The sequence below is a fragment of the Zingiber officinale genome, chromosome 1A (genome assembly GCF_018446385.1).
Source record: "Zingiber officinale cultivar Zhangliang chromosome 1A, Zo_v1.1, whole genome shotgun sequence".
NCBI classification, from domain to species: Eukaryota; Viridiplantae; Streptophyta; class Magnoliopsida; order Zingiberales; family Zingiberaceae; genus Zingiber; species Zingiber officinale.
In genome coordinates this window covers 183,480,405-183,552,493 of record NC_055987.1, presented here as the reverse complement: position 1 = coordinate 183,552,493, position 72,089 = coordinate 183,480,405, and the positions used below count along the sequence as shown (strand labels likewise).

Sequence of the window (72,089 nt, the reverse complement as noted above, 5' to 3'; positions counted from 1 at the left end):
CTTGTACTGCTTACAGTAGAGGGTGTCTGATTTCTGAAACCCAGGAGCCCCAGTGGCGCTGCCTCACACCTCGGAACTTCTTGGACTGTACCATGATTTGTCAAGTGTGGCAGGGGCTGACAGACAGGGAGAGTAAAGGATTCTCTGACGGCAAAGTACAAAATGGTGCAGTGGCAATAATCAAGTAAGGGCAAGAGAAATAGAAAGAGAAAGGGAGGATGAGGGAGAAGCTAAGAGACGAGGATGAAGGGTGAGGAAGGGAAGAGGAGGATATTAAAAGGGTTTGGCGGATGAAATTTGGCAGAGGACAGAGGGGTGTCGGTGAAGCGTGGAGGTAAGTAAGTAGCTAGCCATGGTGGTCAGTCACAGTACTCAGGCAATAAACTCCACCTACGCCCATGAATCACTCATTTATGTCTGCTTTCTCGTGGACTTTACATGTGTGTGCGCTTGAAAGACGCTGAGCTAGATATAACATGGTAGTTTAACTTATATATATGTGAGGAATAGGAAAGATTTCTGTCCAGGCCTCCTTCAAACTTGATTTTGTAGTAGTAGAATTCATAATTGAATCTCTAAGAGATCATTTCTTAAAAAAAGACTCTTAAATGATACTAAATATATAGTTATTGAAGTGCCACCTAATAAATATCGTCTTGTGATTATCAAGATGATACCAATTTAAGACATTAGTTATTAAACTCTCACCAACTTAGAATACAATAATTTCTAGTTTATGTATTTAAATAACTATTTAGGAAAAGTTCTAACTAGAAATTCAGGTATGATGAGGATTTAGAAGAATCTAAAATGCCACTTCGGGCTCCCCAGTCATCCGATGTTAATTACTACATGAATAATATATCGAAGAGTATATCTGAAAAATGTAACATAATTTTATCATACATTAACAAGGGTGGTGGGGGACCTAGCCAAGTCAGAATTCAATGAATGAGTTTAATCTCAAAAATATATATTAACCTCTCGATCATATAGCAACACCAATTGAATTCAGACACTGAAAAGCTCCATAGTAAATGAATGATCTAAACACTTTTTGATCAAAATCTTTTGCTTGATTTGTAAATGCTAATTAAACTAATACATATAGATATATATATATGTACTGACCACAGACTAAGTTGTGACAATTAATTATATATGAGGGTGGTAGTTGGTGGTGCTAATGACAAACAATCAATACATGAGACAAATCAATCAATCATGGATGCATCGATAATGAAAGGAGAGAATAAAAAAAATATCTAAGATTATAAACATTGGCATACAGTTCCTGCTTCTATAAAATTTAACATAGTTTCAACTTACTGTGAATCGATTGTCAAGGAGCCCTTTGTATGAAAGAATTTGCATGCATTTTACTGTCTAGTTATATATGCATGGATGCAGCTCGCTGCAGTAAACGCCCAGTAGTGGGAGTTAACAATAACCTCTTGAGGAGTTAAATCATAGGGGTGAGCTAAGGATGTAATTATCAAACCAGTTGTGGGTGTGCCCTTGCATGGATGCCGGAGGGCCCACCTCGGAGACTAATGAGGAGACCTGTGAGCCCGTAAGGACTTCTTTCTTAAAGCAGCAGAGTCACCATTATTGCAGCTCACCGTATTCTGTCAAACACAATTAGCAGGAGCTCATCGTCATGCACAAATATCCAAGGAAAACTGCATTATTAGAGGTTGAAAAGTTTCTCTGGAAAATATAATTAACTGGTAATAGCTACGCGAGAGGAAAACTGCATTATTGCATCTCATCTCTAGCAAAAGATTATGCTGTTTTTCTCCTCAGCATCTCGATGAAGAATAATAAGATAAATAAATAAACGAAGAAGCTCTTGAGAAGTTCTTCAAATGAAAGTATCAATACAGAATAACGAAGGATCAAAAACTCAAGGGGTCAAAGTCATAAAGAACAAACGAACAAGTAACATCGAAGGTTGAGGATGTAAATAAAGAGGTCTAATCTTTTGAGTAAAATAATCCAAGTACGAGGGTTACGGATGAAAAAAATTGTCACATATGGTATGAAAATCATGAAATTTAATTGTATCAAAAAAGTAATTGATTCTGTCTGAAAATATAGAGATATATAGCGCACTGGGAAAGGTAGGTCTAACATGAACTTGGAGAAGACTTTGCTAGGGAGAAATGACGACATCTGGAGCTCCTTTCTGCACACACTCGAAAGAGCCAACAAAACGTTAGGGCAAAAACTAGGAAAGAAGTTCCTAGCGTTGGTCCTTCGCCGCTCAAGTCAGTATAATGAAATGAAAAATGGAGAAGAAGAGCAGTAAAATTGAGTGAGTGTAGTAAAGAATGATGTTGCGTAATAATTTGCAAAGCATACCTCCTGGCAAAAAGAACCCCCTTTTATATCACCTCTCATAACTCCGCAATAGTAAGGTGACAACGAATATTCAATGTCATAAGATGTTGGATAATAGAATGTGTACAGTTTGAAATTTGTACGCTTATCCTTTAAGGAATCTTCTATTATACGTATATGAACAGTCTCGTGTAACCTCTGCAATAATAATATAAGTTGTATAGTCACCTTCATAAAAAGATTTCATTGAATGTACATGTTATAATCGAATAATATTCTCTGACATATGGTTGTTACTACAGGTGGTTGTGACATATAGTCACCTTCATCGAAAGAGGGAATCGAATACAAGATACTAAAGAAAAGAAAGTGTAACAGCTTATACTCCCTTTTTGCAAGTCATAAAAAATGAAGTAATTAAATTTGTTACCAACTCTCAAAAAAAGGATCTAGAAGCTCTCAGGAGTTGGCGTCGGTCGGTTGGCAGCAATTGGAAGCCACGGGGCAGTAGCACGGTGGTAGAGAATAATTGTAGCAATCGAAGAATCGTTGAAGCTAGTAGAAGAAATGTTCTTTAGAGGTTGTTCGGCGACTTCTTTTATTGAGGATCTGAGGCATCTCTTTCCCTTTAAGGTATCTCTGGTTGATTTAATCTTCTCCGAAGACATCGGCTCTTATCCACATAGAGGCGCCTCCTTCCCATTAGAGGCGCAAAGGTTTGCTGAGACTCTATCCTATGCAGCCACAAGCCTCATCCACACAGGGAAGCGCCTTCTTCCTCCTGAGGCACCTCCATGCCTCCAACATTGAGGCGCCTCTAAGCCTTTAGCACAAAGATTTCGACCAGCTGCTCTAAGGCGCCTTCAATCCATCCGAGATGCCTCTGGCTAACAATGTTCGAGGTTCTTTTACTTCTAACTCCTGCAGAACCATATTAATACATAGAAAAATAATAGAACTTGCAAAATAGAGTTAGCATAATTTAATAAGATTAATAATTAGATCCTATCTTCTTGAAACCAAGATCTAGTCACGATCTCACTCTAGATTTCCAAAAAAAACCAAAGTGGACCTGCGCCTAAAGTCCCTAAATAGGACTTGTTCTCACTAGAACACTCTCCTCCAATGACTTATCTTACTTACCATGCATAATCATTTGACTCCCTTTTCGATCCACTAGATCTCCCACAAGTTGTCAGATCCACAGATCCAACTAAACTTTGACCCACTATCAGGTCCTACGGATCCAGCTAGACTTCCCACTAGATATCAGCTCACTCCTTGACCTATCTGAATTTCTACACCAACTATCAGGTCCTCTAGACCTAGTTGGATGCCAACTGCAACCTACATGCACAATACTCCCTGATGGGAGTGAGCATAACCAATCACTGGCTTTGTGTATTAAAGAGAAACTAAATCTCATTAATTTGGGTACATCTTCAAAAACACCACCCTGCTTCATTATATCACAACTGTAGGATCGAAAGCGCTAGAAGGGAGGGTGAATAGCGCTCGTGGCTTTCACTTTCGTTTCGAAAAACTATCGAGTAAATACGCAACAGAAAAGTAAAACACACGGAAGCAATGCTAACACTTTTGGTTACTTGGTTCGGAGCCTGTGGCGACTCCTACTCCAAGGCCCGCGATCGTTGATCGCTTTCAGTGGACAATCACTATAAGTTCGGAAATATTACAAAAGAATACAACAATTAAAGCACTATTAAATATTCTACTGACAACAAGGAAATCTGGAATTGAAAGCTTCTGGTTGTCGGAGTAGAGTTAGGACTTCGCCGGATCGCTTTGTTAGCAGTTCACAGAAGAAGGATTGCAAGTATTTATTATCTATTTGCTGCTGGTCGAACTAGGCTTAAGTAGCCCGTTGAGGACGCCTCCAACACCATGGAGGGCGCCCTTAATCCCGTCGAAATCGTAGCGTGGATGAGCTCTGAACTGGTCGTTGCTTATCTGCCTGAGGGTGCCTCCAAGCTATGGAGGGCGCCCTCCACCCAATGTCCAGCTCCATAGAGGGCGCCCTCCACACAGCGTCCAGGGTGCCTCCAGCTCCATGGAGGGTGCCCTCTGCCATACTGCGCGGAGGTCTTCAGTAGTCCACCCGAGGCGCCTCAAAGCTCCATGGAGGGCGCTTCGGGTACTATTCACTCGAGGCAAATGTGTCCAATTCGCTTTCTACAAAATGCGTTAATCCCAGAACCTAACCATACCTTGCAAAATAAAGTTAGCACAAATAAACATGATAAATAAAGTATCTGACAGTCTTCGGACTATCAGGTTCTGACTTCGGATTTCTCATCCGGAAACCCTAGGTTGAACCGACGCCTACTGTTCCTTCACCGAGGAACGCATCCTCACCTACTCAACTTAGGAGAGTTTACCCGTTGCCAGACCAGTCCTCTAGACCGACTGAACTTTTGCTCAGCACCCGAAGCTCCAAGACTTTCTGCTGGACATCCGCTTCACGACCCGTCCAGTCTTCCCACTGGTTCACAACACTAAGACTTTCCACCTAGAGTCCCCGACTCTAGGACTTTTGCCCGAAGCCCTCGACCCACCATGATTTTCCGCCTAAGGTTACCACCCCCTAGGGTTTTCAACCTACCTAACCACAGCTAGGACTTTTGTCTAAATACACTTAGGACTTACCTGCAAACTCATTCAAACATGTTAGACAACAAATTACCTTAACTTTGAACCCTTTGCCATTATCAAAACTTAGGTTCGATCGTTAGATGCTTCCCGCACCAACAACATGTCAAAAAGCGATTCAAATGTCGGTATGGATTTTTTGAAAATGCGCCTCCGAATTGTTGTTGTTGGATAATAAGGATCAAATCAGGGTTCAATTCAAAATTTCTAGCCTCAATCAATGCAAGACCTCAAAGACTGAGAGAGAGGTGCAGAAAAATCTTTGAGAAGCCTAGCACCGTCTGCCACCCTCATTACCTCCACTTGTGCCAACTTAATTCAAATTTAATATCCCCTGAAAAGATAGAAGGAACAATACTAAGAATGTAAACAAATGTAAATGAAACTATAAAAAAAAACAATCTAGTCCAATCAATTTGTTATTAAACGAATATTAACCAACGATGTCAAAAACTTAATATGTTGTATTCCGTAAGTACATGGAAATGTCATCAAGTAATAAAAGATATCGAACCCATAAGAACTGGTGGTTAAGTATTATTTTACTAAACGAATACGACTGTCTAGACTAATCGTGAAAGAGTGGTTGTTTAGGAACTAGAGATCTTAGAAATTAAAGTAGAGAATAATGAAGGAAGAGATTTGAACGAGAAGAGAGAAAAAAAGGGAGGAGAGTGATCCGAGAACGTTTGATTTGGAAAAGCAATTCTAGGATTTCAGTTTCACCACTATGATTGTAAACACCCAATCTAAGTTTAATTTCCTATCCTTAATGGTTGTTTATGTAGGTAGACTATTTCAAGGTATCCGATGTGAACTTTTAAAACTACATCGGCGTATCAACTCCAATTTGTTGTCTACTTTCAGAGTGATAGAACCGAGGGATTGCTTTCTTAAGAAGATCCCTGTCACGTGATCCCACAACCCCCAAGTTATGTTCTCTTATTGTGTGATGACAAATTGGAACCAATCATTTAAGATTTATGATAGCCTATTGCTCCTTGTGGCATATCGATCTACTCTCATAGTCAATTCTCCACGTCTCAGATTTCTATGGGTCGGAGAATTGAGTTCTCCTTTCGGTTCATCTTCAAATCCTCCTTTCGGTTGATCTCCAAATTCTAGTGGGATATGAATCTCATGTTTTTGACATTGAGATTGTCTCTACACAGTAGATCGGGACCGCAAACACACAAATCATTGAATAACAAACATGCAAATTTAATAGATTCAAGAGAAGAGTGTCAACAATTTATAGGGTCAATCCCTAATCCTAGAATAAGGAGTCTACTCTATAGAAACGGAACTACAAATAGAGAACATTATTAATTCAATTACAATCACGACCAATTCCAGAAAATAAGAAAGAAACTTAGTCTTGATGCATGAGATCATTTCTGAATGCTCCTCATTCAAATTGTGGACGTGAAGGCATTGAATCTCCTCTAAATCATCCCCTGAGGTCTTCTTGGAGCCCCTGGGTGGCTCCAAATCGAGATCCCCTTTCCATAGATCTAAAATTCACCTTTTATAGGTGAGTTGCGGGTGCCTGCCACGGCCCGTGTTGGTTGCCACAGCCCCCCTTTTCACATCGTATCAAAAGAAATAATCTAGAAAAGTTCTCCGAACTAGAAAAATATTGATATAAAACACAAAAATATTGATATAAAACACAAAGAGATGGAAACATTAAATACACACATATAAAATGAGATAAGATGTACATTAAATTATGATAAAAATCATATATGAAATGCACACATCACCAACTATCCTTTAAATGTCTCATACTATCCTTTATTGTTCTCTAAAGGGCCTGTAAGCTATCAAGTCAAACCAACTTAGTTGAGCCTGATCAATACCATGACTCAATCTTATCAAGTCACAAGCTTCACGAGCTTTGTGTGTATCTTATTAAATCTCTATAAACTTCATGGAGGTATCAATATAACAAAGGCAAATATAACTTCATGGTCATATTAAAATTTTATAAGAATACACTACGAGCACAAAAAATAAAAAATAACAGTTGAAAGTAATCAAAATTTTATTACCATGCAAGAGATATACTAGAGATTAAATTCTATCATAGTTGGATAGTGAGGAACATAATCACATGTTTTGTTGCAAGGAGATATTTATTGAGCTTGATGGATCTATAAATGAAAATGTTTCTATTTCGCACAAGGTGACACTAAGAAAGCAAATTTCTTATTACACTTAAAAAAAAAGAATCTATAGATTCATTTCAAAGTACTATGTACAAAATATGATACTAAAGAGGGACATTTAAACCATCTTAAGCATGGTTGAACTATTGAAGAGGGACTATAATGTTCTTATGAAAAAGGACATCCGTATCTATATATAGAAAATGGAATTATTAACTTGTTCATCGGTGGCAAAAAGTGAAACCGTCATCTTAGCAAACCTTCCAGGACAACCCCACACAATTTAGATGGAATAAATCACAAAGGCTTTTTCAACCTTAATAGAGCGACCTGCTAACACAAGGAGTACAAGATAACCCGTAACAATATTTGCACCTATTGAAAATAGAACTATGCCTCATTGGTACCAACTCGACTACACCGACGAGTACAACTACTAACTAGTTCATATTCTAATGCTAGGTAATATACAATTTTTATTGAATATATATTAAGCATGTAAAATTTATGCCTGGGACCCCGTATAGTGGAAGCTTCCTGCATCAGACAGCTGCTCTTTTATATATTAAGCATGTAGAACGGAATATTTAAGGACAGATAAAAACTAGATTCCATGATTTCGGCAACAGAGATTTAGGCATCTTCATTTTGATGATGTTAGTCCGCCTTCAATTTTTTTTAAAAAAATACTAATAAAAAACATTGTAAGCAAAAAACGCTGAAGTTCATCCACACCAATTGGAGGGAATGATGATAATAGTAGGGAAATTTTAGATTTATTTTTTTAAGGAGAAAATAAAGACATTTAAAAATCTTAACTAGTTCAAGCCATTGCATAGGACGTAGAATTCAGTAACTTCTCACTATGCCTCATTCTGCACGATAAAATGGTATGGTAGAAGGGAAAATATAAACTTCATTTATATAATTTGCATGTTGAAGAGAATCTAACCATGCAAGCTGCAGTATTGGTTCACTAGAAAATAAAAAGAAAAATATGACACCAATATATATCTTGCCAATTTTAGAAAACCATGATCTAAATGTCGAACACAAAAGGCATTTTAAAAAAGACAAAGAAACTTTAATGGGTTTTCTTAAATTGTTATATCTATTTGAAACCAATAAAACCTAATATTGATTATTACTAAGTTATCCTAATTTTATTTGTACAATTTGTTGGATCGAAAGCGCTAAAGGGGGGGTGAATAGCGCTCGTGCCTATTTCGCGTCTCGGAATCAACTTCGTAAAACTCAACGAAGACAAACACACAAAAACACACCAAGATTTACTTGGTTCGGAGCCTTGAGCGACTCCTACTCCAAGGCCCACTCTCGTTTAGCGTTTACGGTGGGCAATAACTATATTTCGTAAAATCTATTACAAGCTAAGTACAAATTAACTGTAAATGAACTTTATACCGACAACAGTAAAATGGAAACTGAAGCTTTGGGTCGTCGGGATGTTGTTGCAGTACTTCGGGATCGTCTCGTAAGCAGTTTGTAGCGTAAGGATTGCTTGGAATTCGTTGTTCTGAGTGTTGCCTCGAAACCCTCTTTTATACTGTGCTGGAGGCACCTCCAAGCCTGTCCAAGGCGCCTCCAGCCCGCCGAGTCGCACGGGTGGATCCGCACAGACCAAGTCGAACCTTATCTGGTTCAAGGCGCCTTCAAGGCGCCTTCCAGCCTTGGTCTGAGGCGCCTTCAGTCCCAATTAAGGCGCCTCCAGCTCCTCTGGACAGGTGACTTCGGCTTGCACCCGAGGCGCCTCCAAGCTCCATGGAGGCGCCTCGGACACTGTTCCTTCGAGGCTAAACTCTAATTTTTGGCCCTGCAAAATATGTTAGTCTACAAACACATCCTGCAAAACCAAGTTAGCACAGATATTAATCAATATAATATTCTGACAGTCTTCGGACTGTCCGGGTTTGACTTCGGATTTCCGACCGGAAGTCCTAGGTCGACCCGACGTCTACTGTTCCTTCTACGGGGAACGCGTCCTCACCTACTCCACTCAGGAGATTTACCTATTGTCAGTACGATCCTCCAGATCGACTGGACTTTTGCTCGGCGCTTGATGCTTCCGGACTTTCTGCTGGACTTCCGCTTCCCGGCTCGTCCAGTCTTCCACCTGGTTCGCGACACTAGGACTTTCCACCTAAGGTTACCACCCCCTAGGACTTTTGCCTGAAGCCCTCGACCCGCCAAGACTTTCCGCATAAGGTTACCGCCCCTATGACCTAGGGTTACCACCCCCTAGAGTTTTCCACTTGCCTAACCGCAGCTAGGACTTATGCCTAAGTACCACTTAGGACTTTCCTGCAAGCTCCATGAACCTTGTTAGATAACAACATAACCTTAACTTTGAATTCCTTTGCCATTATCAAAACAACTGTTCGATCGTCGGATACTTCCCGCACCAACACAATTGAATGCAAAATTTTTTGTAAAAAAAAAGGAAAAGATAAAATATAATTTAACATTATGTAATCCATTAAATCACATTTTTATTGTAAGTTTAAGACATCAAACATGCATAAGATCAAATTTCTTTTATGGAATTAGACTTATTGTATTGAGAAGCCAAAAGATACATACTGAAAACATGCCTAGATAATAATTTATTGTCATCGAAAAATAATGAATCAGGTATTGGGACCTTGACACCCGATTAAAGGAGGGTCAATAGTCGATCATCCACTTCGATCGCTTCCTACATTTGTTAGTGCAACGGAAATATAAACAAACAAATAGCAAACTAACCTAAAGACAATAAAAACAAGAAGAACAAACCAACACGTTTGTTTACGTGGTTCGGAGATAACTTACTCCTACTCCACGGTTGTTTGTAAGGTGGACGATCACAATCTATCGATGGATGATTCTCCGGAAAGCTCCAACTAGCTCAAGCTCCTTGTCGGCAGAGAAACCTCGCCACAAACACTTGAACACACACTCTTGATCATCAAAAGAGCTTTGGAGACTCTAATAGGGATTAACCAGTCCTATTGTCATCACCCAAGAAAGTCACCCCAAGTTCCATTATATAGAGCTTGGAAAAATAGCCAAACAGTTTCTACTGTTATCAATCGACTAGTCATACTATCAGTCGACTTGTCCTCTGTAGAATTCGACTATTACAACCCCAATGGCCCGATACCAATCGACTAGTGTCAGGACTAGTCGATTGGTCCACTTTGGTTGAGAGAACAAAAACATTCTGTTCTCTCCCCAGTGTACATATACTAATTGACTGATAAATCCTAAACTTAGAGTTATCTCGAATACATTCTCTCAGCACTATTCCTCGCCCGCACAATCTTGACCTTGCTTTCTAACCTCCTCCATCAGCCTTGCGTCCCTCAAATACTTCCCAATCCTACACGCTTTACCTTCAAGAGCTACTTTCAGCCTTGTCCTTTTTATCGGCTCTTCTATTGCCAAGAGACTCCTCACCTCTGACACTTCATCCTTTACCAAGAGCTCCTCGCTTTAAGACTTCAACCTTGCCAAGGAACATTTGGACTTACGTTGCTAAAACAACATACTTGGACTTACACTGCCAAGACTCCACTTGGACTTTCACCCTTGCTAAGACTCCACTTGGACTTTCACCTTTGCTAAGATCCCACTTAGACTCTGTCTTTGCCAAGATCACAGTTGGACTTTCCTTGTTGTACCTGCATCCTACACACTCATAAGCGTATATCAAATACAATAACAATCCTAACTTAAACTTTGTCCAAATATCAAAATCTAGAGTCACACAGATTACTCCAACAATATCCTCTTTTTGATGTTTGGCAATCCATTTAAGTTAGGAAAACAATATAGCAGTACATATGCACATAAATATGCAAACCAACTGATGCATAAATCATGGAACCTAATCCAAGGCTTCCCCTTTACATAAGCTCTGCCTTGAGTTAGGATTTCCCGCAAAGGTAAACTTCTCCCCTTGGCCAATAAATAATCAATCTACTCATGCTTATATCATGAAACCTAATCCTAAGCTCCCCCTTTACCTAACCTCCCCCTTTAGCTAGGATTTCTCATAAAAGTATTTAGGTTTCTCACTTAAACATAAGCTTATCCCCATTTTCCATATATCAAAAAGAGTTTCAATAATATCCCAATTATTAAACTCTTTAACCATTAATGACCATAATTATCATGTATTAATCCTCTATAAGATTACATACACGTTTACTATTCTTTTGATCATTTCCTATTTTTGAAAAACTAATTTCAGCCTGTATCAGTCTACTGTCATAGGCCCCAGTCGACTGATCTCATTAAAATAGCCTCACATAATCATTCTGTGATTGATGAACACTGTTATCAGTATATCTGAGCCAATCAACTGGCACCCTATTTCAGCCCCAAAAAGCACTTTGGACCTAGTTTCATAAATGCACTAAAAATTTCACAAACCTCTAAAAATTTTCAAATTTTATGGAGGTCTATTTTACTAATGTCTACTTGGAAAAAATATATATATAAAAATATTTTTATCACAAATCCCATGATTGACACTAAATCTAAAACTATCTAAATGATTCAATTGAACCTTGACCTAAAATCCTAATTTAGGCTTTCTTTTAATATATTTGCCCATAATAACCATAATGCATCTCTTGCATTAGTTTATATGACATCTATACATCTAAAATAAATTTTCATGCAATATGAACCCCTTTTCATATTTTCATACATGATACTTATCCTAATTGTATCAATTCCTTGTATTTGAGACTCAAGTCCGTCTTCAAATTTTTTGGCACATTTCATAACCCATCTAGAATCCCAAGCATGGTCCACTAGATTTTCTCTTCTAAATTTCTATTTAGAAAGGCTATCTTTGCATTCATCTATTCTATTTTCAGATTTCATAAAGTGTCAATAGCCAACAAAACTCTAATAGAAGTTATTCTCGACATCGGAAAATACATATCAAAGTAATCAAGATATTCTTGTTGTCAACCTTTAATTACCAATCTGACCTTGTACTTATTAATTGTGTCATCTGATTTTATTTTCTTTTTAAAGATCCACTTGTAATACAGTAGTTTACTTCACTGAGGAAGATCCACAAGTTTCTAAGTACGATTTTATAAGATTGAGTCTATTTCAGATGAAATTGCCTCTTTCAAATAAGGTCCATCAGAAGAGCTTATTGTTTCTGTATATATTTAGGGCTCACTTTCCAATATGAAAGTGATAAAATTCATTCTGTAGAATTTTTCTACCCGAGCTCTTTTAATTTATCTGAGCTCAACCTCAACTGGTCCATCATCTTCTTCTTCTTCCTCTTGTGTTTCAAATGTCAGTTTTAAGGAACTTATTTCCTCTCAGGTCTTATATAGAATCACATGCTTGAAGAATAATGCATTTCATGACTCTATTATTGAATTCTTGTGTATATCCGGTATTTGTGACTCGTACACGAAAAATCAATACACACTATTGTTAGTGTTGGGCAATTTCTCTAGGTCAAGTTTGACCAATTTAACTAAGCTTGAGTTGAGTCAAGCTTGAGTCGGGATTTGAGTTTTGATGTTCGACAATATATGAAGATTGTTAGGGTAATCGTCCGTTTAACAATATATGGAGATTGTTGGAGCAATTGTCCGATTGTGGAGATGGTCAAGGGATTGACCAGGTTGATGAGAAGACAAGTCAAGTGGGTCAGTGTTGACCAGAGACTTGACCGGGTAAGTCCTAACGAGAGTTTAGGCAATGAGAAAGTCCTAACTGGAGGTTAGGCAAGAGAAAAGTCAAGTAGGTCAAGGTTGACAGGAGACTTGACTGGGAAAGTTCTAATTGGAGATTAGGCAAAGTTAAGTCCAACAGGAAGGTTGGCAAGAGTGAAAATCCAAGTAGATCAGTGTTAACCAGACTGAATAGTGAAAGTCCTAATAAGTGAGATCAGACAATTGGAAAGTCCTAGTATAGCTAGGCAAAGGGAAAGTTCTGGTGAGGAGCCAGGCAACTGGAAAGTCCAAGTGTGATCTTGGCAAAAAGGAAAGTCCGGTGAGGAGCCAGGCAATTGGAAAGGCAAAGTGTGATCTTGGCAAAGGAAAAGTCCTGGTGAAGAGCCAGGCAATTGAAAAGTCCAAGTGTGATCTTGGCAAAGCAAGTCCTAGGGTGATTTGGCTAGAAGAACCCGACAACTAGGATGAGGCCGATGGAAGCTCCAGAAGGCAAGACGTGAAGGATGGGGAAATATCCGAGGGGCGCAAGGCTGATGGAGGAGACTAGAAGGCTAGTTCGAGATTGGTCGGGAATAGCCAAATGCTAGGCGTGCAAATCTAACAAGTCACGGTTGACCGAGAGTTGGGTTTGGAGTGCTGGACTTGAGTTTGAGTCAAGTCCAGGGTGTTCAATCGATCGGGCGATTGATTGAACAGGCTCCAATCGATTAGCCGATCGATTGGAGTGTACTGCGATTGTTAGGATGGCCCAATCGATCGGCCGATCGATTGGGGTCAGGAAATCGCGAGCACAGAAGTGTTCCCAATCGATCGGGCGATCGATTGGGAGCTGCCAATCGATCAGTCGATCGATTGGGCAACAGAAGCTCTCACGCGATCGCGAGAGCACAGAAAGGCTCTAAATCGATCGACCGATCGATTCAGGCAGTCCCAATCGATCGGTCGATCGATTGGGAAGTGATCGTTGCGCAGGATGTAGGTGATGGACGGCTGGGATTGTCCGGATGTGACGTGGCAATCGATTGGGGATGAATTCAATCAATTGGAGACATTGTATAAAGCCCAGGCGGAGCTTTTTCTCAACAGATCTCTTGCGATCTTTTGCGTTTCTCTTCAGCAATTCTTCACGAGCTTTCTCCGATCTACTCACGCTAGTTCTTAAAGGCACTTGGGGAGTTTTTCCAAGGTTCAAGAGGCGACGACAAGCACAAGTAAGCAAGAAGAAGGGTGTATTACATTGTATTTTTGTTTCTTCTTCTTGTGTCCGTGTTTGTGTTTGTGTGTGAGTATTGTACGAGGCTTCTCCGCCTCCGACTGTGACCGAGAAGGAGATTTTCATTAGTGGAGTGAGCGTGTCGTGTGGATCCTTGGATTAGTCACGTATTCTTGAGGTGGATACCAAGTAAATCTGTAGTGTTAGCGTTGTGTGTGTCTTGTGTTTATTTCCGCTACGCATTATCAAGACGAAGCAACCGACAAGCGCAACGAAACGTTATTCACCCCCCTCTATCGGACATCATGGTCCCAACAATTGGTATCAGAGCGAGGTCGCTCTTCTACGGACTAACCGCCAAGAGAGCAAGAAGTTAGAGGAAGAAGAAGATGAACTTGGGAGGTCCACTTGGATGGGACATCCGGATTCCTCCGCCATACGACAAGGAAGACTTCGCCTTTTGGAGGAATCGGCTGGAGACATGGTTCCAAATGGAGTGGAACCAATGGGTTATCTTGAGTGACCCATTTGAGGCTCCTACGGACAAGAAGGGTAAACACCTCCGACCTCGGCATTGGACCATAGAGCAACAAGAGCAATCGGAGGTGGATAAGGAGGTAACGAGAATTTTGCATAATTTACTACCTTCTAATATTTTGTTGAGTGTAAGTGAAACCACAAATGCAAGTGATCTTTGGAAAAATGTCATTGCCTATCATGAAGGCCCTACACAAGTCCAAGGAGTGGAAGAACCCAAGGAGAAGGGCTCATTGATCCAAGAAGAGAAGGACCAATCTGATGTTGACACGAGGTCAACATCCGAAGAAGATGAGGAAGAAAAGATGCAATCTAATGTTGACGAGAAGTCAACATTCGAAGAGGAGAAGGAAGAGGTGGAAGAGAAGAGATCTTCCACATCCTCAAGAGATGAAGAAGTGGAAGAGTCCACATCCTCAAGTGAAGACGAAGAAATAGAAGATGATGTCATCTCTACATTGCAAGAAAAATCAAATGGAGGATCAAGCATCAACCCTGCAAGCAAAGGTATAAAGATTTCAATTATTAAAGATAAAAATCATATCATTTGCTTTGAGTGAAGGGAGCATGGGCACTACAAGAGCAAATGCCCCAAATTGGTCAAAAAGAAGGGTCAAGTAGCAACAAAGGGCAAAGAAAAGCTCAAGGAGACCAACCCCACAATAAAGAGAAGCAAGGAGCACATTGTGTGCTTCTCTTGCAATCAGAGATGACATTACTGAAGTCAATGTCCTAAAGGGAAGAAGTCAACCAAGGTGATTAGAGGAAGCACAAATCTAGGGGGAGCTTCTAAAAACAAACCCAAGGTAACCTTTAATAGTGCAATTCCTTTTAGTCATGATAAAATACATGTTAGAAATAACATTTATCATTTTAATGCAAATTATCATGAAAGTAGGAAGCATGATAGTGTTAAGGGAAAATATATTCTCCTCGTGCTAGAACTACCACACCTAAGGTTAGGAAGGTAGACAATAATTTAAGCAATAACTCTAAGGATTATAGATATATGCCTAAATATAGAAATACTCATAAGGGTCAAGAAAAATCCAAATCTATGAATTTAATAACGGAGAACCAAGTCTTGAGATCAAGACTTGATAACTTAAAAAGAACCCTAGCAAAAATGGAAAATATGCTTAAGGGTCAAAATGAGTTTAACCTAGGAAAGTCTAGACAAGAGTCATCCAATGGCTATAGAGGTTTGGGATACAAATCTAAAGCCAAGAAGGATGTGACTTCCTTTCATAGAGTTTCATATAGCTATGGGACCAACCCTAGGTTTATTGGTCAAGTCAAAGATACTAGGGAAGGAATCCCTAAAGGTTATTTTGGCAAAGACCAATGTGACCAAGACTTCTAAGAAGTCTAACAAAGTCACAAAGAGGGTCACAAGGGAGGTCATCCCTAAAGTTGATCTAGTAAAGGTGACTAAGGCTCCAAAAAAACCTAATAAAGTCACAAAGAAGATTACAAGGGAAGCAATCCCTAGAGTTGACCTAATAGAAGTGACCAAGGCTTCTAAGAAGCCTAGAAAGATCCTTAGGAAGGTATCTAGGGAAGTCATCCCTAGTGAGTACCTAGAGCATCCAATTAGCATCAATAGGTTTTAGGTTCCTAGGAGCATATTCTATACACCCTAAATGGGTTTAGAGAGTGTCAACTCCATTTGGAAAGGTAGTTAACCCAACCTTAGGAAAGTTGACACTTGAGAGCATTTTCAAGGTTATTGTTAACCTTTGAAAATGAAAAGAATTATAGGGTTACTCTTTGAAAGAGTGATATATGTGCCAAAATTTGAAGAGTTGAACTCAATCTAAATTGGCATACTTAAGAAAAGTATAAGAAAAATTGAGTTAAAATTTTGATACTTTCTTAAGGAATTAAGAGAAAACTCATGCTTTAAGCAAATGTGATTAAGCCTTGAAGGGCAAAAAGGGGCCAAGCGTGAGGATTTAAAATTAGGTTAAATTGGTACACTTGAGAAGCAAAAGTAATGCCAAATTTGGAATTCGACATTTTCTTATGGAATTAAGGGAAATGTAAACCTTAATCCAAATGGTCATTCTTAGAAAGAGTAACATGTGTCAAATCTTAAGAAATTATGGTTGAATTAAATTGGCATAATTGGGAAAACATAAGAAATACCAAATTGGGGTTTAGGTATTTTCTTAGGGTAATTAAAGGAAAATCTAGGTCCTAATGTAAGATATTTACTCTTTGAAAGAGTAAAATGTGTCATACTTTGAGGAATTTGTTTAATTTAAAATGACACAAATGCAAAAAGAAATACCAAGTTGGAAATTTGGTATTCTATTGAGGGGTTAAGGAAAAATTTAAACCTTAATCAAATTAATTACTCTTTGGAAGAGTAAGTTGTGTCAAACCTTGAGGAATCGCATCAAATGTAAGTTGGCACACTTGGAGAAAAGATAAGAAATGACTAGTTGAGATATTAGTATGTTCTTAAGGGATTAAGAGCAAAATTAAGTCTCAATCTAAATGTTTGATCCTTAAAGAGAGTAATATGTGCCAAACAAATATTTGAAGATTGAATTCTTAATTTCAATTGGCACAAATAGAAAAGGGGTAAAAGAAATGTCAAGTTGGATTTTGGCATTCCTTCAAGAGATAAGCAATCTAGGCTTAATTTTACGATTTTAGCTAAGGCTTAAGGATACTAAGATTATCTAGGTATGTTTTATTTATGCTAAAATGTCATGATTGATTGCATATTATATGTCATGACATCATGTGTTGCTTTCATTTTATTATGAAAAACACAAAAATATGATGTCATGTCATACATACATCATGTAGCTATAGCATGTTTTTCTTTTGAAAATTGCTTATTTTGATATATGTCATGTAACATCATGCATTATGTTAACTTCCTTGTAATTAAGGACAAAAGATATTTCTTAAAAATGGTAAATATCCCAACAAGTGGGATTATACAAAATGACATCCTAGGTGGATGATCATAAATCTCTTAATACCTAGATAGATATGCATGATCCCTTAATTTAGGGCAAAAACAAATATACATCTCACAAAGAACCATAAGGTGACTTGTATGTGTTTTAGTACATATTAGATACAAGTGAAATGTTAGGATGGTGAACAAAACTCAAGATGTTGATTTAATACATTTTGTTGAGTTTTAGGTTCATCAAAACACATAATTATGTGTCTTCCAATCATTGGGAAAGATAATGTACAAGTCATGTGCATTGAGCCCAAGGAATATGATTGGATATTGGTTTTGAAAATGATTTTAAAATACTTTTAGAAAACCTTGGTGAAAACCATCTTTTGATAGTGATCATCATTGAATAGTTAGACACAAACTTGAAGACAACACTAAAGTTTTTAAAAGTTTTCAAATTTATGTCAATCTTTGAAAATAAGAAATATTTTTATAGAAATTTATTTTTCTTTGATAAAGTATACCCTAAGTAATGTCTACATGAAGTTTCATGATTTTTAGAGTTGTGTAAAATTTTTGGGGAGTTTCTAAATTTCGCTGAAATTGAATTTCAGGAAATCAGAAACCCGATCGATCAGCCGATCGATTGGGATGGTTTCGATCGATCAGTCGATTGATTGGGAAGTCCATTCCCGCGAACAGAAGGTCATTGAATCGATCAGTCGATCGATTGACCTAGGCTGGATCGATCAGTCGATCGATTCAGAGGAAATTTCCGCAAACAGAAGCTTACGGAATCGATCAATGGATCGATTGAGGTAGCTTCAATCGATTGAGTCCCAACTTCAATCGATAGGGAAGTCTGATAATGACTGGAAAAGCCTGATTTCAACACATTAAGCCACTTCAAGTTCCAATTGTTAGGATCGATGGATTGCGGCTAGAGAGGGGGGGTGTGAATAGCCGCCCCAAAACGTTCGTTTCTTTCTACAAATCAAGGTTACCGCAGCGGAAATAAACAATAGAAATGACAACGGAGAATAGCAAACCTCAAACTCGTCGATGTAACGAGGTTCGGAGATGAAACTCCTACTTCTCGGCGTGTCCGTAAGGTGGACGAAGCCTATCAATTCGTCGGTGGATGAGTCCCCGGAAAACCGGCTAATAAGAACACTCCTTCTGGGTGGAGAAACCTCTCCACAGAAACTTCTTGCAACAGCAAGAAAGGTGTACAAAAATACAGCACAAAACAGAAGACAATATGAATGTACAAAACAAAGCTTGCCTACTGTTCTTGTCGACTGGAACCCGAAGCAGCAACTTCAGGAAACTCACAGCAGCAGCTGATCAGTCGAGGAAAGCTCACCCGAAGCTTCAAGAAGGAGCTCACACGAAGCTCAGTAAGCTAAGAGCTCAGCAAAGCTTGATCACAGTCAGGAGTAGGAAGAAGAAGAACAAGAAGTGTGGTTCTGTAGTGCCTCTCGATCCTTTTATAACCTCTGATATCCTGAGTCAACCTGCGAACCTGCAAGCAAAAAGGCCAGAACACAGACGCCCGAAATAGCCTAGCCGTTGAGTCACAATGGCTAGGTCTGGACCGATCAGTCTCCACCCTGATCGGTCCAGAGCCTATCTGATCGGTCATGGGGACCGATCAGACCCTAACCTGATCGATCCCCAGACCGATAAGTTGTTCCTTCCCGGGGGCCTGTTGCCTCCCTCTGATCGACCTTCTGATCGGTCTCCAGACCGATTAGATAACACACAGAAGCTCACTGTGTGGTTACTGATCGGTCATCAGACCGATCACTCATATCGCTGGATAGGTCACCAGACCGATCCAGGTTTAGAGCTCCAGCCCTAAACCCTAAATGGTCCTGAGAACGAGCTACCGAGCCCTCTCTTGACCTAGTCCGGAGAACGAGCTACCGAGCCCTCTCCGACTTCGTCCGGTCCAGAGAACGAGCTACCGAGCCCTCTCTGACCACAGTCCGGAGAACGAGCTACCGAGCCCTCTCCGACTTTTCGTGCCATCTCCGTGCCAAGTCTCCATACTTGGACTTTTCCCGTGCCAAGCTCCCTGCTTAGACTTTTCATCAGATGTCTGGTCAACCTTGACCCATCTGGATTTCCCTTGCCTGGTTTCACTTACCAGGACTTTCCAACTGCCTGGCTTCACTCACCAGGACTTTCCCATTGCCTGACTTCACTCACCAGGACTTTCACACTGCCTGGCTTCACTCACCAGGACTTTCACTAACTGCCTGGTTTCACTCACCAGGACTTTCCAACTGCCTGGCTTCACTCACCAGGACTTTCACAACTGCCTGGCTTCACTCACCAGGACTTTCTCCAACTACCTGGCTTCACTCACCAGGACTTTCACTTTCACCTAGCTTCACTCACTAGGATTTTTACCTGGCTTCACTCACCAGGATTTCCCGACTGCCTGGCTTCACTCACCAGAACTTTCCGAACTGCCTAACATCCCAGTTAGGACTTCCCAGTCAAGTATCCGGTCAACCTTGACCTACTTGACTTTTCTTCATTCAACCTAATCAGACCCTGATCAGTATCTCTCCGCATGGACAACTGCACCTGCATTGTCCATGTCTACATGTCTTTCTGTATTGTCAAACATCGAAACCATGACCAAGGTTTACGCTTGGTCAACTAGGTCAACCTTGACCTACTGGAAATTGCACCAACAATCTCCCCCTTTTTGATGTTTGACAATACCTTTAAGTTAGGCTAATCCAATAGTCTCAACTTTCTTCATGCCACTAGGTAATGAAACATAAGTTACAACCTTACATTCTCCTTCTAAGAAGACAACCTCCTTCTTAGATAATGAAGGCCTAACTTAAACCCTTCATTCTCCCCCTATTGGCACACATCAACAAACTCTCCCCCTGAAGAGTAAGTTATCGTTGTTCACAACTTCACTCGTTGTGATCAACAAACTCTCCCACTAACTCCAATGTTCTTCCTTGAACATTCTTTAGACATTCTCTCCCCTTTTTGATACACATCAAAAGGAGTAAATCAAGGTCAAAAGTTTCTTCCTAATGAAAGTCACATACCTTTCATTGAAACCCTTAATTTCCCCCTTGATACTAAATTCAACAATCAACTTAGTGATAATCCCATATCACTCATCCTCAAAAATTTCAACGAGTAAAAACTCCCCCTAAAAGTCAACTCCTCTTGACTAATAGGTAAGACTCCCCCTAAAGGTCAACTCCCCCTTGACCATTGCACCAACAATGTCTTAGAGAGTTCCAAACCTTTAGAAATCCAAAACACCAACTTCATTGCTGAAATTTCAGAAATTTCAGACAGCACAGTCGAAACTGGCACGCCCTGATCGGTCACCAGACCGATCAGGTCTTCCCTGGGACTCCCTTCTGATCGGTCCACAACCTCTGATATCAGTTTCTGAATTTCCTTCCGAAATTCAGAAACCCCTACAAAATTCCAGAAAATTCCAGAAATTATAAAACTTTGAGGATACATTCCTCATAACATATACTATCAAGGAAAAATAGTTTTCTATGAAAATATCTTCCATTTTTTAATCTTGATACAAAGTTCAAAAGTCTTTGAAATAGCTCAAAGTTAACTCATCTTTGTATCACTTTGCTCAATGATGAGAGTTATCACTAGAAAAGCTTCATCAAGGTTTTTCAAATCAATTTTAAAATGATTTTAAACCCTTTAATTTGGGACCACAATCTTAGGGCTAAATGTACATGACTTGTACACAAGCTTTCCCTATGATCCCCAATTAGAATTAGGCTCATCTAGGTACAAGAACTATGCACCTTGATCCTAACTCACAATCCTAATATCTCACACACATCTAAGGTGTATCAAACACATCCAAGTCAATTTTGATGTGAGATATGGGTTTAGGTTAGCTTAATCTAAGTTCTCATGCATTTTTCTAAATAACAATTTGATCTCCATATCAAATTGTGTTTTAGTCCTTAAATCAATTTCATTGATTATAAATGCATGAGATGATGACATGGCATAAAATAGTATCATAAATGGAAACATGTGCCAATGTCATGATGTCATGGCATAAAGTATGAAACTTAAATAAAGCATGACATTTAAATAACTTAAGCATTATCATGACATTTCAAATGATGATAAATTAAGTATGATGTCATGACATGACATATGACAAGCAATATATGGCAAATAACATGTAAAGGTATAGAAAATACCAAACTCTAGCCTTAGTTGCCATTTTTTATCATATTGCCATAAAATCCATATTCCTAAGTGTATTAGACCTAAAATCATATACTAAGGATTTTTAGATCACTATGTGCCAATTAGATTGACTCTAGAAAAATCCTCAAATTTGATTGGCACATTCTAATCACCTTAGAAATAATTCTTAATTTCATTTTCAAGGCTTGATTATACCTTGAAAAATCCTAAAGTGCCACCTTTTGCGATGATTAGGTTAACCACCTATTCAAGTAAGGTTGGCACACCCTAACTCATCTAGCGTGATGAAATCACGCTCCTAGGAACCCAATACCTATTGGAGCTCATTGGGTTCACTAAATATTCACTAGGGATGTCTTCCCTAGCAACCCTCCTAATGACCCTCCTAGGCTTTAAAGCCTTGGTCATTTGGGACTCATCAAGATCCACTCTAGGGGTGACTCCCCTTGTGACCTTGGTGATGGTCTTTCTAGCCCTAGGTCTTGTTCCATAATCAAATGGAACATTATGATAAGTGGGCTTGACCACTTGGGACTTAGGTTTGTGACCCAAACCTTTCATGTCCTTGGACTTGGGTTTTTGACCCTTAGACCCTAGAGTTGACTTCTCTAAATTTTTAAGGGTCTTTTCTAAAGTGTCAAGTCTTGACCTCAAGACTTGATTTTCCTTCTCTAATACCTCAAGTTTTAATTTGTCATTTTTCTTTGAGGTATTCCTAGGCATATGTCTAGTTGATTTGGGATTTCTACCTAGGTTTTCCTTAACCTTAGATGAGTTAATTCTAGGGTTGGTTTTCCTAGTGTTATCCTTATCTAGGCTCACATGTTTGGCACCTAAGCATGTGTATTGATTTCTAATGTTATCATGCTTACCATTATTAACAATAGCAATAAGGCTACTAGCATGTGTCTTATTATTATTGCAATAATGTGCCTTAGAGATTATCTTAGGGTTTGCCTTAGCTCCCCCTATCGATGTGCTCGTCTTCTTGTCCTTGTGAGGTTGCCTCCCCCTCGGACATTGACTCCTATAGTGTCCCCTTCGCTTGCATTGGAAGCACACCACGTGCTCCTTGCCCTTGCGTGTTGGGACTCCGGCTTCCTTGACCTTTGGCGCCGGTGGAGTCTTTCTAACCCTCTTTGGACATTTACTCTTGTAATGTCCAAATTCCCTACACTCAAAGCACATTATGTGTAATTTGCTAGAAACTAAATGGCTTGAGTTACCTAGAGTTGAGGATGGATGAACGCTCTCTCCTTTATCCCTTCCGGAGGTAGAAGCTTCTTCTTCTTGCTCCGAACTTGAAGAAGAACTCTCCTCCTCTTCTTCTTTAGATGTTGAGTAGCCCTCAACTTCTAAATCCATCCCTCCATGATGTGAACTCCTTGGCTCACTTGACTCCTCTTCATGGCTTGAAGTGGAGTTCCCCTCATGGAACTTAGCCAAGTTGTTCCACAGCTCCTTGGCATTGTTGTATCCACCTATCTTACATAGAATGTCATTAGGTAATGAGAATTCAAATACTTTTATTACCTCATCATTGATTGTGGAATGGTGGATTTGTTCCCTTGTCCACTTCTTCTTCTCGAGTGGTTTTCCTTCCTTATCCATTGGAGGCTTGAAACCTAATTGAACACAACTCCAATTTTCAAGGTTAGTCATAAGAAAATACCTCATTCTTACCTTCCAATACGCGAAGTCATCGCGGTCATAGAAAGGTAGAATGGTGATGTCTTCTCCGAGTTGATCCATCTCTAGCTTGTGCTCCCTCGAGTGTTAATCCGGTGAAGAGCAACCTTGCTCTGATACCACTTGTTAGGATCGATTGATTGCAGCTAGAGAGGGGGGTGTGAATAGCCGCCCCAAAACGTTCGTTTCTTTCTACAAATCAAGGTTAGCACAGCGGAAATAAACAATAGAAATGACAACGGAGAATAGCAAACCTCAAACTCATCGATGTAACGAGGTTCGGAGATGAAACTCCTACTCCTCGGCGTGTCCGTAAGGTGGACGAAGCCTATCAATCCGTCGGTGGATGAGTCCCCGGAAAACCGGCTAATAAGAACACTCCTTCTGGGTGGAGAAACCTCGCCACAGAAACTTCTTGCAACAGCAAGAAAGGTGTACAAAAATACAGCACAAAACAGAAGACAATATGAATGTACAAAACAAAGCTTGCCTACTGTTCTTGTCGACTGGAACCCGAAGCAGCAACTTCAGGAAACTCACAGCAGCAGCTGATCAGTCGAGGAAAGCTTACCCGAAGCTTCAAGAAGGAGCTCACACGAAGCTCAGTAAGCTAAGAGCTCAACAAAGCTCGATCACAGTCAGGAGTAGGAAGAAGAAGAACAAGAAGTGTGGTTCTGTAGTGCCTCTCGATCCTTTTATAACCTCTGATATCCTGAGTCAACCTGCGAACCTGCAAGCAAAAAGGCCAGAACACAGACGCCCGAAATAGCCTAGCCGTTGAGTCACAACGGCTAGGCCTGGACCGATCAGGCTCCACCCTGATCGGTCCAGAGCCTATCTGATCGGTCATGGGGACCGATCAGCTGTTCCTTCCCGGGGGCCTGTTGCCTCCCTTTGATCGACCTTCTGATCGGTCTCCAGACCGATCAGATAACACACAGAAGCTCACTGTGTGGTTACTGATCGGTCATCAGACCGATCACTCGTATCGCTGGATAGGTCACCAGACCGATCCAAGTTTAGAGCTCCAGCCCTAAACCCTAAATGGTCCTGAGAACGAGCTACCGAGCCCTCTCTTGACCTAGTCCGGAGAACGAGCTACCGAGCCCTCTCCGACTTCGTCCGGTCCAGAGAACGAGCTACCGAGCCCTCTCTGACCACAGTCCGGAGAACGAGCTACCGAGCCCTCTCCGACTTTTCGTGCCATCTCCGTGCCAAGTCTCCATACTTGGACTTTTCCCGTGCCAAGCTCCCTGCTTAGACTTTTCACCAGATGTCTGGTCAACCTTGACCCATCTGGATTTCCCTTGCCTGGTTTCACTCACCAGGACTTTCCAACTGCCTAGCTTCACTCACCAGGACTTTCACACTGCCTGGCTTCACTCACCAGGACTTTCACACTGCCTGGCTTCACTCACCAGGACTTTTCACTAACTGCCTGGCTTCACTCACCAGGACTTTCCCACTGCCTGGCTTCACTCACCAGGACTTTCAAAACTGCCTGGCTTCACTCACCAGGACTTTCTCCAACTACCTGGCTTCACTCACCAGGACTTTCACTTTCACCTAGCTTCACTCACTAGGATTTTTACCTGGCTTCACTCACCAGGACTTTCTGAACTGCCTAACATCCCAGTTAGGACTTCCCAGTCAAGTATCCGGTCAACCTTGACCTACTTGACTTTTCTTCATTCAACCTGATCAGACCCTGATCAGTATCTCTCCGCATGGACAACTGCACCTGCATTGTCCATGTCTACATGTCTTTCTGTATTGTCAAACATCGAAACCATGACCAAGGTTTACGCTTGGTCAACTAGGTCAATCTTGACCTACTGGAAATTGCACCAACACCAATAACCACTCTAAACCCCTTGGAATACATTTGTCTACGTTTAGGGGGAGTTTTTCATGATGGAAACAAGTATGGATTGATTAAGAGAAACCAAAGTGAAGTTTAGGATAAAGGTTCGTTTCAATTCTGAATTGTGGAACCTTAAAACTTCAAGTTTTGATTTTCAAGGGCCATTAACCATTCCTAACCCTTTGGCATATATTTGTATACACTTAGGGGGAGTTTTCATGATGAAAACAAGCATGATTTGGTTAATATAGACTTAGGTGAAGTTTAGGTTGAGGTTTAGCTTCATTATTGAATTTTGAACCTCAAAACTTCGAGTTTTGATTTTCCTAATTATTTAGGAACCCCAAGTAATTGTTGGTGCAATGATATAAGTTTGACCATGTTTTTAGGGGGAGTTACTCTTTGAAAATATAAAAATATTTTCAAAGACCTTGGAAGGGGATTAAACCTTCGTGATGAATTAATACTCAGGATCGAGTATTGGGGAGCAATGGAAGATTGATTATCTTCATTGCTAGGCTGATAAGTGCTCTCAGATGAGCATTGTGGAGTAGATTACTGCTCAAGGGGGAGCACTGAATACAATGAATGGGAGTTTCATTGGGAAGTTGATGCATGCTCTAGGATGAGCATTGTGAAGTGAAGTAGAGCTCAAGGGGGAGTTTTGGAGACAATGAAGAATATAAGATCTTCATTGTGGGGTTGTTAACCATATTTGAGGTTGTAAACAACGAAGAGTTAACTTTTATGGAGAAGAGTGTATTTTCTTGGTTTGATGTGTGACAAAGGGGGAGAATGGAAGGTTAAGTTAGGTCTTCATCCCAAGCAGGGGGAGTTTGTCATCTAGGAAAGGGAGAGAATAAAGGAAACCTTCAATCATGCCTTGTCATGAAAGAGTTAAGGCTATGGGATTTAGCCTTGGGATAAAGAAGAAGTTAAGGCTATGAGATTTAGCCTTGGTACAAAGAAGAAGTTAAAGCTATGGAATTTAGCTTTGGGATAAAGAATGAGTTAAGGCTATGGGATTTAGCCTTGTGATAAAGAAGAGGTTAAGGCTATGGGATTTAGCCTTGTTACAAAGAAAAAGTTAAAGCTATGGAATTTAGCTTTGAGATAAAGAAGGAGTTAAAGCTATGGGATTTAGCCTTGTGATAAAGAAGAGGTTAAGGCTATGAGATTTAGCCTAACTTAGAGGTATTAACTTAGAGGTTTGTCAAACATCAAAAAGGAGGAGATTGTTGGATAATTTCCCTAGGTCAAGTTTGACCAGTTTGACTAAGCTTGAGTTGAGTCAAGCTTGAGTCGGGATTTGAGTTTTAATGTTCGACAATATATGAAGATTGTTAGGGCAATCGTCCGTTTAATAATATATGGAGATTGTTGGAGCAATTGTCCGATTGTGGAGATGGTCAAGAGATTAACCAGATTGATGAGAAGACAAGTCAAGTGGGCCAGTGTTGCCGGAGACTTGACCGGGTAAGTCCTAACGAGAGTTTAGGCAATGGGAAAGTCCTAACTGGAGTTTAGGCATCTGAGAAAGTCCTAACTGGAGGTTAGGCAAGAGAAAAGTCAAGTAGGTCAAGGTTGACAGGAGACTTGATTAGGAAAATCCTAATTGGAGATTGGGCAAAGTTAAGTCCAACAGGAAGGTTGGCAAGAGTGAAAATCCAAGTAGATCAGTGTTGACCAGATTGGATGGTGAAAGTCTTGATAAGTGAGATCAGACAATTGGAAAGTCCTAGTATAGCTAAGCAAAGGGAAAGTCCTGGTGAGGAGCCAGACAACTGGAAAGTCCAAGTGTGATCTTGGCAAAAAGGAAAGTCCGGTGAGGAGTCAAGCAATTAGAAAGGTCAAGTGTGATCTTGGTAAAGGGAAAGTCCTGGTGAGGAGCCAGGCAATTGAAAAGTCCAAGTGTGATCTTGGCAAAGCAAGTCCTAGGGTGATTTGGCTAGGAGAACCCAACAAATAGGATGAGGCCGATGGAAGCTCTAAAAGGCAAGGTGTGAAGGATGGGGAGATATCCGAGGGACGCAAGGCTGATAGAGGAGACTAGAAGGCTAGTTCGAGGTTGGTCGGGAGTAGCCAAATGCTAGGCGTGCAAACCCAACAGGTCACGGTTGACCGAGAGTTGGGTTTGGGGAGCTGGACTTGAGTTTGAGTCAAGTCCAGGGTGTTCAATCGATCGGGCGATTGATTGAACAGACTCCAATCGATCAGCCGATCGATTGGAGTGTGCTGCGATTGTTGGGATGGCCCAATCAATCGGTCGATCGATTGGGGTCAGGAAATCGCGAGCACAGAAGCGTTCCCAATCGATCGGGCGATCGATTGGGAGCTGCCAATCGATCGGTCGATTGATTGGGCAACATACGCTCTCGCGCGATCGCGAGAGCACAGAAAGGCTCTGAATTAATCGACCGATCGATTCAGCCAGTCCCAATCGATCGGTCGATCGATTGGGAAGTGATCGTTGCGCAGGATGCAGGTGATGGACGGCTGGGATTGTCCGGATGTGACGTGGCAATCAATTGGAGATGAATTCAATCGATTGGAGCCACTGTATAAAGACCAGGCGGAGCTTTTTCTCAACAGATCTCTTGCAATCTTTTGCGCAGCTCTTCAGCAATTCTTCACGAGCTTTCTCCGATCTACTCACGCTAGTTCTTGAAGGCACTTGGGGAGTTTCTCCAAGGTTCAAGAGGCGACGACAAGCACAAGTAAGCAAGAAGAAGGGTGTATTACATTGTATTTTTGTTTCTTCTTCTTGTGTTCGTGTTTGTGTTTGTGTGTGAGTACTGTACGAGGCTTCTCCACCTCCGGCTACGACCGAGAAGGAGGTTTTCATTAGTGGAGTGAGCGTGTCGTATGGATCCTTGGATTAGTCATGTCTTCTTGAGGTGGATACCAAGTAAATCCGTAGTGTTAGCTTTGTGTGTGTTTTGTGTTTATTTCCACTGAACATTATCAAGATGAAGCAATCGACAAGCGCGACAAAACACTATTCACCCCCCTCTAGCGAATATCACGGTCCCAACAGTTAGTGCATATCTAATAAATATGCAATCAATAGTTTTTGATCGTATCTTAATCATTTTTGGATCAAGCACTAAGATTTGACAAGATACTCCCACATTCGCAAATATTTATCGGGTAATTATCTTTCATTCCGTAACTCATAAAGGTTATTATCTATTTTCTTTCAGGATACCTTATTTAAAAGGTAAATAGTTGTTAATACAACTTCCCCCACATAAACTCTAACAGTCTAGAGCTCTATTGAAGAGCATTTATCATCTCCTTTAGAGTGTGATTCTTTCACTCAACAACTCTATTTTGTTGAGTATAAGGAGCTTTTGTTGTGTCTGATCCGGTGTTCAATACACAACTCAGCAAAAAGTGAAACATATTTACCGCCTCGGTCACTTCGAACCACCTTAATATTTTTATTAAGTTGATTTTCAACCTCATTATTATAGAGAACAAATCATCCTTGTTTTTGAGAAAATACACATGATAGAATTTTGTGTTATCATCTACAAAAATGATGAAGTAGTTATTCTCACCATGTGTCGGTGTAACCTTTAGATCGCATACTCTAATGTGAATTAGGCAGAGTGATTCGTTGCTTATTTCAACATGTTAAAAAGACAACCTTGTCATTCTTGTTTCAACACAAATCTCACACTTGTGTTTCTGATCAAGGTAGAATGTCAGTATGCTTTGCATGTTAATTAATCTACGCAACACATCGTAATTAACATGTCCTAGTCTATTATGCCACAAATATGAAGACTCAAGTATATAAATGTAAGAGTTTGCAATTTTATTAACCTTAAGCATAATTGTCATTACACTGAGTTTGAATAGCACATCAGTTACATAATCCTTTCCTAAAAATATTCCATTGTTAGACAGAACAATTCTATCTAATTCAAAAGAATACGAAAGTCATGCTTGATAGTGATCTAGATACTAGATTCTTCCGAATCTTAGAAACATACAACATATTGTTGAGAATTAACTCCTTGCCCGAGATCAGCTTCAATACCACTTTTTCTTGGCCCATGATATCTGCGGTTGTTGAGTTCCCCATGAACAATTTCTTTCCATCTTTGATTTATTCAAAGTTGTGGAATAACTCCTTGTTTTGTAGATATGTCTGGTGGCACCAGTATCGATCTACCGTTATCGCGAGTTTGAACCTACAAGGTTCAGTTCAGATACCACGACACGGAGGTTGTTCATTTCTAATATCTTGTTCAGGTTGGCCTCCTGCTTTTTTCGGCTTTCTATACTCTTAAGATTTGTGACCGACTCGATCACAATTGAAGCACTTCCTAGAGAATTTCTTTATGCTTATACCTCCTCTGGGTCCTATATTGGAAGACTTGTAATTCTTCCACTTCAAGTATTGATCATGCTCGACCATGTTAACTTTCAAGGTAACCAGAGAGAATAGTTTTCTCTCAAATCTCTTGTTGTCTTTCTCAATTTAAAACCTAACAATGAGTTCCTCCATGTTTATCTACTTCTGCTTATGCTTCATATAGTTCTTGAAATCCTTCCAACCGAAAGGCAGCTTCGCGATTATTGTTGTCACTTGGAAGATTTCACTTATAACCATACCTTCCGAGTGGATCTTGTGCAAGATCACCTGAACCTCCTGGACTTGGTTGAACACCGTCTTGGAGTCAACCTTCTTGTAGTCCAGAATCGGTCCACAATGAACTTTTTGGTCTCACATCCTCCATCTTATACTTCTTTTCTAAGGACTCTTACAGCTCCTTAGTCGTTCTCTTCGTGTTGTACACAATATACTATGAGTCGACAAGGCTGTCGAGGATATAATTTGACATAGATACTCAGAATGAGTTCATATCTCCACTGCACTAATGGTCCGAACATCAACATCCTCAACATGCTTGGGAGGGTCCTCGATTAAGTACTGAGTCAGAGTGAGTATGGTCAAGTAGAAAAGCAGCTTCTACTACCACCTCTTGAAGTTCAACCCAATGAACTTCTTTGGTTATTCCCCATGATTGATTAGAACATTTCCAATCGGAGCGGAGAGAGACTTCATGTGATGAGTATGTTGCACCTCAACACTTTCTGTTGTGACCATCTTAATAAAAATGAATATGTTTTAGAATTATTGGACAATCTTGCTGGAGATAAAGGTGAAATGTTCTGAATTTATAAAACTAAATTCAAACTTATCTATTGAGTGACCTGAACTGATAATTCTAGGCTACCAAGCAAGGTAGGAGCTAATGCTTGGGATGACTGAGTTCCCTAGAAAACTGCCAACTTTAGACTCTTGACTTCGAGTGTCGAGTTTAACTCTGATTCCGAGTGCTAATTCCAAGTGACGAGTCTGAGTGTCAAATCTGACTTTGAGTGCCGACTCACCGACTCTGAATGTTGACTCGTTGAGTGTCGACTCCTGACTGCCGAATCTGAGTGTCGAATAATGAATTGCCAAGATCTGCGTAATGCAGTTTTCTTAAAACAAATTCATCCTTCTCTGGTTATGCTTAGAGGTTATGATGCCAAAACCACATATACAACCAAGCACTGGTTATTCATGGCAAACTGAGAGGTACCCAATTGCTATCATGGACAAACAAAGTAGCGAAAATATATAGTAGAAAGCTGATTTGGGGGAATGATGAAGGAAAAACTTTACTATTAGCTCTTGCTCTTGGTCACAACTAATCGAACTGAGTCGAGCCAAATAGTAAGAGGCTCGAGCTCGAGCTCGAGCTCGATTCATTATGCCTAAGATCAAGCTCGCCTTGAGTTCGATTCGAGCTTTAGTTCTTAAGCTCGAGCTCGGCTTGTAATAAATTAAATAGCTCGAGTTCGGCTCAAGCTCAGCTAAAAAAAACTCGTTTAAAAATTAATCGAACTTAGTTCAACCTCAATTAAGATAATTAGCTATAATAATTAATAATTTATTATTATATTTATTATTTATGTGATATTTAATTATAAAATAACCTCTTTCAAAAAAACAGGATAAGGTTGCATACAATGGATCTTTCCTTGAAACCCTGCATGGTGAGAGCTTCGTGTGTGTGTGTATATATATAAAAGATAAACAAACCTCTTAACGAACATATTCACAAATCTCTAAACGAACATATTCACAAGTTCACGAACCAAATGCTGTTAAACTCGAGGTCGCGTCGATAATATTTTTGAACTTAAAATCAAGCTCGAGCTTGGCATGTTAACTTAATCAAACGAACTCGAACAATTTTTTTTCGAACCGAGACCCGAATAACTCGTGGGCAGCTTGGCTTGTTTATAACCCTACTTATATAGAAGCTTAGATTCTTACAGTATTCAATGGCCAAATTAAAGTTATTTATTACCTATTAACCTATCCAACTCAATTGTCTTGAGGTGTTAGTTCATTCGCTTGGGTAATTTTTACCTTGACCGGTCCATCATTTGACGCATGCAGATCGTGCTCGCACATAAATCAATATAGTTTAATGTAATTTGAGCTCTGAATTTGCACCCTCTGCGCACTCACACATGAGAAATTATATCTCTCCTTATATTTTTGTTCATATCATATGCATGTGCAACAATTTAAATCAATAATAAAATCATAAAACTCCCAATATAAGACAAAAGTCTCATTCACAATAAAATATTCTTCCTCTTCAATTTTTCCTTTCACATATATCCAACATTTTAAACATACGAAGTAGAATATCGTGTAGCATCAACTTGTGTGCGCCATGTTATTGGCTAACAAAGTTATTTGTGCCTTTGAATATAATCCTCTAATTTATTTTATCACTAAATGTTTTTCTTTCTTCATACTTCTACCATTTAACTATTAATCATCAAAACAGCTAATCAGACAGTAGATCTACTGGATTATTGTATAGGGTGGTAGACTCACTACCCTTGACCCCTCTAATCTATATATACCAATTTAAATCTATCTAGCTCTTCAGTCACACATGCAGGTGCATGCATGCATGCAACAAGAATGGAGTCTCAAAGGACTCAAGAGGAGCGCTTCACCTGGTAATGGAAACTAATGGATATAGACAACCACTGCATGCATGCTCGTGTGTGTGTTTAAAATAAAAGAAAGAAATGCATGGCAAGAAAGACCAAATAACGAAGGAAGTAGAGCAAGTGAATCTGGATGTTAAGACACATAATAGCAGAGAAACTACTCTGTTTCAAAAAAAAAATGCAGAGAAACCGACGATTTTGAAATGGCAGAGAAGCTAACAAAAACCAAGGAGCATTAATTGAATGGGAGGAGAAGATAAGGGCAAGAGGGCATCCACACCACATGATCACATTTAATTACTGAAGTAACATCACACTCACTAAGCGTACGAAAAAAAGGAGCAGAGTTTAGATTAGGTGAGCCGTTGAGGGTGGTTCCTTAGCTTTTAATGAGTGGTCCGATCGAGTTAATACATATATATCGTGGACAGCTGCAGCACACTGCTGTAATAAATTTATCTATGTTTGCTACATACTGTTGTTGAATGACGTTTAGTCGATGCAATTTTTTCTAATTGGATGGCGAGCTCCTCATCTTGTCAACTGCTCGGCTCGACGACCCCTTTTAGGTTAGTCAATGCATTCATCCTGTCAGGGTATCGAGTAGTGCAGGCAAGCAGGTGCCCCGAGAGGGGCGAGAGCATGACGATAACCTACGGCAACAAATTGGTGATGAACAACTATAGCTTATGATGGCAACTAGAGGGATGAAGGAGGACAAAAACTAAGAAAGAAAGAAAAATACTTATATTAAAATTTCATGTTGGATGCATACCTAACGTGCTTTTACTAGTCTCATAAAAAAATGAAATATAAAATTTAGATTCTTTATATATCTGTAAACATTTATGCGATCTTTTATTCCTATTTTTCTTATATGTTTTTTCCTAATATACAAATTTTTTATAAAAGATAGCTATACCAAAATTATAAGTTCAATGTATTCCTAGTATGCTTTTTATTAGTGTAGGCTAAAAACTCTCAATGAGATTTAAGATTTAGATTCTCTTGATATGTGAACACTTTGTGCATAAAAAAAATATAATATATTCAATAGAAATAATTAATCCAAAAGAATAGTTTAGACCTAATCTATATTATCTAGGTAAACATATAAGTTTGTTCCATATTTGGTTAAATACCTACTAATTTTCTTATATGTTTCTTTTTAATATACAAAACTTTTTGTAAGAGATAACCATACTAAAATTGCATTATCAATACATACCTAGAAACTCAATGAAATTAAAAATTGAGGTTCTTTTGATTTGTGGTCACTTTGTGCATCAAAATATATCATATATTCAATTTCAAATAACTAATTCATAAATAATTTGATCTCGTCTATATTATCTATGTAACTAAAGATAACTATACTAAAATTTCATGTTCAATGCATACTTAGCATGCTTTTCTTAGGATCTACAAAAAACTAGATGAAATTCATAATCTAGATTATTTTAATTTATCACTTTGTGAGTAAAAAAAACTATAATATATATTCAATTTAAAATAATTGTTTCAAAATAATAATTTTAACCTAGCCTTTTATTATCTATGTAAATATATAAGTTTACTTAACACTCTTTAACTACATACCTCGCAAATTACTTACTAGCTATGTCTGTGGTGGCAAAAGATGAAGCGTAGCAGCCACTCCAAGATGACCCTACACACTCTAGAAGGGGTAATCACTTTATTCAACCTTAGCGAGCTATATCAATTTCATTTTCTAATATCAATCATTAGTTTATAGGACCAATTTCATTTAGCAATTTCATACCAACAACTAAATAACAAAAACATGAATAACAATGAAGGGTGCCATAAATTTAAAAATAACATTAGATGCATACTTACATGCTTTTAATAGAGATCAATAAGAATAATGATCAAATTAAAACTAATTATGTTAAAATAGAAACTTTGTTGGTTAGAGTGTTGTATCGATAATATGAAGGCTATAGGGGCCTATCTATATATATATATATATATATATAAGCTAATTTTATTTATATCTTTGATATGCTTTTCTAATATATAATATTCTTGGTCAAAGATAACTATAATAAAATTACATATTAGATATATATACACCTAGCAACCTTTTATCTGGGAGAGTAGGAATGAGACTAGTGCTTCGGGCAGACAGTGCAAAAGCTTGATGTGGCTAAAGACTAGGATTTTCATAAGCAAAACTAGCATAATAGGTGGAATCAGAATGAGAGAGCAGAAAAATTAGAGAGTGAAAGTGGTTTGGAAGAGAAGAATGATTAAGTGCTTCAAGTAGAAGGTGCAAAAGAATAGAGTGGTGAAAGATTAGGTTTTTTAGAAGCAAAACGAGCTTGATAGGTGGAAGGAAAATTAGAGAATGGAAGTGGTGTGGAAGAGAAGTAGAGTGGTTAAGTGCTTCGAGCGACAAGTGAGTTGGCTAGGAACACATCAAGTGAAGCGGATTGGATAGAGTATTTGCAAAATAAGTGTGCTCATTAAAGTATAACAATAGCCTATTAGCTCAGTTGATTAGAGCGTCATGCTAATAACGCGACGGTCCTGTATAGGGCAAATTTATTTTATTTTATTTTATTATATTATAATATATGTTTTTTCTAATATATTATTTTCATAGTGAAAATAAATATATTAAAATTTTATGTTTAATATATATAAAACACTAAAATTACATTTCAATGTATACCTAGAAAAAATTTAATTGTTTAACAAAAAGCTTAATCTATAACAATGGTCTATTAGCTCAGTTGGTTAGAGCGTTGTGCTAATAACGTGAAGGTGTTCAAGACATGTATAGGCCAAATTTATTTCATTTTATTATAATATGTGTTTTTCCTAATATATAATTTTCTAAGTGAAAATAAGTATATTAAACTTTTATGTTTAATATATATAAAAATACTAAATTAAATTTCAATGTATACCAAGAAAAATTTAGTTGTTCAACAAAAAAATTTAATATATAACATATCCTATTAGCTCAGTTGGTTAGAGTGTCGTGCTAATAACGTGAAAATTATAGGTTCGAGAATTGTATGGGCCAAATTTATTTCTTTTTATTTATAATATGTGTTTTTTCTAATATATAATTTTCTTAGTGAAAATAAGTATATTAAAATTTTATGTTTAATACCTATAAAATATTACAATTATATTTCAATGTATAACTAGAACAAATTTAATTGTTCAAAATAAATTTAATCTATAACAATGGCCGATTAGCTCAGTTGGTTAGAGCGTCGTGCAAAAAACTTAATACATATAAAGCACTAAAATTACATTTCAATATATACCTAAAACAAATTTAATTGTTTAACAAAAAAATTAATCTATAATAACGGCCTATTAGCTCAATTGGTTAGAGTGCTAATAACACGTAATATGTGTTTTTTCTAATATATAATTTTCTTAGTGAAAATAAGTGTATTAAAATTTTATGTTTAATACATATAAAACATTACAATTATATTTCAATGTATAACTAGAACAAATTTAATTGTTCAAAATAAATTTAATCTATAACAATGGCCTATTAGCTCAGTTGGTTAGAGCGTCGTGCTAATAACGCGAAGGTCACAGGTTCGAGACCTGTATAGGCCATAGGCCAAATTTATTTCATTTTATTTTTATAATATATGTTTTTTCTAATATATAATTTATTTAGTTAAAATAAATATATTAAAATTTTATGTTTAATACATATAAAGCACTAAAATTACATTTCAATATATATCTAGAACAAATTTAATTGTTTAACAAGAAAATTAATCTATAATAATGGCCTATTACCTCAATTGATTAAAATGCAAAGCATCCACATCATCCTAAATTTTAGATAAAATAGCGAAAAAACCTTTGCATCAACTACCTTATCCATTTCCTAGATTTAAATTTGATGAATAGTGATTCTCTAAATTTAGAGAATAAACCTCTAACTTAAAAATAAAATAATATTTTTTTTAATCTCTCTCCTTTCACTCATTTCATATATATAATAATAAAAAATAAAAGAAAGAGAAGAAAATAATAAAAAATTAAGATTGATGAAAATTTTAGAATAGTTGATATAGTGTATAGTGAAAAATGATTGTCTAAATTTAATAAAGTGAGTCATTACCCTAAATTTTAGATATAGTAATAAGGAAACTGATGTGGATGCTCTAATAACGCGAAGTCATTGAGACGTGTATAGGCTAAATTTATTTCATTTTATTTATATTATGTGCTTTTTCTAATATATAATTTTCTTAGTGAAAATAAGTGTATTAACATTTTATGTTTAATACATATAAAACATTACAATTATATTTCAATGTATAACTAGAACAAATTTAATTGTTCAAAATAAATTTAATCTATAACAATGGCCTATTAGCTCAGTTGGTTAGAGCGTCGTGCTAATAACGCGAAGGTCACAGGTTCGAGACCTGTATAGGCCATAGGCCAAATTTATTTCATTTTATTTTTATAATATATGTTTTTTCTAATATATAATTTATTTAGTTAAAATAAATATATTAAAATTTTATGTTTAATACATATAAAGCACTAAAATTACATTTCAATATATATCTAGAACAAATTTAATTGTTTAACAAGAAAATTAATCTATAATAATGGCCTATTACCTCAATTGATTAAAATGCAAAGCATCCACATCATCCTAAATTTTAGATAAAATAGCGAAAAAACCTTTGCATCAACTACCTTATCCATTTCCTAGATTTAAATTTGATGAATAGTGATTCTCTAAATTTAGAGAATAAACCTCTAACTTAAAAATAAAATAATATTTTTTTTAATCTCTCTCCTTTCACTCATTTCATATATATAATAATAAAAAATAAAAGAAAGAGAAGAAAATAATAAAAAATTAAGATTGATGAAAATTTTAGAATAGTTGATATAGTGTATAGTGAAAAATGATTGTCTAAATTTAATAAAGTGAGTCATTACCCTAAATTTTAGATATAGTAATAAGGAAACTGATGTGGATGCTCTAATAACGCGAAGTCATTGAGACGTGTATAGGCTAAATTTATTTCATTTTATTTATATTATGTGCTTTTTCTAATATATAATTTTCTTAGTGAAAATAAGTGTATTAACATTTTATGTTTAATACATATAAAACATTACAATTATATTTCAATGTATAACTAGAACAAATTTAATTGTTCAAAATAAATTTAATCTATAACAATGGCCTATTAGCTCAGTTGGTTAGAGCGTCGTGCTAATAACGCGAAGGTCACAGGTTCGAGACCGGTATAGGCCATAGGCCAAATTTATTTCATTTTATTTTTATAATATATGTTTTTTCTAATATATAATTTATTTAGTTAAAATAAATATATTAAAATTTTATGTTTAATACATATAAAGCACTAAAATTACATTTCAATATATACCGAGAACAAATTTAATTGTTTAACAAGAAAATTAATCTATAATAATGGCCTATTACCTCAATTGATTAAAATGCAAAGCATCCACATCATCCTAAATTTTAGATAAAATAGCGAAAAAACCTTTGCATCAACTACCTTATCCATTTCCTAGATTTAAATTTGATGAATAGTGATTCTCTAAATTTAGAGAATAAAACCTCTAACTTAAAAATAAAATAATATTTTTTTTAATCTCTCTCCTTTCACTCATTTCATATATATAATAATAATAAATAAAAGAAAGAGAAGAAAATAATAAAAAATTAAGATTGATGAAAATTTTAGAATAGTTGATATAGTGTATAGTGAAAAATGATTGTCTAAATTTAATAAAGTGAGTCATTATCCTAAATTTTAGATATAGTAATAAGGAAACTGATGTGGATGCTCTAATAACGCGAAGTCATTGAGACGTGTATAGGCTAAATTTATTTCATTTTATTTATATTATGTGCTTTTTCTAATATATAATTTTCTTAGTGAAAATAAGTGTATTAACATTTTATGTTTAATACATATAAAACATTACAATTATATTTCAATGTATAACTAGAACAAATTTAATTGTTCAAAATAAATTTAATCTATAACAATGGCCTATTAGCTCAGTTGGTTAGAGCGTCGTGCTAATAACGCGAAGGTCACAGGTTCGAGACCTGTATAGGCCATAGGCCAAATTTATTTCATTTTATTTTTATAATATATGTTTTTTCTAATATATAATTTATTTAGTTAAAATAAATATATTAAAATTTTATGTTTAATACATATAAAGCACTAAAATTACATTTCAATATATATCTAGAACAAATTTAATTGTTTAACAAGAAAATTAATCTATAATAATGGCCTATTACCTCAATTGATTAAAATGCAAAGCATCCACATCATCCTAAATTTTAGATAAAATAGCGAAAAAACCTTTGCATCAACTACCTTATCCATTTCCTAGATTTAAATTTGATGAATAGTGATTCTCTAAATTTAGAGAATAAACCTCTAACTTAAAAATAAAATAATATTTTTTTTAATCTCTCTCCTTTCACTCATTTCATATATATAATAATAAAAAATAAAAGAAAGAGAAGAAAATAATAAAAAATTAAGATTGATGAAAATTTTAGAATAGTTGATATAGTGTATAGTGAAAAATGATTGTCTAAATTTAATAAAGTGAGTCATTACCCTAAATTTTAGATATAGTAATAAGGAAACTGATGTGGATGCTCTAATAACGCGAAGTCATTGAGACGTGTATAGGCTAAATTTATTTCATTTTATTTATATTATGTGCTTTTTCTAATATATAATTTTCTTAGTGAAAATAAGTGTATTAACATTTTATGTTTAATACATATAAAACATTACAATTATATTTCAATGTATAACTAGAACAAATTTAATTGTTCAAAATAAATTTAATCTATAACAATGGCCTATTAGCTCAGTTGGTTAGAGCGTCGTGCTAATAACGCGAAGGTCACAGGTTCGAGACCTGTATAGGCCATAGGCCAAATTTATTTCATTTTATTTTTATAATATATGTTTTTTCTAATATATAATTTATTTAGTTAAAATAAATATATTAAAATTTTATGTTTAATACATATAAAGCACTAAAATTACATTTCAATATATACCGAGAACAAATTTAATTGTTTAACAAGAAAATTAATCTATAATAATGGCCTATTACCTCAATTGATTAAAATGCAAAGCATCCACATCATCCTAAATTTTAGATAAAATAGCGAAAAAACCTTTGCATCAACTACCTTATCCATTTCCTAGATTTAAATTTGATGAATAGTGATTCTCTAAATTTAGAGAATAAAACCTCTAACTTAAAAATAAAATAATATTTTTTTTAATCTCTCTCCTTTCACTCATTTCATATATATAATAATAATAAATAAAAGAAAGAGAAGAAAATAATAAAAAATTAAGATTGATGAAAATTTTAGAATAGTTGATATAGTGTATAGTGAAAAATGATTGTCTAAATTTAATAAAGTGAGTCATTATCCTAAATTTTAGATATAGTAATAAGGAAACTGATGTGGATGCTCTAATAACGCGAAGTCATTGAGACGTGTATAGGCTAAATTTATTTCATTTTATTTATATTATGTGCTTTTTCTAATATATAATTTTCTTAGTGAAAATAAGTGTATTAACATTTTATGTTTAATACATATAAAACATTACAATTATATTTCAATGTATAACTAGAACAAATTTAATTGTTCAAAATAAATTTAATCTATAACAATGGCCTATTAGCTCAGTTGGTTAGAACGTCGTGCTAATAACGCGAAGGTCACAGGTTCGAGACCTGTATAGGCCATAGGCCAAATTTATTTCATTTTATTTTTATAATATATGTTTTTTCTAATATATAATTTATTTAGTTAAAATAAATATATTAAAATTTTATGTTTAATACATATAAAGCACTAAAATTACATTTCAATATATATCTAGAACAAATTTAATTGTTTAACAAGAAAATTAATCTATAATAATGGCCTATTACCTCAATTGATTAAAATGCAAAGCATCCACATCATCCTAAATTTTAGATAAAATAGCGAAAAAACCTTTGCATCAACTACCTTATCCATTTCCTAGATTTAAATTTGATGAATAGTGATTCTCTAAATTTAGAGAATAAACCTCTAACTTAAAAATAAAATAATATTTTTTTTAATCTCTCTCCTTTCACTCATTTCATATATATAATAATAAAAAATAAAAGAAAGAGAAGAAAATAATAAAAAATTAAGATTGATGAAAATTTTAGAATAGTTGATATAGTGTATAGTGAAAAATGATTGTCTAAATTTAATAAAGTGAGTCATTACCCTAAATTTTAGATATAGTAATAAGGAAACTGATGTGGATGCTCTAATAACGCGAAGTCATTGAGACGTGTATAGGCTAAATTTATTTCATTTTATTTATATTATGTGCTTTTTCTAATATATAATTTTCTTAGTGAAAATAAGTGTATTAACATTTTATGTTTAATACATATAAAACATTACAATTATATTTCAATGTATAACTAGAACAAATTTAATTGTTCAAAATAAATTTAATCTATAACAATGGCCTATTAGCTCAGTTGGTTAGAGCGTCGTGCTAATAACGCGAAGGTCACAGGTTCGAGACCTGTATAGGCCATAGGCCAAATTTATTTCATTTTATTTTTATAATATATGTTTTTTCTAATATATAATTTATTTAGTTAAAATAAATATATTAAAATTTTATGTTTAATACATATAAAGCACTAAAATTACATTTCAATATATACCGAGAACAAATTTAATTGTTTAACAAGAAAATTAATCTATAATAATGGCCTATTACCTCAATTGATTAAAATGCAAAGCATCCACATCATCCTAAATTTTAGATAAAATAGCGAAAAAACCTTTGCATCAACTACCTTATCCATTTCCTAGATTTAAATTTGATGAATAGTGATTCTCTAAATTTAGAGAATAAAACCTCTAACTTAAAAATAAAATAATATTTTTTTAATCTCTCTCCTTTCACTCATTTCATATATATAATAATAATAAATAAAAGAAAGAGAAGAAAATAATAAAAAATTAAGATTGATGAAAATTTTAGAATAGTTGATATAGTGTATAGTGAAAAATGATTGTCTAAATTTAATAAAGTGAGTCATTACCCTAAATTTTAGATATAGTAATAAGGAAACTGATGTGGATGCTCTAATAACGCGAAGTCATTGAGACGTGTATAGGCTAAATTTATTTCATTTTATTTATATTATGTGCTTTTTCTAATATATAATTTTCTTAGTGAAAATAAGTGTATTAACATTTTATGTTTAATACATATAAAACATTACAATTATATTTCAATGTATAACTAGAACAAATTTAATTGTTCAAAATAAATTTAATCTATAACAATGGCCTATTAGCTCAGTTGGTTAGAACGTCGTGCTAATAACGCGAAGGTCACAGGTTCGAGACCTGTATAGGCCATAGGCCAAATTTATTTCATTTTATTTTTATAATATATGTTTTTTCTAATATATAATTTATTTAGTTAAAATAAATATATTAAAATTTTATGTTTAATACATATAAAGCACTAAAATTACATTTCAATATATATCTAGAACAAATTTAATTGTTTAACAAGAAAATTAATCTATAATAATGGCCTATTACCTCAATTGATTAAAATGCAAAGCATCCACATCATCCTAAATTTTAGATAAAATAGCGAAAAAACCTTTGCATCAACTACCTTATCCATTTCCTAGATTTAAATTTGATGTATAGTGATTCTCTAAATTTAGAGAATAAACCTCTAACTTAAAAATAAAATAATATTTTTTTTAATCTCTCTCCTTTCACTCATTTCATATATATAATAATAAAAAATAAAAGAAAGAGAAGAAAATAATAAAAAATTAAGATTGATGAAAATTTTAGAATAGTTGATATAGTGTATAGTGAAAAATGATTGTCTAAATTTAATAAAGTGAGTCATTACCCTAAATTTTAGATATAGTAATAAGGAAACTGATGTGGATGCTCTAATAACGCGAAGTCATTGAGACGTGTATAGGCTAAATTTATTTCATTTTATTTATATTATGTGCTTTTTCTAATATATAATTTTCTTAGTGAAAATAAGTGTATTAACATTTTATGTTTAATACATATAAAACATTACAATTATATTTCAATGTATAACTAGAACAAATTTAATTGTTCAAAATAAATTTAATCTATAACAATGGCCTATTAGCTCAGTTGGTTAGAGCGTCGTGCTAATAACGCGAAGGTCACAGGTTCGAGACCTGTATAGGCCATAGGCCAAATTTATTTCATTTTATTTTTATAATATATGTTTTTTCTAATATATAATTTATTTAGTTAAAATAAATATATTAAAATTTTATGTTTAATACATATAAAGCACTAAAATTACATTTCAATATATACCGAGAACAAATTTAATTGTTTAACAAGAAAATTAATCTATAATAATGGCCTATTACCTCAATTGATTAAAATGCAAAGCATCCACATCATCCTAAATTTTAGATAAAATAGCGAAAAAACCTTTGCATCAACTACCTTATCCATTTCCTAGATTTAAATTTGATGAATAGTGATTCTCTAAATTTAGAGAATAAAACCTCTAACTTAAAAATAAAATAATATTTTTTTTAATCTCTCTCCTTTCACTCATTTCATATATATAATAATAATAAATAAAAGAAAGAGAAGAAAATAATAAAAAATTAAGATTGATGAAAATTTTAGAATAGTTGATATAGTGTATAGTGAAAAATGATTGTCTAAATTTAATAAAGTGAGTCATTATCCTAAATTTTAGATATAGTAATAAGGAAACTGATGTGGATGCTCTAATAACGCGAAGTCATTGAGACGTGTATAGGCTAAATTTATTTCATTTTATTTATATTATGTGCTTTTTCTAATATATAATTTTCTTAGTGAAAATAAGTGTATTAACATTTTATGTTTAATACATATAAAACATTACAATTATATTTCAATGTATAACTAGAACAAATTTAATTGTTCAAAATAAATTTAATCTATAACAATGGCCTATTAGCTCAGTTGGTTAGAACGTCGTGCTAATAACGCGAAGGTCACAGGTTCGAGACCTGTATAGGCCATAGGCCAAATTTATTTCATTTTATTTTTATAATATATGTTTTTTCTAATATATAATTTATTTAGTTAAAATAAATAAATTAAAATTTTATGTTTAATACATATAAAGCACTAAAATTACATTTCAATATATACCTAGAACAAATTTAATTGTTTAACAAGAAAATTAATCTATAATAATGGCCTATTACCTCAGTTGATTAAAATGCTAAGCATCCACATCAGCTACCCTATCAAAAGATTTTATCCTAAATTTTGGATAAAATAGCGAAAAAACCTTTGCATCAACTACCTTATCCATTTCCTAGATTTAAATTTGATAAATAGTGATTCTCTAAATTTATTTCATTTTATTTTTATAATATATGTTTTTTCTAATATATAATTTATTTAGTTAAAATAAATATATTAAAATTTTATGTTTAATACATATAAAGCACTAAAATTACATTTCAATATATACCTAGAACAAATTTAATTGTTTAACAAGAAAATTAATCTATAATAATGGCCTATTACCTCAGTTGATTAAAATGCTAAGCATCCACATCACTACCCTATCAAAAGATTTTATCCTAAATTTTGGATAAAATAGCGAAAAAACCTTTGCATCAACTACCTTATCCATTTCCTAGATTTAAATTTGATGAATAGTGATTCTCTAAATTTAGAGAATAAAACCTCTAACTTAAAAATAAAATAATATTTTTTTTAATCTCTCTCCTTCCACTCATTTCATATATATAATAATAAAAAATAAAAGAAAGAGAAGAAAATAATAAAAAATTAAGATTGATGAAAATTTTAGAATAGTTAATATAGTGTATAGTGAAAAATGATTGTCTAAATTTAATAAAGTGAGTCATTACCCAAAATTTTAGATATAATAATAAGGAAACTGATGTGGATGCTCTAATAACGCGAAGTCATTGAGACGTGTATAGGCTAAATTTATTTCATTTTATTTATATTATGTGCTTTTTCTAATATATAATTTTCTTAGTAAAAATAAGTGTATTAACATTTTATGTTTAATACATATAAAACATTACAATTATATTTCAATGTATAAATAGAACAAATTTAATTATTCAAAAAAAAAATTAATCTATAACAATGGCCTATTAGCTCAGTTGGTTAGAGCGTCGTGCTAATAACGCGAAGGTCACAGGTTCGAGACCTGTATAGGCCATAGACCAAATTTATTTCATTTTATTTTTATAATATAAGTTTTTTCAAATATATAATTTATTTAGTAAAAATAAATATATTAAAATTTTATGTTTAATACATATAAAGCACTAAAATTACATTTCAATATATACCTACAACAAATTTAATTGTTTAACAACAAGAAAATTAATCTATAATAATGGCCTATTACCTCAGTTGATTAAAATGCTAAGCATCCACATCAGCTACCCTATCAAAAGAATTTATCCTAAATTTTGGATAAGATAGCGAAAAAAACCTTTGAGAATAAAACCTCTAACTTAAAAATAAAATAATATTTTTTTTAATCTCTCTCCTTCCACTCAATCTTTTCAATCTCTCTCCTTCCACTCATTTCATATATATCAGAATAAAAAATAGAAGAAAGAGAAGAAAATAATAAAAAATTAAGATTGATGAAAATTTTAGAATACTTGATGTAGTGTATAGTGAAAAATGATTGTCTAAATTTAATAAAGTGAGTCATTACCCTAAATTTTAGATATAGTAATAAGGAAACTGATGTGGATGCTCTAATAACGCGAAGTCATTGAGACGTGTATAGGCTAAATTTATTTCATTTTATTTATATTATGTGCTTTTTCTAATATATAATTTTCTTAGTGAAAATAAGTGTATTAAAATTTTATGTTTAATACATATAAAACATTACAATTATATTTCAATGTATAACTAGAACAAATTTAATTGTTCAAAATAAATTTAATCTATAACAATGGCCTATTAGCTCAGTTGGTTAGAGCGTCGTGCTAATAACGCGAAGGTCACAGGTTCGAGACCTGTATAGGCCATAGGCCAAATTTATTTCATTTTATTTTTATAATATATGTTTTTTCTAATATATAATTTATTTAGTTAAAATAAATATATTAAAATTTTATGTTTAATACATATAAAGCACTAAAATTACATTTCAATATATACATAGAACAAATTTAATTGTTTAACAAGAAAATTAATCTATAATAATGGCCTATTACCTCAGTTGATTAAAATGCTAAGCATCCACATCAGCTACCCTATCAAAAGATTTTATCCTAATTTATTTCATTTTATTTTTATAATATATGTTTTTTCTAATATATAATTTATTTAGTTAAAATAAATATATTAAAATTTTATGTTTAATACATATAAAGCACTAAAATTACATTTCAATATATACATAGAACAAATTTAATTGTTTAACAAGAAAATTAATCTATAATAATGGCCTATTACCTCAGTTGATTAAAATGCTAAGCATCCACATCAGCTACCCTATCAAAAGATTTTATCCTAAATTTTGGATACAATAGCGAAAAAACCTTTGCATCAACTACCTTATCCATTTCCTAGATTTAAATTTGATGAATAGTGATTCTCTAAATTTAGAGAATAAAACCTCTAACTTAAAAATAAAATAATATTTTTTTAATCTCTCTCCTTCCACTCATTTCATATATATAATAATAATAAATAAAAGAAAGAGAAGAAAATAATAAAAAATTAAGATTGATGAAAATTTTAGAATAGTTGATATAGTGTATATTGAAAAATGATTATCTAAATTTAATAAAGTGAGTCATTACCCTAAATTTTAGATATAGTAATAAGGAAACTGATGTGGATGCTCTAATAACGCGAAGTCATTGAGACGTGTATAGGCTAAATTTATTTCATTTTATTTATATTATGTGTTTTTTCTAATATATAATTTTCTTAGTGAAAATAAGTGTATTAACATTTTATGTTTAATACATATAAAACATTACAATTATATTTCAATGTATAACTAGAACAAATTTAATTGTTCAAAAAAAAAATTAATCTATAACAATGGCCTATTAGCTCGGTTGGTTAGAGCGTCGAGCTAATAACGCGAAGGTCACAGGTTCGAGACCTGTATAGGCCATAGGCCAAATTTATTTCATTTTATTTTTATAATATATGTTTTTTCTAATATATAATTTATTTAGCTAAACTAAATATTTTAAAATTTTATGTTTAATACATATAAAGCACTAAAATTACATTTCAATATATACCTAGAACAAATTTAATTGTTTAACAAGAAAATTAATCTAAAATAATGGCCTATTACCTCAGTTGATTAAAATGCTAAGCATCCACATCAGCTACCCTATCAAAAGATTTTATCCTAAATTTTGGATAAGATAGCGAAAAAACCTTTACATCAACTACCTTATCCATTTCCTTGATTTAATTATGATGAATAGTGATTCTCTAAATTTAGAGAATAAAACCTCTAACTTAAAAATAAAATAATATTTATTTTTAATCTCTCTCCTTCCACTCATTTCATATATATTATATATAATAATAAAAAATAAAAGAAAGAGAAGAAAATAATAAAAAATTAAGATTGATGAAAATTTTAGAATAGTTGATGTAGTGTATAGTGAAAAATGATTATCTAAAATTAATAAAGTGAGTCATTTACCCTAAATTTTAGGTATAGTAATAGGGAAACTGATGTGGATGCTCTTAATAACGCGAAGTCATTGAGACGTGTATAGGCTAAATTTATTTCATTTTATTTTTATTATGTGCTTTTTCTAATATATAATTTTCTTAGTGAAAATAAGTGTATTAAAATTTTATGTTTAATACATATAAAACATTACAATTATATTTCAATGTATAACTAGAACAAATTTAATTGTTCAAAATAAATTTAATCTATAATAATGGCCTATTAGCTTAGTTGGTTAGAGCGTCGTGCTAATAACGCGAAGGTCATAGGTTCGAGACCTGTATAGGCCATAGGCCAAATTTATTTCATTTTATTTTTATAATATATGTTTTTTCTAATATATAATTTATTTAGTTAAAATAAATATATTAAAATTTTATGTTTAATACATATAAAGCACTAAAATTACATTTCAATATATACTTAGAACAAATTTAATTGTTTAACAAGAAAATTAATCTATAATAATGGCCAATTACCTCAGTTGATTAAAATGCTAAGCAACCACATCAGCTACCCTATCAAAAGATTTTATCCTAAATTTTGGATAAGATAGCTAAAAACCTTTGCATCAGTTACCCTATCTATTCCCAAAATTTAGATTTGATGAATAGTGATTCTCAAAATTTAGAGAATAAAACCTCTACCTTAAAAATAAAATAATATTTCTTTTTAATCTCTCTCCATGCACTCAATTTATTCAATCTCTCTCCTTCCACTAATTTCATATATATAATAATAAAAAATAGAAGAAAGAGAAGAAAATAATAAAAAATTATGAATGATGAAAATTTTAGAATAGTTGATATAGTGTATAGTGAAAAATAATTGTCTAAATTTTATAAAGTGAGTCATTTACCCTAAATTTTAGATATAATAATAAGGAAACTGATGTGGATGCTCTAATAACACGAAGTCATTGAGACATGTATAGGCTAAATTTATTTAATTTTATTTTTATAATATAATATATGTTTTTTCTAATAAATAATTTATTTAGTTAAAATAAATATATTAAAATTTTATGTTTAATACATATAAAGCACTAAAATTACATTTCAATATATACCTAGAACAAATTTAATTGTTTAGCAAAAAAATTAATCTATAATAGTGGCATATTAGTTCAGTTAATTAGAGTGTTAAGCATCCACATCAGCTACCCTATCAAAAGATTTTATCCTAAATTTTGGATAAGATAGCTAAAAACCTTTGCATCAGCTACCCTATCCATTCCTTAAATTTAGATTTAATAAATAGTGATTTTCTAAATTTAGAGAATAAAACCTCTACCTTAATAATAAAATAATATTTATTTTTAATCTCTCTCCTTCCACTCAATCTTTTCAATCTCTCTCCTTCCTCTCATTACATATATATAATAATAAAAAATAGAAGAAAGAGAAGAAAATAATAAAAAATTAAGATTGATGAAAATTTTAGAATAGTTGATGTAGTGTATAGTGAAAAATGATTGTCTAAATTTAATAAAGTGAGTAACCCTAAATTTTAGATATAGTAATAGGGAAACTGATGTGGATGCTCTAATAACGCGAAGTCATTGAGACGTGTATAGGCTAAATTTATTTCATTTTTTTATATTATGTGTTTTTTCTAATATATAATTTTCTTAGTGAAAATTAGTGTATTAACATTTTATGTTTAATACATATAAAACATTACAATTATATTTCAATGTATAACTAGAACAAATTTAATTGTTCAAAATAAATTTAATCTATAACAATGGCCTATTAGCTCAGTTGGTTAGAGCGTCGTGCTAATAACGCGAAGGTCACAGGTCCAAGACCTGTATAGGCCATAGGCCAAATTTATTTCATTTTATTTTTATAATATATGTTTTTTCTAATATATAATTTATTTAGTTAAAATAAATATATTAAAATTTTATGTTTAATACATACTAGTGTGATCGTGCACACGCGTTGCGTGTGTAATATAATAATATATAAATTATTTGGGTCTTTGAAAATCCGAATTGGTTGGATTTTCTAGTGTCACCCTTATAAACCAAGAATAGAGAATCCCAGTAACGGGCTTCTCTATGCAAAAAATTATTTTAATTTAATATTATACTTGTCTTAGTAAAAAAAACTAAGAAAAGTATATTTTTTAACATCATCGGCCTAAAATATTTATAGAAGATTTTTTGATTATAGTATTGTCAATTCTAAGATATGGGACTAAAAAGAACTATATTTTTTTATATAAAACAACCAGATAAAATTAATGATGAAAAAAATTCATAATAATACGCTGTGGCTGAGTCTCGAACTCTAGATCACTGATTGTTTCGCTTGTGGAATTACTAATAAACCTTGAATTATTTTTAGTGTAAATAGAAAAAAGGACATTAACGTAAATACATTTAAGGCTTCACCAAAGTTAGTTAGTAAAGGGGGAGATTTTTAATAAAATAGTAAGATAAAGCACTAAAATTACATTTCAATATATACCTAGAACAAATTTAATTGTTTAACAAGAAAATTAATCTATAATAATGGCCTATTACGTCAGTTGATTAAAATGCTAAGCATCCACATCACCTACCCTATCAAAAGATTTTACCCTAAATTTTGGATAAGATAGCTAAAAAACCTTTGCATTAGCTACCCTATCCATTCCCTAAATTTAAATTTGATGAATAGTGATTCTCTAAATTTAGAGAATAAAACCTCTAACTTAAAAATAAAATAAAATTTCTTTTTAATCTCTCTCCATCCACTCAATCTTTTCAATCTCTCACCTTCCACTCATTTCATATATATAATAATAATAAATAGAAGAATGAGAAGAAAATAATAAAAAATTAAGATTGATGAAAATTTTAGAATAGTTGATGTAGTGTATAGTGAAAAATGATTGTCTAAAATTAATAAAGTGAGTCACTACCCTAAATTTTAGGTATAGTAATAGGGAATCAGATGTGGATGCTCTTAATAACGCGAAGTCATTGAGACGTGTATAGGCAAAATTTATTTCATTTTATTTATATTATGTGTTTTTTCTAATATATAATTTTCATAGAGAAAATAAGTGTATTAAAATTTTATGTTTAATACATATAAAACATTACAATTATATTTCAATGTATAACTAGAACAAATTTAATTGTTCAAAATAAATTTAATCTATAACAATGGCCTATTAGCTCAGTTGGTTAGAGCGTCGTGCAAATAACGCGAAGGTCATAGGTTCGAGGCCTGTATAGGCTATAGGTTAAATTTATTTTATTTTTATAATATATGTTTTTTCTAATATATAATTTATTTAGTTAAAATAAATATATTAAAATTTTATGTTTAATACATATAAAGCACTAAAATCACATTTCAATATATACCTAGAACAAATTCAATTGTTTAACAAGAAAATTAATCTATAATAATGGCCTATTACCTCAATTGATTAAAATGCTAAGCATCCACATCAACTATCCTATCAAAAGATTTTACACTAAATTTTGGATAAGATAGCTAAAAACCTTTGCATCAGCTACCCTATCCATTCACTAAATTTAAATTTGATGAATAGTGATTCTCTCAATTTAGAGAATAAAACCTCTAACTTAAAAATAAAATAATATTTATTTTTAATCTCTCTCCTTCCACTCAATCTTTTCAATCTCTCTCCTTCCACTCATTTCATATATATTATATATAATAATAAAAAATAAAAGAAAGAGAAGAAAATAATAAAAAATTAAGATTGATGAAAATTTTAGAATAGTTGATGTAGTGTATAGTGAAAAATAATTGTCTAAAATTAATAAAGTGAGTCATTTACCCTAAATTTTAGGTATAGTAATAGGGAAATTGATGTGGATGCTCTTAATAACGCGAAGTCATTGAAACGTGTATAGGCAAAATTTATTTCATTTTATTTATATTATGTGTTTTTTCTAATATATAATTTTCATAGAGAAAATAAGTGTATTAAAATTTTATGTTTTATACATAAAAAACATTACAATTATATTTCAATGTATAACTAGAACAAATTTAATTGTTTAAAATAAATTTAATTTATAACAATGGCCTATTAGCTCAGTTGGTTAGAGCGTCGTGCTAATAACGCGAAGGTCACAGGTTCGAGGCTTGTATAGGCTATAGGCTAAATTTATTTCATTTTATTTTTATAATATATGTTTTTTCTAATATATAATTTATTTAGTTAAAATAAATGTATTAAAATTTTATGTTTAATACATATAAAGCACTAAAATTACATTTCAATATATACCTAGAACAAATTTAATTGTTTAACAAAAAAATTAATCTATAATAATGGCCTATTAGCTCAGTTGATTAGAGTGCTAAGCATCCACATCAGCTACCCTTTCAAAAGATTTTACCCTAAATTTTGGATAAAATAGCTAAAAAACCTTTGCATCTGCTTTCATATCCATTCCTTAAATTTAGATTTGATGAATATTGATTATCTAAATTTAGATAATAAAACCTCTACCTTAAAAATAAAATAATATTTCTTTTTAATATCTCTCCTTCCACTCAATTTTTTCAATCTCTCTCCTTCCACTCATTTCATATATATAATAATAAAAAATAGAAGAAAGAGAAGAAAATAATAAAAAATTAAGAATGATGAAAATTTTTGAATAGTTGATGTAGTGTATAGTGAAAAATGATTATCTAAATTTAATAAAGTGAGTCATTTACCCAAAATTTTAGATATAGTAATAGGGAAACTGATGTGTATGCTCTAATAACGCGAAGTCATTGAGACGTGTATAGGCTAAATTTATTTCATTTTATTTATATTATGTGTTTTTTCTAATATATAATTTTCTTAGTGAAAATAAGTGTATTAAAATTTTATGTTTAATACATATAAAACATTACAATTATATTTCAATGTATAACTAGAACAAATTTAATTGTTCAAAATAAATTTAATTTATAACAATGGCCTATTAGCTTAGTTGGTTAGAGTGTCGTGCTAATAGCGCGAAGGTCACAGGTTCGAGACCTGTATAGGCCATATGCCAAATTTATTTCATTTTATTTTTATAATATATGTTTTTTCTAATATATAATTTATTTAGTTAAAATAAATATATTAAAATTTTATGTTTAATACATATAAAGAACTAAAATTACATTTCAATATATACATAGAACAAATTTAATTGTTTAACAAGAAAATTAATCTATAATAATGGCCTATTACCTCAGTTGATTAAAATGCTAAGCATCCACATCAGCTACCCTATCAAAAGATTTTATCCTAAATTTTGGATACAATAGCGAAAAAACCTTTGCATCAACTACCTTATCCATTTCCTAGATTTAAATTTGATGAATAGTGATTCTCTAAATTTAGAGAATAAAACCTCTAACTTAAAAATAAAATAATATTTTTTTAATCTCTCTCCTTCCACTCATTTCATATATATAATAATAATAAATAAAAGAAAGAGAAGAAAATAATAAAAAATTAAGATTGATGAAAATTTTAGAATAGTTGATATAGTGTATATTGAAAAATGATTGTCTAAATTTAATAAAGTGAGTCATTACCCTAAATTTTAGATATAGTAATAAGGAAACTGATGTGGATGCTCTAATAACGCGAAGTCATTGAGACGTGTATAGGCTAAATTTATTTCATTTTATTTATATTATGTGCTTTTTCTAATATATAATTTTCTTAGTGAAAATAAGTATATTAACATTTTATGTTTAATACATATAAAACATTACAATTATATTTCAATGTATAACTAGAACAAATTTAATTGTTCAAAAAAAAATTAATTTATAACAATGGCCTATTAGCTCAGTTGGTTAGAGCGTCGTGCTAATAACGCGAAGGTCACAGGTTCGAGACCTGTATAGGCCATAGGCCAAATTTATTTCATTTTATTTTTGTAATATATGTTTTTTCTAATATATAATTTATTTAGTTAAAATAAATATATTAAAATTTTATGTTTAATACATATAAAGCACTAAAATTACTTTTCAATATATACCTAGAACAAATTTAATTGTTTAACAAGAAAATTAATCTATAATAATGGCCTATTACCTCAGTTGATTAAAATGCTAAGCATCCACATCAGCTACCCTATCAAAAGATTTTATCCTAAATTTTGGATAAGATAGCGAAAAAACCTTTACATCAACTACCTTATCCATTTCCTAGATTTAAATATGATGAATAGTGATTCTCTAAATTTAGAGAATAAAACCTCTAACTTAAAAATAAAATAATATTTATTTTTAATCTCTCCTTCCACTCAATCTTTTCAATCTCTCTCCTTCCACTCATTTCATATATATTATATATAATAATAAAAAATAAAAGAAAGAGAAGAAAATAATAAAAAATTAAGATTGATGAAAATTTTAGAATAGTTGATGTAGTGTATAGTGAAAAATGATTGTCTAAAATTAATAAAGTGAGTCATTTACCCTAAATTTTAGGTATAGTAATAGGGAAACTGATGTGGATGCTCTTAATAACGCGAAGTCATTGAGACGTGTATAGGCTAAATTTATTTCATTTTATTTATATTATGTGTTTTTTCTAATATATAATTTTCTTTGTGAAAATAAGTGTATTAACATTTTATGTTTAATACATATAAAACATTACAATTATATTTCAATGTATAACTAGAACAAATTTAATTGTTCAAAATAAATTTAATTTATAACAATGGCCTATTAGCTCAGTTGGTTAGAGCGTCGTGCTAATAACGCGAAGGTCACAAGTTGGAGACCTGTATAGGCCTTAGGCCAAATTTATTTCATTTTATTTTTATAATATATGTTTTTTCTAATATATAATTTATTTAGTTAAAATAAATATATTAAAATTTTATGTTTAATACATATAAAGCACTAAAATTACATTTCAATATATATATACCTAGAACAAATTTAATTGTTTAACAAAAAAAATTAATCTATAATAATGGCCTATTACCTCAGTCGATTAAAATGCTAAGCATCCACATCAGCTACCCTATCAAAAGATTTTACCCTAAATTTTGGATAAGATAGTTAAAAAACCTTTGCATCAGCTACCCTATCCATTCTCAAAATTTAGATTTGATGAATAGTAATTTTCTAAATTTAGAGAATAAAACCTCTACTTTAAAAATAAAATAATATTTTTTTTAATCTCTCTCCTTCCACTCAATCTTTTCAATCTCTCTCCTTCCACTAATTTCATATATATAATAATAAAAAATTAAGAATGATGAAAATTTTAGAGTAGTTGATGTAGTGTATAGTGAAAAATGATTGTCTAAATTTAATAAAATGATACATTTATCCAAAATTTTGGATATAGTAATAGGGAAACTGATGTGGATGGTCTAATAACGCAAAGTCATTGAGACATGTATAGGCTAAATTTATTTCATTTTATTTTTATTATGTGTTTTTTCTAATATATAATTTTCTTAGTCAAAATAAGTGTATTAAAATTTTATGTTTAATACATATAAAACATTACAATTATATTTCAATGTATAACTAAAACAAATTTAATTGTTCAAAAAAAATTTAATCTATAATAATGGCCTATTAGCTCAGTTGATTAGAGTGTCGTGCTAATAACGCGAAGGTAACAGGTTCGAGACTTGTATAGGCCAAATTTATTTAATTTTATTTTTATAATGTATATCTTTTCTAATATATAATTTATTTAGTTAAAATAAATATATTAAAATTTTATGTTTAATACATATAAAGCACAAAAATTACATTTCAATATATACCTAGAACAAATTTAATTGTTTAACAAAAAATTTAATCTATAATAATGGTCTATTAGCTCATTTCTTTGGTCAAGGCCAAATTTATTTCATTCTATTATAATTTATGTTTTTTCTAATATATAAATTTCTTAGTGAAAAAAAGTATATAAAAATTTTAGATTTAATCATATAAAACACTAAAATTACATTTCAATGTAAACCTAGAATAAATTTAGTTGTTCAACAACAAAAAAAAAACTCAATCCATGTGAGATCTCGGAAAATTTAAATAATAGGGTTATTTGAGAAATAGCCTTACAGAATTTTTCCGGGATTTTTAGAAATTTTCTAGGAATTTTTCGGAGCTCGTATGACGGATTTTGAGGGGATCAATTTCGGGTTCGGATTAAAGCCTGTTTGGGATACCCGTTTAAGGGAGGGAAAGTTTAATTATAAATTTCCTTTCTTATTTCTTTTTCCCGAACCCGACTTAAACCTTTAACCGAGCTCTTCCTTCCCTCTCTGCCCCGACGCGATCCCGATCTCCCCTCCCTTCTCTCTGTTCTCTCTTGCGGACGAAGCAGCCGACGGTTCCGGCGGCTGTCGACCTCGACGGAAACCAGTAGAGTCACCGGAGCTTGCTGGAGCACGACGGGATTGGTGGAGTACCGATCTCCTTCGATCGAGGGGTTGCGGTTCGGTGGATTCAACGATCGATCGTCGGCGATACGGCAACTAGGGCACGGCGGGGGGTTGATTCGTGTTGTCTCCTAGCCAATCGACCTTCCCTTTCCTTTCCTCGCACTGCTCACAGTGCGATCCATCTCTTCCTTGGCCGGATCTGGATCGAGCCGTGCCACCCGATCACCGGCGTGGAAGGGGCGATTAGGGCTTCAATGGGTAAGCAATCCGAACCTTATTCCTCTTTCCTGTTCTTTGATCTGTGCCCTAGATCGCCAGGAGCCATTCCCCCGATCTCTTCTCTGTTCACCGATACCCTGTTCTTGATCCTCATCTTCTTGTGGTTGATTAGGTCTCGGTGGAAGATGATGGGATCCTTTGAGCTGTCGGCAGAGGCTAGGAGAGTTCTTGCTTGATTGGTGATCCCCACCGCTTGACCTCCTGCTTGATCAGATTGATAGCAGCAAGGTGAGGTCTTGTTCTGTTCTTGCTGTGGAGTTGTTCTTGGTTCCGGCAACACTTCAACCAGTAGCTTCTCTGGTTCCAGCAATCAACAGCAATTGGATCGAGGTAAGGTGTGTAGGGTTTGTCTTGTTTTAGATGATTGATCTTAGTGTGGATGAATTAGGGTTTATGTATTGGTTGAGTAGTTGGATGTAGATTTGATCTTAGATGTAGACCATTGTTGGATTTGATTATTTAGGTTTGGATTCTAGTAGTGATTGTTTGTGATTAGATCTAATCGCTTAGATTAACCTAAATGGAATGATTAGGGTTAAGACAAGTAACCCTAATCGACTATTGGATTTAATTTAGGTATTAGATAACTAATCTAATTGGTAATTAAGGATTAGGAAATTATTCCTAATTAACCGTTAGAAAGGTGGAGGGTTATAGGTTAGGGTTTGTCCCTAAATTTCTGTTTAGGATTTATTTAGCTATTTGTTTGTATTCTAGCTAAATAAATGTAAATGTATTTATTTACACAGGACTCTGATTCGAGACGAGCATCTCGATATTGGATCAGGACCGGATTGTACCTTCTATTTGAGGCGGGTACCCTCTGACTTATCTTTTGATAATGTCTTATGATATGTGTAGCTTATATATACTTACTAGTGGTAGATAGTAGATTATTCTCTCTCTTGGGCTTAGCTAGTTGATACCTATCACATGCTTCATCTGCTAGTTGCTTTACTTCAGGATTGGATAGTTTATCTCTTGCCATGTGTATATATGTTCATAGAGATGCATATCTATAGTGCTCTACTCTACTGGATTAGTTGCTTTACATGTGTGATACATGCTCTTGGATTCATGATACCTACATCATTGTTATATGTGATGTCTTTGGATTTATGCTGTTTCTTATCATTGTTATATATGTGTTTGTCTGTTTGGCATCTACACATATGGAGGAGGCTTTGTTCAGGTATGTCTGTAGCCGTATGCACCATATCGCATGATTGCATGCTGGGCGATTGACGACTCCATTATTGTTGAGCTCGTCGGCTAGCTACATTGACCTGCGCACCACGTGACCACTGCATGGGTAGTGGCACAACACCCAGGGTGTGTATGGCAGTTGCTCTGTTAGGCTCCGCTGCTCCACTCATGGGTAGTGTGACTGCAGCGTGGTAGCACACAGGGATCCCTCTCCGTCATTGTGTACCGAGAGATGAGAGCATGGCGCTCCCTCACTATGTTTGAGGTTGGAGGATAGGTGTACTCTGACAACATCCCGTCCACTCGGTCACTCTTCAAGAGTAGTGACGACAGAGTGCACGGTTGTCATAGCCCTACCCACGCGGTCTCACCATTGTGTGTGAGATTGCTGACTAGTGTCAGGGGTGACCATGTCATATTGATTGCATATGATTGACATGCATACAGGTTATATGCTTTTGCTCTGACTATCTTTATCTGTGTGTGTTTACAGTCAGTTGCACAAGCCTCGCAGGTGAGTACAGTTTAATTCAGTTATGCATTTTCTTATTATTCTTGCTATAGACTGTACTTTATGCCTATTGCTGGTTACTACAGTTTATTTCAGCTATGCATATCTGCTATTCTGTTAGGAGACTATACCGTAGGTTGTATGGCTAGAGAACTGTACTCTTGATCCCATGGTTTAGGAGACTGTACCTTAGGCTATTACTGGTGGATATATATTGCTGTACATGTCTATTGGTTTACCTGCTGAGTTCTTTGAACTCACCCCGTTTTTATTACCATTTCAGGTTGAGGCCGTCGAGAGATATTCCAGTCGCTAGCCCCTTTAGCGCGAGGATTTTCCTTGTCGGATTTATTCTGCTCTTGCGTCTTATATACTGGTATTGTGGGTTTGTATTGTGGACTTTATGTCGAACCTTTGGGTTTGCTGCTTTTGTTTTCCGCTGCAGATTTTCACACTACTTCGTGGATTTGTTTTCTTCGTTGTAGTGGAGTATGATGTGTACGTATATCTTTTTTGGTTTTATATCGTTCTTCCTTATTAAACTGCGTGGATTGAGTATATGTTGAGCTGTGTGGAATATTGATATAAACTGCGTGGTTTGTTTCTTATTTGTACTGTATTGTTCCGGCCGAATGTGGCCGAGGTATAGATATATGTATACTGAGATTCATTTTGTCCGCCGTACAGGGGAGATGCTGCCGAAATTTCTTCGGACAGGGACTACCTGGGGCGTGACAATCCAATTTGAAATACATTATATTCAACTTTAAACATCTAATTCATAATAATATATTCAAATCTAAGAATATATAATTATTTTACTCAACATTTAATTATATACCTACTAAATCGCTCACATTGTCCTTATCACTAATTAATATGCGCAATAGCCCGGTCAAATTCAGTGTACCAAACATTAATAGTACTTAAAGAGCACCATTAAATTTAAAAATAATAGTAAATTTAATATTAATGCATACCTAGCTTGTCTTTAGCAAAATTGGAAAAAAATTTACTATGATTCGAAACTTAGGTCTTGATTCAACTCAAAACTTAAGTTACTCTAGTTTTCAATCAGTTTGTGGATAAAAACATGATCTTAAATTTTAAATATTTAATTCAATATACTAATTAATTCAACATGATCTAAACATATAATGAATTTACTTAATTCTATACCTAGCTTGTATTGAGATAGAACAATTACTACCAAGAAGGCGACCACTCCGACATGAAACTTTATTGATCTTCTTCAACCTATCAGCCTCAATTAATCTCTTTTTTCTCTTCGAAATCACACTCACAGTATCCATTCTAAGCACGCCAATGCTTAAACTGTATGATCTTCAATTTTCGTTGTCATTTCTTAGCATGATCAAGCAATCAAATCAAAGAGCACTCACATAGAAGAAACCAGAGATTGGAAGACAGTATTAAGATCAGATCCAAGCGGAGTATACTAAAGAGGCGCAGAAGATCATCTCGTCTAAATCACACTCACAGATACGTTCTAAGCAATACCTGATCCATTCTAATATGAGTTCGCATGTTTAAACTCTGAGATTTTCAATTTTCGCAGTCATTTCTTAGGGTGATCAAGCAACAAAAACAAAGAGTACTCATAGAAGAAAGTAGAAAGATCAGATCCAAGGGATTATACTGAGGAGGCAGAGAAAATCACATCAACCATAAGATCTAAAGGATAGTTACTCACCGATTAAAATTTTCCCTTCGATCAGATCGCCGGAGCCAGCACTAGGAATCTGCAACTCCAGCTTCATCAGCGTCGCCGCATTCCTCCTCGAGCAGTGTCGGCATCAGAAAATCGATCGGAAATGGGAAAGGCCTGCGCAAGTGTCCTTTCGAATTCGAATGGGTAAAAAAGGGAAGGGCGAAAGGCGGCAAATGAAAAATGCAGTGGGAAGGTTTAATTAATAGGCCGCTCTATTGGCCCACCACTATTGGATCGGGTTTCTTATGGGCTTTATTCAATTTATGAGTTACTGTTGTCGTCAATTTTCGATTATTTGAATTCTTATTGATTATAACCGGATGATCTAAAGTTCAAATCATAGAAATAAAACTATGTACAATATAATTATCTTTAAAATTAGCCGATTCGAATAATTGAATACCTAAATTATCAAAAATAATAAAAACTATATAATTTGACTATATATCTGTTACTCTATTCCAAAGGATGTTAAATTAAATAAATAAATTTGATGTTCAAATTATTAATATCGATTAATATAGAAGGTTAGGATTAAAAATATTGACATATCTTAATAATAATATAATATTATTCATTTTAAGTCAAAATCTTTATAATTCTATTTTAGACTCTACTAAAAGATTTCATACTATTAGATATAAGTGATGTCAATGTGGAAGAGGAAATAGGCTCTATTACGAATAGGACTTCAGTCTCACATTGAAAGTTTCTTGGCATGTTGATTATTTTATATTGATTCATATACATGGATGATGTAAACAAATGCATGGGGAGAGGCTTATCTCATACGTGAGTGCACAAAGGGTACAAATCCAGGGTCCGGATTGCACAAAACTATGTTGACTCGTGTGCGGGCACGATCTGCGCGCGCTGAATGTCAGGCCGGTCGGGGCAAAATTTGTCCAAGTGGAACAACTAATATTTTGCCACGTAAACATTTTTGCTGCTGGATGCATTAAAGTAAGATTAATGCAGAATCAAAATGGTCAAGTGAAACGCTAGAGTTTCACAGCTCGACAAGTAATGATTGTTAACATTGTCGTTGATCTTAGCTCTTATATAAGGAGGTTGCGATCATAGGTAAAAATAGACACATAGAAAAGCAGCAAAAGCGCTCCACCTACGTTCTCTCCACCTTTGTCGTGCAACTTTTGCTCGACGGAGAGCCCGTGATAGTTCGGGTACTACTCAATTCGTTGTGAACACCAGTGCTTGGTGGAAATCATAGTTAACAGTTGTATCCTGGGCAAAGCTGTACTTGTGTTCAACGGGGCCTGAAGTGTATACTAAAAAGTGACTCTTTTGCTACGACAAATAATAATAAAGTTCAATTTACAAATAACATATACCCTAAATATATAAATAAACTAAAAATAAATATATTACATCAATAAAAAATTAATAAATATTTAAAATAATTATATAAACATTTTTCGTCTAGCTGTTTTAGAGATAAAAATATTTATTAAATCTGTATAATTCAATTGTTGAACTCTTTCTTTCTCAATCGATAACTTTGATAGTCCATTTAGTGTATTCTATAACATTGAGACCAATGTGGTGGCCGCAGACAGTAGCAAGGCGACAAGTAGTAACCACCATGCAATTAGGTCGTAGTTCACATAAGCGACTGAGGTAGCGTGCGATAGCCCCGTGCTACGAAATTAAGTCACGCGAGTAAAGGCCAACCGCCAACCTGCGTCGAATGAGATAGCCACTGCGAGAATCGACGTGATTAGGTCGCACAAATAATCCTTGTTGCATGATTAGGTTACAATTAGTGTCACGTGTTGCAAGACGAAGAAGATGGTCGAAGAAGAATATTATGATTATCTCTTGTTCCGTGGATCCGTGCCTTGGTAGAAAGAACGCCAAAGAAGAAATCGCGTGCAAAGAAGAGCAACACCAGAGAAGAAATTGCGTGCAAAGAAGAGTCATGCGTCGGTGTGTGCCTCGGAGTCGTGAGAATAGGTTTAACAGCTATTTAGGGTCCATGTCTCTCATTTTTTTTATATAATTAAAAAAATGGGCCCTTCATTGGGTTGGGCCCTGAGGCGGTTGCCTCTCTGGCCTCATGGAAGTTACGGCTCTGATCCTGGGAAACAAACGACCTGCGGAAGCCTCGAAGCACAGCCGAAGGTGGGTGAATCTGTTTCAAGGAAACTGTGACCCTCGCAGGCCTCGGTCCATTCGCCCGCTCGGATTCTTCGGTCGCTTGATTTCTCTGCCCAATCAGCTTGCTCGGTCGCTCGGCCTTTCTATTCGCCCGATCGACCACTTGCTCGGTCCCTCGGCCTTTCTGCTCACCTGACCAGTAACTCGCTCGGTCGCTCGGCCTTTTTGCTCGCATGATCGGCCACTCGCTCATTTGCTCTACCTTTTTGCTCATCCAGCCGCTTGCATCACTCGCTCGCCTGTTCGCTCGGCTGCTCAATCTCTTTGTTGCGTGGACACTTTGCATGCTCAACCACTCCGCGGACAACACTTGGCAAAAACCAGCCCCTGCTAACAGCCTAAGATAATCAGCTTAGGTCATTTCAACATATAAGTGAATTTAAATTCAGCTAATACTCGTAAATCTCCGGCTACAAATTATGTTCACCACAAATCTTGAAACAGACTCGATTCTATTAAGATGGTCATAGAACAAATGTTGAGGTGCAACTGACTCAACAAGTGAAGACCCCCTTCGTCCCGATTGAAATTGTTCTAATCAATCAGAGGGAAAAGCCAGAGAAGTTCAGTGGACTGAACTTTAAGAGGTGGCAGTAAAAGATGCTCTTCTACTTGAACACACTCAATCTGGCTCGGTTCTTGACGGAGACCCTCCCAAGCGTGCTGAGGATGCTGATGCGCAGACCATCAGTGCAATGGAGGCATGGACTCATTCTGAGTTCTTTTGCCGAAACTACATCCTTAACTGTCTTGTCGACTCGTTGTACATTGTGTATAGCTTGAAGAGAACGGCTAAGGAGCTGTGGGAGTCCCTGGACAAAAAGTACAAGACGGAGGATGCAGGGACCAAGAAGTTCATCGTGGGCCGATTCTTGGACTACAAGATGGCTGACTCCAAGACGGTGATCAGCCAAGTCCAGGAGCTTTAGGTGATCTTGCACGAGATCCACTCAGAAAAGATGGTTCTTAGTGAAACCTTCCAGGTGACTATTATCATTGAGAAGTTATCCCCCTCCTGGAAGAACTTCAAGAACTACCTAAAGCACAAGCGGAAGGAGATGAGTGTGGAAGAACTCATTGTTAGACTTCGCATCGAAGAAGACAATAAGAGTTTAGAGAGAAAACTATTCTCTCAGGCTACTTTAAAGCCAACGTGGTCGAGCACAGTCAAAGCTCGAAATGGAAGAACCCCAAATCTTCCAAGATGGGACCTAGAGGAGGCATCAACAAGAAGAAGTTCTCTGAAAAGTACTTCAACTGTGATCGAGTGGGTCACAAATCTTCGGAGTGCAGGAAGCCGAAGAAGAAGCAGGAGGCCAATCTGAACAAGGGACCAGAAATGGACGACCTCTGTGCTATGGTCTCTGAAGTGAACCTGATCAGTTCAAATCCGCGACAATGGTGGATCGATACTAGAACCACCAGACATGTGTGCTGCAACAAGGAGCTGCTCCACAACTTCAAAGAAGTCACTGAAGATAAACTATTCATGGGGAACTCAGCAATCTCAAGCATCATGAGCCAAGGAAAAGTGGTGCTGAAGATGACCTCGGGTAAGGACCTTACTGTATGTTTCGGAGATTCAGAAGAATCTAGTGTCCGAATCACTGTTAAGTAAGCACGACTTTCGCATTATTTTTGAGTCAGACAGAGTTGTATTGTCCAAGAATGGAATGTTTGTCAGGAGAGGCTATGTATCTGATAGGTTATTCAAGCTCAATGCAATGACCATTAGAACTAAGATAAATAAAAATGAAAACTCTTTCACTTATATGCTTGAGTCTTCATGTTTGTGACATGGTAGATTAGGACATGTTAACTATGATGTGTTACGTATATTAATAAATATGTAAAACATACCTGCATTCCACCTTGACCCGAAACACAAGTGTGAGATTTGTATTGAAGCAAAAATGATAAGGTCATTCTTTAAATATATTGAAAGAAGCAACGAACCACTCGAGCTAATTCACACCAACATGTGCGACCTCAAAGGTACACCAACACATGGTGAGAATAAATATTTCATCACTTTTGTAGATGATAACACAAAATATGTTATGTGTATCTTCTTAAAAGTAAAGATGAAACTGTAGAGAAATTTGCACTTTATAAAAATGAGGTTGGAAACTAACTTAATAGAAAAATTAAGCTGGTTCGAAGTGACCGAGACGGTGAATATATACCACCGTTCACTGAGTTGTGTGCTGAACATGGGATCAGACACGAAACAACAACCCTTATACTCCTCAGCAAAATGGAATTGTTGAGCAGAATAATCGAACTCTAAAGGAGATGATGAATGCTCCTCTATTGAGCTCTGGACTGCCAGAGTTTATGTGGGGGAAGGTTGTATTAACAGCTAATTACCTTTTAAATAAGGTACTCCGGAAGAAGATAGATAAGAACACTTATGAGTTATGGAATAGAAGACAACCGTCTTACAAATATTTATGAATATAGGGGTGTCTTTCCAAAATGTTGGTGCCTGATCCGAAAAGGATTAAGATAGGAGCAAACACTATTGATTGTATATTTGTTGGATATGCATAGAATATTAATACGTATCAATTTTTTGTGTATGGGTCACAAATACCGGAGATACACAAGAACTCAATAATAGAATTGAGAAATGTCTCGTTCTTCAAGCATGTGCTTCTGTATAAGACCTGAAAGGATACTAGCTCCTCAAAATGGACATATGAAACACAAGGTGAAGATGATAATGAGGAACCAGTGGAGGTTGAGCTTAGACGGAGCAAAAGAGCTCGGGTAGAAAAATCCTATGGATCGGATTTTATCACTTTCATGTTGGAAAGTGAGCCCCGAAATAACTCAGAAACTATAGGCTCTTCTGATAGACCTCACTGGATTTTATCACTTTCATGTTGGAAAGTGAGCCCCGAAATAACTCAGAAACTATAGGCTCTTCTGATGGACCTCACTGGAGAGTGAGAATTGCATCTGAGATAGACTCTATCTTACAAAATCACACTTGGGAACTTGTGGATCTTTCTCCTGGAAGTAAATCACTAGGTTACAAGTAGATCTTTAAGAAGAAAATGAAGTCAGATGACATAATTGATAAGTATAAGGTTAGATTGGTAATCAAAGGATACCAATAACAAGAAGACATTGATTACTTTGATACGTATTCTCTGATGTTAAGAATAACTTCCATTAGAGTATTGTTGTCTATTACTACTCTATGGAATCTCGAAATACATCGGATGGGTGTAAAGACAGTTTTCCTAAATGGAGATTTAGAAGAGAAAATTTGCATAGAACAACCGAAAATATTTTCCGTGTCGGGACAGAAAAACAAGATTTGTAGATTGGTGTAGTCATTATATGGTTTGAAACAAACACCAAAGCAGTGGCATGAAAAAAAATAATGACATGAAAGAATGTGGATTCAAGTCAATGAATGTGATAAATGTGTCTATATGAAAGTCACAGAGAATGACTACGTCATTTTGTGCCTATATCTAGATGACATACTTATCATTGGAAGTAATGATAAGATAATCAAATCCACTAAAGATATGTTAAACTCAAGATTTTACATGAAAGACATGGGTTTAGCTGATGTGATTCTAGGAATTAAAATTCTTAGAACAACAGAAAGACTTGTTCTTAGTTATTATCATTACGTGAACAAAATTCTTGAGAAATTCACCATGGGTAATACTGTGTTAGCACAAATGTCGATAGATATGAGTCAACATCTATCGAAAAATTGAGGTGAAAGTATCTCTCATATAGAGTACTCTCAAGTGATTGGAAGTCTGATGCACTTGATAAGTTGTACCCGACCATACTTGGCCTATGCAGTAAGTAAACTGAGTAGATACACGAGTAATCCAGATGTTGAACACTGGAAAGGGATAATAAGAGTATTGAGGTACTTGAGGTATACTTGCACATATGGATTGCACTATACGAGATATTTTGTTGTGATCGACAGATACAGCGATGCTAGTTAGATATCTAACATAAAAGACTCTAAGTCTACGAGTGGATATGTATTCGCTCTGGAAGGTGCAGTCATTTCCTGGAAATCTTCTAAATAAACGGTAATAACCAAATCTATGATAGAATCTGAGTTTGTAGCTTTTGACAAATGTGGTGAAGAGGCTGAATAGCTACGACAATTCTTAGAAGATATTCTGAGATGGTCGAAACCTGTGCTGGTAATTTACATACATTGCGATAGTCAATCAGCAATTGGTTGGAGACAAAGTCATCTATATAATAGTAAGTCAAGACATATAAATCGTAGACATAATATCATTAGACAACTATTCTCAACGGGAGTTATCACTGTTGATTATGTGAAGTCAAAGGATAACCTAGCGGATCCGCTAACCAAAGGGTTAAACAGAGAGTTAGTTGCAAGCTCATTATATGGAATGAGTTTGATGTCGTTGTTAGCTATCAGTGCAGAGGACACCCAACCTATTCTGATTGGAGATCCCAAGAATTAGGTTCAAAGGGACAACTAATTTGCACTGACTAGACACACTGTGGGGGTTAGCCCAATAAAACAATGACTAGATCAGGGTAAGCCGATGGGCTTTTAATGATCAATAAGAGTAGATGGCTACTCTCAAGGGATCATCTATGTGAGAAAGAAGTGGGGCCGCTTCGAAGAGAATTGGAGGCACAATTCTTAGAGCTTCTCACAGAATCAGATGTATTCGTGGCCAAGAATGAACACACTCATGAGAACTAAGTTGTATCAGGAAGAGTCTTGGGTGAGATATGTCAATGCTTACACAGATGGCAGAATAGTTCAAGGATATCGTGTCTACTATCAGCTAGTAAGCAAACAGATCTTCACAAGGGAAAATTCAAAGGGTAAAACCTACCTGCCTTATACTGGACTCAACTACTGAATGCTATCATATACCTTATCTCCATTCATGTGGGGGATTGTTGGATATAAGTGATGTAAATGGAGAACAGGTGGAAGAGGAAAGAGGTTTTATTGTGCATGTGACTTTAGTCACACATTGGGAGTTTCTTGGTGTGTTGGTTAGTTTATATTAATTCACATGCATTGATGATGTGATGTGAACAAATGCATGGGGAGAGACTCTCTCTCACGCGTGGGCGCGCAGGGGGGTGCAAATCCAGAGCCCGGATTGCACTGAACTATGTTGACTCGTGTGTGGGCACGACTTGCGCGCGCCGAATGTCGGACTGATTGGGGCAAAATTTGTCCAAGTAGAACAACCAATATTTTACCATGTAAATCTTTATGCTGCTTGTGTAACAGATGTATTAAAGTAAAATTAATGCCGAATCAAAACGGTCGAGTGAAACATTGGAGTTTCACAGCTCAGTAAGTAATGATCATTAACGTTGTCATTGATCTTATCTCCTATATAAGGAGGCTGCGATCATAGGTAAAGATAGACACATAGAAAAGCAGCAAAAGCTCTATACCTACGTTCTCTCCTCCTCTGTTGTGCAACTTTTGCTTAGCAGAGTGCCCATGATAGTTCAGGTACCACTCAGTTCATCGTGACCACCGATGCTTGGTGAGAATCACGGTTAACCATTGTATCCTGGGAAACAGACGACCCACGAAAGTCTTGAAGCACAGTTGGAGGTGGGCGAATCTGTTTCAAGGAAACTACAATTCTCGCAGGCCTCGGTCCATTTGCCCGCTCAAATTCTTCGGCCACTCGGTTTCTCTGCCCGATCGGCTCGCTCGGTCGCTCGACCTTTCTACTTGCTCGATCGACCACTCGTTCAGTCACTAGGCCTTTCTATTCGCCCTGATCGGCCACTTGCTTAGTAGCTCGGCCTTTCTGCTCGCCTGACCGACAACTCGCTCGGTCGCTTGGCCTTTCTGCTCGTACGACCGGCCACACGCTCAGTCGCTCTGCCTTTCTGCTCGTCCGGCCGCTCGCATCACTCGCTCGGCTGTTCGCTCGGTCGCTCGGTCTCTCTGCTACGTGGATGCTTTGCTCGCTCAGCCATTCCGCGGACAGCACTTGACAAAAACCAGCCCCTACTGGCAGCCTGAGATTATCAGCCGGCGGTGGGCCGGCGACGGCGGCGGCGGCGGTGGGCCAGCGGCGGTGGGCCGGCGGGCGACGATGGGCGGCAACAGATTAGGGGTATATTTGACATTTAAATTTTTGTTAAACAATGACCTTGTAATGTAATCGGATTACAATGTGTTTGTTTTGTAATCCAGATTACAAAACTTCATTACATTTTGTAATCCAGATTACATTACATTACAAGTTAAAAATGAAACCAAACAAATTAATCAACCTTGTAATGTAATCTGGATTATATTACAAGGCAGATTACCCCCTACCAAATGCAGCCTAAGCAATTACTGCTAAGAAAGTTGTTACACTTAACTTAGATGCTATATAGAATAAATCTGAGACATTAAAAACTTACCTTTACTCCAGATTAATCATTTACATCAATATGAGCATCTCTAATTCTCATAATGACTATTATATCGAGAGCATGTTTCATATCTCCAATCAATACAATTATTCACAATCATATTTTAACTACTCAACGAAAAATGTAACTAGTCAACCAGTGAATAAATGCAAAGATGTAAATCAATATTAGTTTTCCTTTTTAGATAGAATCACATCATTATAATTAGTTGCTTTCCTATTTATGGTTCATAGACTGAATCATCCATAGCTAATAGGAAACATGTTAAAGTAGCAGATATTAATTAGAACTTTAAGTAGATAGTTAAATAGTCACTTAGGATAATATTGAGATTAACTTATAATATCAAGGATCTCACATATTAGAGAAGTAGATATTTATTCTCCTACTACCCTTATTGTCGTCATACATATGTGGTATGAATCATATGCTACAATATTTTTCTCTATACTAAAATATATATATTAAAATTTAACATGGTACAAATTTTGATCTAGACATACCTAATGTCTAATCTTAAATTCAACATATGAATTCCAATCTGACTTTTAACCGATTCGGTAAATGGTGGGCTCATTTACTCCAATCATTATATAAATGATCTGATCTTGACATAATTATCAAAGTGACCTTAACTTATGGGTATGTCTTTATTCACAGTTATATAAGATATCTCATAAGTAACAATCTTACCTCTATTTATACTAAATAAATAGAAATGATTGTCCATATGAGTGGATCAATCTTAATCTGTCAACATGCTCATCAAGACTTTAATCCAAAATGTAACAATATATACACTGGATAAATCATGGCATTTTCATATATCTAATTATCTTTACAATATGTTACATTCTTCGAAGTCCCAAAGACCTCATATGTTTTTGAAATGACTCTTTAGTCAATGCCTTAGTAAAAGAATCTGTAAGCATATTACATGTAGGAATGTACTCAAGAACTATATTTTTCTTGTCAAGAAGATCCCTTACAAAATTATGCTTAATTACTATATGTTTGTTTTTGCTGTGATATTTGGGATCTTTAAAAGAAGTTATAGCAGCTTGACTATCATAGTACACTGTAACAGTACTCTCACTACTTTCAACAATCTTTAGATGCTTTAGAACCCTTTTTAACCAAATAACCTCTTGCACAAGTCACATACTCAACTTCCATTGTCGACAGCACTACACAAGTCTGTTTCTTGTTATTCCATGAGATGACGCCATCATTTAGAAAGAAGATATAACCAGATATGAATTTTCTATCATTAAGGTCCCTCACCCAATCTACATATGTGTAACCACTCAAGCTCATATTTGATCCTTAGAAATAGAGACAATAATCTCATGTTCCTTTGAGATATATGAATATCCTCTTTACAATTTTTCTAGTGTCTCGATCATGGGTTTGACTAAAAACAACTAACTAAGCCAACAATAAATTAAACTTATATCAGGACGAGAACACAACATAATATACATTAAACTACCAATAATACTAGTATATGATTTTTCTTTATTTCGGCTATTTCTTTAGGAGTCTTAGGATACATACTTCTGCTCTGAACTGTACCTTTTACTGTAGGTGTTTATTCAATGTTACAATATGATATATTGAAGTGTTGTTGCATCTTAGTAATATGAGCCTTTTGAGACAAACCCAAAAGTCTTTTTGATCGATCTTTAATTATTTTCACTCCTAAGATGTACTCAACTTCTCCCATATCTATTATATCAAATTATAATAAAAGTCACTATTTGACTTCTATCACACTCTTTATGTCACTTTTAGCTATTATCATATTATCAACGTATAATGATAAGTTAACAAACTTTCCTTTTCCTTTCTTAGGTAAATACAATGATCCTTAATGATCATTTTGAAATCGTAAGACAAAATGACTTCATTAAATGTTATGTTTAATTGTCTTGATATTTGCTTTAGCCTATATATAGACTTCTTAAGTTTGCATACTCTATTCTCTTGACCTTCAGTAATGTAACCTTCTGGCTGTGCTGTATTGATTTTCTCGTCAAGATTACCATTAAGGAAACTCTTTTTTACATCCATCTGATATAATTCTATGTCAAATTGTGCTATTATAGCTAGAATGATGCATATTGCCACAAACTTAATAACTAGGAAGAATGTTTCTTCAAAATCAATACCCTCTATTTGGGTATTTCCTTTTGTAACAAAACGAGCTTTGTATTGATTAATCAATTCATCTGCTTTCCATTTGATTTTAAGAATACACTTATTCCCAATATCCCTTTAGCCTGGAGGAAGATCGACTAAACCCAAACTTAATTTTATCCCATAGATTCCATTTCTTCATCCATTGTAATTTTCCATTATTTCTCTAACTGAGCATCTCAAAGCTTCCTCAACCATTCAAGGTTTCTCATCGTCAACTGGGAGAATCATCAATGTCTCATTCTCAATGTTAAACCTTCTTTGAGGAATAATTTGGCGACTACTTATTTCTAGGTTAAACTATTAAGAAACTGACTCATTCATCGGCAAATCACTCTCACTAGATTGACTAGATTCAAGCATCTCTCGTGACATCTGATTTGTTGATAAAGGAGCATTATCCTCCTCCTCTATTGCAAATAGAGGAATTATTTTATAAACTGCACCTCATGTTGAGAACTCAGTTTCTAGAAAAGTAGCATATAATGACTTTATTTCAGAGATGGTTCCATCTGGTCGCTCACCGATAAAGACTTAACCCTTAGAAGTCTCAAAACACTTTATAAAGATGCACTTTTACCTTTGGTTCTTATTTTTTCATATTTATAAGTCTTATCATAAACGTAGGCAGCTGGCCTCCAAGGTCTCAAATTACTCAAATCTGATTTTCTGTCTGTCCAATATTCATATGGAGTAAATGGAACATATTTAGAAGACACTCGATTAAGTATATAGGTTGTAGCTAAGAACGCATCTCCCTAATAGGAAATAGGCAATTTAGCTTGAACCATCATAGACCTAACAATGTCTAGAAAAGTTTTATTTTTTCTTTCAACAATCCCATTTTGCTGTGGAGTTCCAAGCATAGTGAGTTGTCAAATGATCCCTTTATCATTACATATTATTTTCAACTGATCAGACAAATATTCACCTCCACGATCAATATGTAAGATTTTGACATTATTTTTCAATTAATTCTCAACTTCATTCAAATAACATTTGAAGCAATCTACTGTTTCAAATTTATGAGAAATCAAATACACATGACTAAATTATGTGAAGTCATCAATAAATGTAACGAAATATGAACTTCCATTTCTAAACTTCATATTCATTGGACCACAAATATCCGAATGAATTAATTGTAATGTTGACGCAACTCTAATAGTCTTACCAAATGATTTCTTAGTTATTTTTCCAGCAAGATAATGCTCACATGCAGATAAGTTAATCTTAGCATGAGCTTCTAAGAGGCTCTCTTTAGATAATTTATTCATTCGTTCTTATCTTATAGGTTCTATTTGATCATGCCAAACTTTATCATTAATATCAACATCACTAGTAAAAGCAATGTTTGAAAAATAACCATAATTTTTATAATTACTATTTGGTTCTACATCAAGAACCATAAAATGATTTGTTAAATAGTCATACCCAATTAACATAGAGTTAATCTGAGTTTTCACACAATGACTATAAAAGTTTACACAATAACCTAAATCAAGAAGACCAATGATGAAAATGAGATTCTGTCGAATCTCATGAACATACAAGACATCATGTAGAAACAATATACGTTCACCACGTAGGTTGAGTTTGCAAGTGTTAGTTCCTTTTACTTCAATCCTTGCATTATTTTCCACATATATTCATTTGTTGTCAACCGGTACCTGAAGGTACTCTACATATATAGTTTAATCACAAGCTAAATACCATGTGGGATATCCTTGAACGAAGTCACGGTGAGGGCCCGGAGCAGGTCAGGGTGACCAGATGCTTGCGAAGAAAACCCAAAGCATGTCGCGGTGATAGGATGCTCGTGAGGAGACCCGAAGTAGGTCAAGATGACCGGATGCTCGCAG

General features: G+C 34.5%; 1 protein-coding gene, 1 long non-coding RNA gene and 12 other non-coding genes across 14 annotated transcripts in view; 13 read left to right on the top strand and 1 right to left on the bottom strand.

Moving 5' to 3' along the window:
- LOC122038606 (ethylene-responsive transcription factor WIN1-like) overlaps nucleotides 1-612 on the bottom strand; it is a 1,487-nt gene extending 875 nt beyond the window's left edge. Inside the window, exon 1 of the mRNA XM_042598412.1 lies at nucleotides 15-612. Coding sequence (XP_042454346.1) covers nucleotides 15-94 — 80 coding nt within the window. The 5' untranslated portion in view covers nucleotides 95-612. The remainder of the gene's footprint in view (nucleotides 1-14) is intronic.
- Nucleotides 613-35,954: 35,342 nt separating this feature from the next.
- Nucleotides 35,955-36,028, top strand: TRNAI-AAU. Its single transcript has one exon. It is a non-coding gene; the product is annotated as a tRNA-Ile (tRNA).
- Nucleotides 36,029-36,793: 765 nt separating this feature from the next.
- TRNAI-AAU lies at nucleotides 36,794-36,867 on the top strand. The gene has a single exon. It is a non-coding gene; the product is annotated as a tRNA-Ile (tRNA).
- Nucleotides 36,868-37,632: 765 nt separating this feature from the next.
- TRNAI-AAU lies at nucleotides 37,633-37,706 on the top strand. The gene has a single exon. It is a non-coding gene; the product is annotated as a tRNA-Ile (tRNA).
- A 766-nt stretch (nucleotides 37,707-38,472) lies between these two features.
- On the top strand, nucleotides 38,473-38,546 carry TRNAI-AAU. The gene has a single exon. It is a non-coding gene; the product is annotated as a tRNA-Ile (tRNA).
- A 765-nt stretch (nucleotides 38,547-39,311) lies between these two features.
- Nucleotides 39,312-39,385, top strand: TRNAI-AAU. The gene has a single exon. It is a non-coding gene; the product is annotated as a tRNA-Ile (tRNA).
- A 1,605-nt stretch (nucleotides 39,386-40,990) lies between these two features.
- Nucleotides 40,991-41,064, top strand: TRNAI-AAU. Its single transcript has one exon. It is a non-coding gene; the product is annotated as a tRNA-Ile (tRNA).
- Nucleotides 41,065-42,668: 1,604 nt separating this feature from the next.
- TRNAI-AAU lies at nucleotides 42,669-42,742 on the top strand. The gene has a single exon. It is a non-coding gene; the product is annotated as a tRNA-Ile (tRNA).
- Nucleotides 42,743-43,508: 766 nt separating this feature from the next.
- On the top strand, nucleotides 43,509-43,582 carry TRNAI-AAU. The gene has a single exon. It is a non-coding gene; the product is annotated as a tRNA-Ile (tRNA).
- A 1,116-nt stretch (nucleotides 43,583-44,698) lies between these two features.
- On the top strand, nucleotides 44,699-44,772 carry TRNAI-AAU. Its single transcript has one exon. It is a non-coding gene; the product is annotated as a tRNA-Ile (tRNA).
- A 758-nt stretch (nucleotides 44,773-45,530) lies between these two features.
- On the top strand, nucleotides 45,531-45,604 carry TRNAI-AAU. The gene has a single exon. It is a non-coding gene; the product is annotated as a tRNA-Ile (tRNA).
- A 1,901-nt stretch (nucleotides 45,605-47,505) lies between these two features.
- Nucleotides 47,506-47,579, top strand: TRNAI-AAU. Its single transcript has one exon. It is a non-coding gene; the product is annotated as a tRNA-Ile (tRNA).
- A 5,519-nt stretch (nucleotides 47,580-53,098) lies between these two features.
- TRNAI-AAU lies at nucleotides 53,099-53,172 on the top strand. The gene has a single exon. It is a non-coding gene; the product is annotated as a tRNA-Ile (tRNA).
- A 2,394-nt stretch (nucleotides 53,173-55,566) lies between these two features.
- On the top strand, nucleotides 55,567-56,772 carry LOC122038607. The gene is made up of 3 exons (XR_006127908.1): nucleotides 55,567-55,942; nucleotides 56,076-56,293; nucleotides 56,713-56,772. It is a non-coding gene; the product is annotated as an uncharacterized LOC122038607 (long non-coding RNA).
- The last annotated feature ends 15,317 nt before the right edge of the window (nucleotides 56,773-72,089 follow it).